The sequence below is a fragment of the Paroedura picta genome, chromosome 7 (assembly GCF_049243985.1).
Source record: "Paroedura picta isolate Pp20150507F chromosome 7, Ppicta_v3.0, whole genome shotgun sequence".
NCBI classification, from domain to species: domain Eukaryota; kingdom Metazoa; phylum Chordata; class Lepidosauria; order Squamata; family Gekkonidae; genus Paroedura; species Paroedura picta.
In genome coordinates this window covers 53368875-53440963 of record NC_135375.1, presented here as the reverse complement: position 1 = coordinate 53440963, position 72089 = coordinate 53368875, and the positions used below count along the sequence as shown (strand labels likewise).

General features: G+C 41.1%; 1 long non-coding RNA gene across 3 annotated transcripts; it reads left to right on the top strand.

The window, feature by feature from the left end:
* The first annotated feature begins 14514 nt into the window (after positions 1-14514).
* On the top strand, positions 14515-43199 carry LOC143841791 (uncharacterized). Of its 3 annotated transcripts, none has more exons than XR_013232836.1 (4): positions 14515-14599; positions 42526-42642; positions 42806-42860; positions 43023-43199. It is a non-coding gene; the product is annotated as an uncharacterized LOC143841791 (long non-coding RNA). The 3 variants fall into 3 exon arrangements; XR_013232834.1 differs by lacking the exon at positions 14515-14599 and adding an exon at positions 35421-35545; XR_013232835.1 differs by lacking the exons at positions 14515-14599; positions 42806-42860 and adding an exon at positions 35421-35545.
* Positions 43200-72089: the final 28890 nt, after the last annotated feature.

Sequence of the window (72089 nt, the reverse complement as noted above, 5' to 3'; positions counted from 1 at the left end):
CCTGCCAACATTTGAAGGCTGTCCAGGAACAGATTCCTCATGTAGAAATGGTCTCTGTTTCAATCCATAGTTCTGGCTCATATTCACTTGAACGTATTAGTGCAAATCTTTCCTTATGTGGTCTTTAAACACTTTTGGAATGTTGCTTAGATTGCATTTTGGCCCAAGGACAATTCATGATCTATACCACATTCTGTTCCTGGTCTTGTTTTAGAAGACGGAATAGAACTTTTCTATCTTTTGCTTCTATTTAATTTCTGTTCTGGCCATCCAGTAATATCCACATAGATAACCATCTGTATGGTTGCTGAAACATGTGTTCAAATTGTTATATTCACAGAATTCTATGAGCCACTCTCCTGCTGCATTTCATGCTTTTAACCACAATATTTTGACAATATTTGGGGCCATTCTACACCGGGATCCACGTAGCAAATTGTTTGCTGAATGACAAAACGCCATTTTAAATAGTGGAATTCGTCGTTATGCATACCTGCCTTTGTAGTGGAATCCAGTTGCGTTTCTATTGTTTCCTACAGGTTTCCGGTCTTGGCAAAAATTGCTAGCCAGGAAGCGATGTTGCTGAGCTTTGTCCCGCCCCTGGCCATCAATCAAATGAGCAGCCAATAGGTGGCCGTTATCATGCTTCCAAACAGCCCCTTTCCCTTTAAGGAAGGTTTAAAAAAAAATCCACACACGTTGCAATGAATCTGCGTTGAATCGCTGCAACGGAGAGACCCATCCAGCTAGCAGGTGATGTTTGAGCTGCCATTTCATCGTTGCCACGCTCCCCCCGAGTGAAAAAAAAATCCCCCCCCCTCACGGGCGCGATTTTCGGCCGAAAACAGTGTGAAAAATAAAGTGAAAATAAACCAGCAAACGGGCCTCTGCGATGCTTGTGCTTGGTGACTTTAAACAGAGGGACTGCAGCCGGGGAAGCCTCACTGGGTAAACGAAGGCTTGCCGGTGCGTTGATCTCCGCTCGCTCGGAGAAAAAAAAATGGCGATCGCTTCGCCGGAAGATCAGAGGAGAGAGCCACGGGGAGGGACTTTGCAGAAACCGCAACAATGGTAATGCACAGAACTTTCCTGCTAGTGTTGCAGATTGGTTGCAGGAGTGTAGCGCTTTCCGGAGGGTGAATCCACTTTTTGGGATTTCCCTGAAAGCGCTACAACGAAGCGCTTTTTGCGGATCGGTTTCAGGAGTGTTGCAGATTGTCAACGACGTTGTGCATAATGGCAAAACTGTAGCGATTTCAATTAGTAACCATTGTGCTATTTTGGACGAATGCGGAACGGCCCTTGATTCTACTTTGTTTCCCACTTTTGTGTTCCAGTCACCTATGATTATCAGCACATTTCACTTAGGTTTCTGGTCAATTTCTTTCTGGACACTTACATAAAGCCTTCCAAATTCTTCCTTGTCAGCATCCATACCTGGGGCAAACATTGAAATTATAATTATATTTGTGGGCTTTCCATGGCCAGATTTTACATTACAGATCCTGATTGCTTGTGATACATCTCATCTCCCTGTGAGAGTAACTTGATTTCTTCAGTGTTTGTCATTTCCCATGTAAAACACTTATTAATCCTCTGACTGAAAATGTCCTACTCCAGTCCACTTTAGTTCCCTCACTCCCAGGATCACAATGTTTCAATATATCATTTCTCATTTTACAACTTTGAGCTCATCTCGATTCATATTCCTCATGTTCCATGTTCCTATTATATTTGTAAAGCAGCTTTGGACTTTCCTTTTGCATCCATTTGCATCAACAACAGAACATCCTTTTGGATTTAATCCAGTTCCATCATTAAGAATAGCACTACTCATAGCTGTCCTCAGAATGCTATCTAGCCTAAGAGAGTGTTGTTCTCAGCTTTTTTGATTCACACAATCCACCTCTCCATGTTGAAATGTGCATACAAGGGGGTGAGTCACCAACCCACCCACTTGTCCAGATGATCCAATAATAACATATAATGCCTGCCTCTAGCAGACCAGGCTCTGTTTCAGCAGTTTGGAAGTATGCTAAATTCTTCAGGGTTGTTACAGCAATTCCCATACTTCTTTTGATAGGCTTTGCCTTATTTTCAGTCATGTTTTGATTGCTATTTCTGAGTCGGTAATGGAGAATGATAAAGCTGTAAGTGAAGCATGGCAAAGCAAAGTTAACTCATGATATCTAAGCCACAATATTTTAACTCATGCCAGCAAATTCAGAGGAAATGTTGCTGCAAGTCTTGCAGTAGTTTACTGGGTTTTATTTCATTGAATAAATTCACTGCAGATGGGAATATGTTTTCTTCCTTATGCTTTTTTAAAAAACCATCCCTGTTGAATGTGGCGAGGGAAGATACAACAAAGAAGATGTTGACAGGATTCAATGACAATCTAACAAGAATTGAACTGCTTGATCTGGAATGTGACATAATAACGTAGTAAAACTCTGATTTTCTGCATTATAGGTTTACTCAGAGAGCGGAATATTGTGACAGTGGGTTTTCTCCTCCAAAGGGGTTCTCCTCCAAAGTGGGTTTTCTCCTCCAACTCATCTGAGTTCTTTGTTCACTCCGGTTCCAATAAATTTTTGTGGGTATCCCCTTACCTCAGAAATGTCTTTTTGGAGGTCAGAGAGAGTTGCTGAGGCAAAAGGAAAGAGTGGAAAGATCTGCTTTTATTAGCAGAGGCATGATAGGGAACAATTCATTGTCATGATGCCTAAGTGATCCCTAAGTGATCATTTCTTTGAGAATGAGCCCTGTTTACAAAAAAAAAATGGGTTCTAGTGCTGCTGATCAGGTGAAGAAATGGCTGTGAACATGATTTAAAAAATTAGCAAGAAGGGCTTTATGATAATTTCAGCCCTTCCCTCCAACACTCTTCTTCTTCTCCTAAAATGTTGTGGGTACAAAGATTGGCACAGTGATGAAGAGTGTGTTCCAACTAACAAAGAACTATGGAAGTATTTCAGGTTGCTATGGACATTTCACAGCCACTTTGTATTACAAAACTAGTTATTTGTAGAGGTCTCCCTTCCCCTTTTTCCCTTTTCTACAATGTCTTTTAAGATGTTTGGCTCCCAATTTTGTTTAGCCTCTAACTTCTAAGCAGTTTAAAGTCAGAACTTGCTACCAGTTTCCACATATCTCAGTTATTATTATTTTCATTTTTTACAAAACATGCCTTTAAAAAGTGGACAAATAGTTATTATCATGGGTCAACTGCCAACTGAAAGTATATTAGATAAATGACCTGGATTTTACAAGATAAATTTTTATCTCATATTTTCTAATGTGTAGATAGTAAACAATGAAAGTAAGAGATTTAAGAGAAGCTGAAAACTACTTTTTAAAAGTTGTCTTTTACCTAATGGAAGAATATCCATGATATACCTAGGAGGACCAAGGATCATTTGGGCAGTTGTGAGTTCCTGCATCGTGCAGAGGGTTGGACTAGATGACCCTGGAGGTACCTTCCAACATTGGAATCAACATTGAGATGACTTGGTTGGGAGGGGGGCGATATATAAGTTGAAACACAAACAAACATTGTGTTAATAGTAGACATTCAGTATCTATAATATATCTATGACACAAAGGTGTGTGGTGAGTTTTTATGCAAAATATTTTTATCCCATATGATATCTTATTTTCTAATAGTCAAGCATTTTGTTTTTATCCTTTATGTTTTTGTATTCTGGTCTAAGACTGTATGATTAAATAAAAATATAATAATAATAAGTTGTATGTTTTGGGATACTTAAAGCTGGTTATTGAAGCGGTAGACTGGCAAGACTGAGCTTTCCCTAGATTTGCAGAAAAAAATGAAATCTAAAAAACAAAATGCACTGGGCAGTTTTAAAAAATCTGAAAATGATAGACGGAGCACCCGCAACTTTAAGCAACAGATTCCCTCAGTTGCTAGGCAATCACAACATTCCAGTCTTCAGTTTCTGTGAGTAAAAAGAAAAATCTGGGGGAAGGGGAATGGCCATTTCCAGCCTAATTTGGTCTTTGGCAGAAAACTCTTTGGGTCTAGGTTTAAACAGGGTTGTCAGCTCCAGATTGGAAAATTCCTGGAGATTTTGGAGTAGTTTCTGAGGAGGGTAGGGTTTGATCAGGGGAGAGGGCACAGTCATATATAATGCATTAGAATTCACCCTTCAAAGCATTCATTTTCTCCTGGGGGACAGATATTTGGAGTTCAGCTGAACAAATTTAGAGTCCAGTAGCACCTTTAAGACCAACAAAGATTTATTCAAGGGATGAGCTTTCATGTGCATGCACACTCCTTCAGCTATAACAAGCATTTATGCATGAGGAATCTGTTCCTGGAAAGTCTTTGAATGTTGGTGGATTTTAGAGTTCCCTCCACATGACATCGCTTGCATCCAGAGGCTGTCCAGTAGCTGGGTCGAGTTTTGGCAATTTTTAACTCGCGATTTCAAAAATTGCCCAAATTGAATTTACATCCGTAAATCATGTGTCCCATTGGTAAGCAACCAGTGAGCAACCCGTATATAGGGGGAAATGTGCAATAGCCTTGGTTGCTTTGTCCTGCTCTTGCATCTGCCCTCCCCTCTCCATTTCCTCCTCCGAGTAATTTTTTTTAAATAGCGTGGTCCACATTGCAGCACAACTGAAAGCCTACATTGTCAAAGGTAAAATAAAATCTTTAAAGTGTCCATGGTCTTTTGGTATCAGGCAGGCAAAACAGCCCCTTTTCTGTTTTCTGGAGGTGGGGAATGAGCTGGGAAAGAAGGGGGCAGGTGATCAAACATCTTTCTGATCATACAGGGGTCTGAGCATGTTGTTTTTAAACCAACCAATAACACAAAATGTCTTTTTTTGGGCTCCAGGGACCATGACCAGTGTCTCAGAAATCCACCCAGATAGAAATGAAGTCCCAAGGAACAGAAATATCAAAAGGGGGGTGGGTGGGGAAAATGCTGTATCATTCTGGCATTCCTCTATGGCACTGTTTATTTTTATTAAAATGCATCTGTGCTGTGGCAGTACTGCATAGCAATGTGGAAGTGCCTTAAAAAAGTGTTAGAAGCAGTGGTTCTATGGCGTGAGCTCTTTCAGAACCATGGGATATTATTGTGGTGCAACAACCAGGCTGTTGTGCACATCATAAACAGACTGTCTAGCCATTCAGATAGGGTTATGTGCCTTGTGCACTTCCTGGTGAGCACCTGCCTGGAGAATACATTTTCTTTGGCTTCTAGACACATGCCTGGGTTGTGTAATAAAGTAGAGGATGCCTTGTCTCCATTCCAGGAACATTGGTTTTGGTCTCTGGCTCCCACAGTGAAACTGGCACCAACCAGTTCCCAGAAGAACCAATGTACCATCTGGCAAACAGTGACTTTGTCCTTGGTCCCAGCCATACAGTAAGCCTATTTGAAGGCAGTCAAGGGATACATCACATTTTCAATGTAATGTGGTTACATTGGTGAGCCAGTTTGGTGTAGTGGTTAGGAGTGCGGACTTCTAATCTGGCATGCCAGGTTCGATTCTGCACTCCCCCACATGCAACCAGCTGGGTGACCTTGGGCTCGCCATGGCACTGATAAAACTGTTCTGACTGGGCAGTGATATCAGGGCTCTCTCAGCCTCACTTACCCCACAGGGTGTCTGTTGTGGGGAGAGGAATGGGAAGGCGACTGTAAGCCGCTTTGAGCCTCCTTCGGGTAGGGAAAAGCGGCATATAAGAACCAACTCTTCTTCTTCTTCTTCTTATGCCCACCCCTACCACTGGTGGTGGATTTTGTTTTATGTTATTTCATGCATTTGTACTCCCTGGGAACAGCACCATATTTTGGAGATACAACTGGTGCTGCTGTCATTTTTATTTTTGTAAGGTGCAGAATTGGTGGGACCCTGCTACCTCCTCTTGGCACATAGGGCTATAGCTGGATGGAAACGGTTGGCCCCATCCCAGAACAGATTGCAGGAAACCAGTCTCTTTTCAGGTTTTACATGACATGTTGAATGTACTACTGGGGATATGTGATTCAGAATTTGAAGCCACACTCTTTCAGAAGTTTTACCATCACATTTTGGGGGGCATTTAGTCTTCCGAATGACTTCGGGAGATAGGGCGTTGACCCTGTGGCATATATGAGTCAGCGACCAGGGGCTGTACATTTGGTTGCGACAATCAAAAGCTGACCAAATGGGGAAGGGAGCAACGGTGATATTACCAGTAGTCCCTGAGAGGAACCCTGTCCAGTTCACTGTATACAGATGTACTTCCATGTTTGCCCAAACATGGAAGGACCGCTTTTCACACATCTCAATACCAGTTAGTCATAGTGATGAGGTCGGCTCTGTACAAGCTTGGACTCCTGACTGAGCATTATGGGATTCATTCATTCCATATTAGCACAGCAACTCAGGCTGCTACAGTAGGGTTATTGGTAGAAGGAATCAAGTCCCTGAGATGATGATGGTCATCGGTTTATAGGCAGTATGTTAGGAGCGATCTCCATCTCTGAATTTTATTTTCACAGATTTGTCTCCCCCTGCTCAGGCCACATAGATACTAGGACACAGCATAGTGTTTTGGGTTGCCAACTATGCTACAGCATCTGGCTGGGGTGATTGCCTGGGATTGTGAGGTCATGGTCAATTTACCTGGTGAGGTTACTGTGGAATGCGCTGGAGGTCATTCATGGACACACTGCTGAAAGCTGTTCTGTGCGAGGAATCCGCATATATCCTGTTGTTTCAATTTGTTGAGAACAAGATGCCAGAGACTCCAGGCCATATCCTGAAGCAAGCAATCCTGAGATATTTGGCTGTTGTCCAGACAAGACTTCCATGGGTGACAATATTGTGGTCTGTGCTTTTGGAGTGTTGTACTTGGTGTGAGGCAGTGACCTCATGAGATGGCGTGTGGACAAAGCAGTGATCCACTCCATGAAAAAGAATGAAGGGATTGTAACTGGACATCTAGGCATATCATATGGGCAATGGGACCTCTATAAAAGTGATGGGGTGCACTTGTCAGACTGGGACATGGACATCTGGCTCCATGGGATCCGACAAGCTATTTTGAAATGGCTGCAAAAATGAGCAGTGGCCGAAGCCCAAAGAGGTATATCCCTATTCAGGCTCAGTGGTGGAAGTGGAACATTTCTTGCCTCTTCTGAGTATCAGTTGCTGACCCAGGTCCCATTCTGCATGACTTTAGAAGTAGATTTTCCTGTTTCACACAGGAAAATCCAGCTGCAAAAGCACATTGAAAAGTGCATTATACAACATGTATGGAATGGGCCCTGCGAGACCAAAATAATTCTGGGGCAGTGAACTGGATAGGCCTTTTTGCTTTAGAAATCCAGGTGAGATAATGTGAAGTCCTGGTTGCTACTTTGTGTGGAAGAAGGCATGTCATAAGATTGCAATAGAATTAGAATGAAAGAAATTATAGAATATCTTGCCACAGTGAAACAGTTCAAATGCATCCTGATGGTTGATTAGCACTTGACTACAATCTCCAGTTAAATGCAGGGCCAGTGCCGGGCTTCCAGCCATATTCTCATGCAGATGGACTAATGGTGGACTAATTGCATGAAGTTCTTCCACTCTATGGGAGCTATCTATGGCACTGCTGGGATGTATACCTTGAGGATCCCACAATCAAGAATCTCTTTTAGGGGTGGGGGTGGAACAACCATGTTGTGATGACAAGCCTTCTGCCATTGATATCTAGTGGTCTCTTGGCATTCTCTTGGACCTAGTTATGAGTCATAACATGTTCCAAGAAATTAAGAGCAGAAAATTTGAAATATCACAGCATTTGAAACTTAGTATCTGGTTGTTCTAGGGGCCTTGTTTCTTCAATAAACCTTGAGAAATAGAAACAAAAGAACAAGGTTCTGGTGCACCTTCCCCCAGCCCTCTCTTGTATCACAGATCAGAGTGATCTTCTATGGCAGGGGTAGCCAAACAGTGGCTCTTCAGATGTCCATGAACTACAATTACTATGAGCCCCTAGAATGCAGGGGCTCATAGTAATTCCAAGGACATTTGGAGAACTGCAATTTGGCCACATCTGCTCTATGGGATTACCTGTTAAGGACTTTGTTTATTCACAACTATTTTTCTGCACATGAGGATTGGTTGTTCTTGATGAAGCTTTTTTTTTTTTTACAACTCACTTCTGAATTACTTCCTAATGATGTAAAGAGGGCAAACTGGCTGAACAACTACATGCTAGGTGCAGCTCTGCTATTGAATTACTGCCTATCATACTTTATTAAGATAAAGGATTCCTTCCAAGAAAAGGAGTCATTCCAAGCTCAGTCACCTTACAATTTAGTCAGAAATTGGTGGAATAAAGGCCAAGAAAACACCAGAGATGCAAAATAAACTCTCAAAAGGGTTTGTGACTTGGGTGTAAAATAGGTAGTACTTATTCAAAATGAAGTGCAGAACAAAGTTGGAGTCCTGTGGCACCTTTAAGCTCAACAAAACTTTATTCAAGGTATTACCAACACACCAGTGTTGGGATAAACAAGCCCACAGCTTTTATTACCCCCCCCCCACATGAGGGCTGGCACAGCATGGGAAAGGGAGCCTGGCCTAGCAGGCAGTAGACTGCACCACAACCCGTGGAGTCCAGTGACGCCCTGGGGACCCGCACCATTCCCAGCCGGGAGAGCAGATCCCCTTGCCTACTGAAGTCTGCCTAAGGGAAGTGACCAATGTGGGGGAGCCAATGGGCATCCTCCTCATTTGGCTGCCCCCAGGCCACCTGGCTAAACGAGCCCCTGTCCATCCAGCCAGGTAAGCCATGCTTGTTTACATGCCACTTCTTATAGAGGTCCCGAATCCCAGGGAGTCCGATCGTACTCCGGACTCCCTGCCAACAGGCTCCATCCCATGCGAACCTGCGATTGTGACAAAATATTAACAGAGAACATCCACCTCAAACATTGACACAGGGTGGGAGGGTGGAAGCTGCTCCGCGGCATCCTGGAGATGCGGTCCTGCCTTTATAGGCAATGCGGTCCTGCCTTTCTACTTTACGTTCTGTGCACTGCAAGCACGCAGCGCGCCAGGACCGCTGGGGTACTTGCATCTGCCTCCAGTCATCCCTCCACAGCTGTGGTGAGTTTTTGCTGCACTTTGTTATTCCTCCTATTAACCCTCATATGTTATTTATATGCAAGAAATGGAGATGCTGCCAGTGTCAGTGCTGTCAGCCTGGTGCAATCACAGGAGTCCTCTATGACTGGGCCTGGCATGGCTGTCTTCCATTCCAGTGTGGGCTCAGTCCACCGTGGCTGGGCCTGGTGCAGCTGCCAGTACTTCTGCTGCTGTGTCCAAATCCATCATGGCTGCTGACTTCCTTCATGGTTGGGGCCAGCACAAATACTGGTGTCTTCATTGCCATTAATATGACACTGGGTATGGACTATGCTTCTTCTGTAGTACACTAGTAGCTGCTACACTAGTAGCTGCAGTCAGAAATAGAGTCCTCAATTTGGTCCCTTCCAGAGTTGTGATTTTTCAAAAGAATGTAACTGTTTGCTGTAACGTTGTGTTTGCTAATATTTTGTGTGTCCAATTATGAGATTTTTGGCTTGTCCCTTTGTGACTGGACAAATTGAAAGTATTAAACTTTGTCACGTGATTCATTCAAATGAATAGTTTCTGGAAAATGAAAGGATCAGAAAATATAATTTCAGCATGAAAAACTAATAAATATTAAAAGGTTGAAAAACAGATTTGGAAAACCAACTATCTAGTATAAAAGAGCTATCTCCTACACAGAGTTCTGAATGCTCTTTTTACACTAATGATCTGTGGTTTATTTAAAGAGATCCACAATTAGAATTCTTCCTTCTTTTTTGTATTAAGAGATTTAGAGCTGCATATATCGGTCCATTAAAGAAGAGCCAGCCAGCCATGGTATGTAAGCTGGTATTTTCATCTTGAAACAATTGCTATTTAATGAGGAAGAAAAGAGCATTTTAAGGTTCATTGTTTATTTTTATATAGTATGTATATCTGGATGGTTCAAAGGCAAGGATTTTAATGTACACATTTACAAGTTTTAGATTAATTGGACCCCAATATAGACACATATCATTAAACCTGCAAGACTTTCCTTTTTAGTCCATTAAGTATTATCAAAAGCACCAGTCTGTATCTTAAAGTCTTAAAGTTATTTCTAAAACATTGGAGAGTTTATCTGATAAAGTCTGATTCCTTTCTTTAAAATCAACAATATACTGCTAACAGAGGCTCCCTTGCTGCAGGGATACTGAGGGCCTCAGTTGGGCCAGGCAAACAAGCAGTGATCGCAGCCTAATCCATTGTGCAGAAGATGGCTGCATGTAGAAGAGTGGGGAATCAAACCTGGCTTGCCAGATTAGAATCTACTACTCTTAACCACGAAAACAAGCTGGGCATGAACTAGCTCATAAACTAAAGTTCATGACAAATTATGGTTGGTTCATGGTTCACAAACCGAAGGTCATAGCTGGTCAACTTTGTGCAAACTACTGGGCTTTTAACTCCACCCCTCCTTGATTGTGTTCCTGTGCTAGACAGCAGTTCTGCTGGGCACTAGAACACTGCACTGGTTCTGCTAGCCTTGAAAAATGCCCTCACCCATCTTCAGTTTCTACTGCAGTGATTCTCTGGGACACTGATTCTGTTCTGCTGGACTTCTGTTATTCTTGGGGGCTTTACGCACCGGGATCTTTGTAGCAAATTGGTCACTGAATGAAAAATCGCCATTTAAAATAGTGGAATTCGTCATTATGCATACCTGCCCTTGTAGTGGAATCCAGTTGCGTTTTGTAGCGTTTCCCACAGGCTTCCGGTCTTGGCAGAAATCGCTAGAAAGGAAGTGCTATTGCCGAGCTCGTCCCACCCCTGGCCGTCAAGCAGCCAATGGGCAGCCGTTAGCATGCTCCCAAACAGCCCCTTTCCCTTTAAGAAAGGTTTTTTTTAAAAAAAAACAGACCCATTGCAACGAATCTGTGTTAATTCGTTGCAACGGAGACACCCATCCAGCTGCCTGGTGTGTTTGAGCTGTCGTTTGATCGTTGCCACGCTCCCTCCGAGTGAAAAAAAAAAAAATCCCCCCCCTCTCACGGGCCCGATTTTCGGCTGAATGAATGTGTAAAAAATAAAGGGAAAATACATCAGCAAACGGGCTTCTCTGTTCTTTGTGCTTAGTGACTGAAGGGGAGGGACTGAAGCCGGGGAAGCCTCTAAACTGAAAGAGGCTTGCTGGTGCGTTTATCCCCGCTCGCTCGGAGAAAAAAAAAATGGCGATCGCTTCGCCGGAAGATCAGAGAAGAGAGCCAGGGGGAGGGACTTTGTAGAAACCGCAACAATGTTAACGCACAGGTCTTTTTCGCTAGTGTTGCAGATTGGTTGCAGGAGTGTATCGCTTTCCGGAGGGTGAATCCACTTTTGGGGATTTCCCTGAAAGCGCTACAAGGAAGCGCTTTTTGCAGATTGGTTTCAGGTGTGTGGCAGATTGTCAACGACGTTGTGCATAACAGCAAATCAGTAGCGTTTTCAATTGGCAACCATTGTGCTATTTTGAAGGCGTGCAAAAAGCCCCTTGTATTTGTTTCTGTCCTTTTCTCACCACGGAAAACAATGGAGAATGGGAGCACTTTCTTTGGGGAGTCATAACACAGACCCCATAAATCCAGTCCTCACCAAACTTAGTAGGGAGGTAGAGGAGAGTCAGTCAAAAATACCCTGCAATGTTGGCTTCTGTCATGGGGGGGGGGGGATTTACTGCATCATGAACCTCACAAACTGAAATGGTTTATCTCTTAAAAATTCATGATGGTTCATGGCTCATGAACTGGGCAAACCACAAATTAAAACTAAACATATTTTCTTGGTTTGTGCCCACTTCTAGTGATGTCCTCTTTGAGATGCAGTCACCAGAACTGTACAAGGCATTACAATGAGGCTGCACCAAATGTTAGCCATTTTATTTGCAATCTCTTTCCTAATAATCCCTAACATAGAGTTTGTCTTTTTTGACTGCTTAGTACACTGGACTGATGCTTTCATTGAGCTATCTACTATGACTCCAAGATCTTTCCCCCTTTTTTTCTCAGACCCCATTGGCCTATAGTTGAAGTTAGGATATTTTTGTTTTGTCCCAATGTACATCACCTTATACTTGCTGACTTTGAATTTCATCTTGCCACATTGCCACCGAATCACTCAATTTGTGTAGATCCTCCTGGAGGGTAATACTGGCCCCAATGCCAATAAATGTGGGATGACACTGCTTTCTTCCATCCATTGCAATAACTTCCATTTATTCCTATGTTCTGCTAGAAAGAACATGGAAATAAGACTCAGACAACAACTTAGTGGAAAGGAAAATGGCTACAGCTATATGTTGCTGCTTTCTGCTATTCCACTTCCTTGTGTCTTCCTCAGTTCTCTTTAAAAACAGCGCACAAGTTGTAAATTCCCTAGAGGATTACCTGAACTTTCTAGAGCAGTGATCACAGACAGTCACATTAGGGTAATTCCTATCAGCTGAAACAGTCACAACTACTACCCCCAAACATGACCCATCATATAGCCCTTTAAATTACCAAGGTATTTCTGAATATGTAAGGCTGTCTCTTCCCACTATTGTTGAATATTAACCTGCTCTTCTGTATCTAGAAAAAGGGGAAGAGCTTGCAAACCAGTCTTATGATGCAAAGCAGTTTATAAGCATTTACCGCAGGTATCATCCCAAAGATCCACAGGTGTGTCCCAATCTCCTGAGTTCCCATCACTGCTCTAGAAATAGTACCCTCTTTAAAAAGTGTGGCCAAAGTCTCACAAGAGGAAGAAATTTGATGAGAGTTCTGAAATCCCCATAGAAGAGAACACACTGTTTTGAAAGAAGTCCAGGTGAATGATGATGCCACAAATATCCAGAAGAAGGCAAAGAACAGCAGGCAAGGATGCAAGTAGTAGAAGAGGCAATGACATTGGAGATGAAAGGACAATTTGGTAGACAAACTGGAGCATGTCCAGAGGAGGGCAACAAAGATGGTGAGGGGTATGGAGACCAAGACATATGAGGAAAGGTTGAGGGAACTTGGTCTGTTTAGCCTGGAGAAGAGACAACTGTGAGGAGATCTGATAACCATCTTCAAGTATTTAAAAGGCTGCCATATAGAGGATGAAGCAGAGTTGTTCTTTCTTGCCCCAGAGGGATGGACCAGAACCAATGGGATGAAATTAATTCAAAAGAAATTCTGTCTAAACATCCGGAAGAAGTTCTTGACAGTTAGAGCGGTTTCTCAGTGGAACAGGCTTCCTTGGGAAGTGGTGGGTTCTCCATCTTCGGAGATTTTTAAACAGAGGCTAGATAGCTATCTGACAGAGAGGCTGATTCTGTGAGGTGGGAGGTTAAAGTGGATGAGTGATAAGATTGTGAGTGTCCTGCATAGTGCAGGGGATAGGAGTAGATGACCTAGGAGGTCCCTTCCAATTCTCTGATTCTATGATAAAGCTATTTGTTGCCCCCAATTTTTTGGGGTAACTTTCCTAGTTGGCCTCCCCATACAACTGGATTGATAATAAGGAACAGTTGTTTTTGGGATTATAAATCTAATTTCCTCTCTCTTTGGCAGAAGAAATATTGTGCATTTAGCATAGTTTTTCCTAGGTTTAACGGAACTTAGCAGTAGACTTGCTGTCTATGTATTGGGAAACCTGTCTGTGAACCAGCCTGAGGGCATAATGTTATCCAGGAAGGTAAAACCAGAGATGAGGACAAATTCAGGCTTGTTTTAAGAACATGATACAACTCTGGAATGATTTGCTAGTCTCTGGGATAATTAGAAAATGACAAGGAAGACAAATGCACACTTGGAAAATTTGCCAGTGTCTGAATAGTATCAGCAATATAACTATGTTCAGCCTCTCTCTTTAGAAATAGTCCGGCCTATGCAGAGATATGTTAAGCAGAAAATTATATTAATCTCTAAACAGCATATTTATAGCTATACAATAGGGCCCCAAATAGTGAAGTCCTCGCTTGGTGGGCAAATTTTAATCGGGGTCAGTTTTTAATTCAGAATTAAACATAGCTGATTAACAGAGCCAATTAATTGATAAAGCCTGTTCCCCCATCAAAATGATGAAATGTATGCAATAGTAGTGCATCCAGGAATTCATACCTCCTGAAGATGTAATTAATAAAGGCTCTGGCAATTTGCTATTTCATCAGTTTGCAGTGCTCTTAAATAACAGGACGAAGTAGCAGATTGGAAGATGACAGAATCTGAATAGGAACTTAAGGAGAATAAAGATCAGCTAAGCAGGGCATTCTGTAACCATGAAGGACCTTGTAGGTTAAAAGCAGATTTTTTACCTCATTTCTTGACTTTATGGGAAATCAGTGTAATGACTCACAAGAAGGAGATGAAATACGATAGCATCTTGGATTTGCAACTAACATTTCCTCATCAGTGTGCACTATCTGTATTTATTTTTTCCTAGGATCTGTTCTGAACTCCATCTGCTGTAAATGATAATCAAGGAACTGGGCAGAAAAGGCACGGCGAAGCAATGTCAGCGAGGGAATGTGAGGATTTTAATCAGGTTATTATTTTTTCCAGGTACCAAAAGGATTGGTTTATCATTTTGACTCAACAGCTCTTGAGAATTCAAGGTGACACTGAATCTTTATGAGGTGCTGAGGCTATAACTGGAAATTAGGTTAGGAGAATGTCATAATAAAAGATGGGAAGTAGACTTTAGCCATCTAGAAGCTCTGCACCAGTATTCTTTAAAGAATTCTAGGTGTCAATCTAGCCAGGCGGATCTTGGATAGATGCATATTTCTGTACCCAGATTCCTTTTCAAGACTGTGAAATCGATGCTCAGTATAGAATGGATGCTCTTGGACTTGGAGTCTAGGATTCAGCTATGAAGCTTGTTTCTCGGCCTTTTGGCTAAGATCAAGGGCCATTCCGCACCAGGATCTACGTAGCAAATTGGTTGCGGAATGAAAAAATGCCATTTTAAATAGTGGAATTTGTCGTTATGCATACCTGCCTTTGTAGTGGAATCCAGTTGCGTTTCTATTGTTTCCTACAGGTTTCCGGTCTTGGCAAAAATTGCTAGCCAGGAAGCGATATTGCTGAGCTTTGTCCCGCCCCTGGCCATCAATCAAATGAGCAGCCAATAGGTGGCCGTTATCATGCTCCTGAAAAGCCTCTTTCCCTTTAAGGAAGGTTTTTAAAAAAAATCCACACACGTTGCAATGAATCTGCGTTGAATCGTTGCAACGGAGAGACCCATCTAGCTAGCAGGTGGTGTTTGAGCTGCCATTTCATCATTGGCATGCTCACCCAAGTGAAAAGAAAATTAACCCCCTCCTCCGCACAGGAGCGATTTTCAGCCAAAAATAGGGTGAAAAATAAAGGGAAAATAAACCAGCAATCGGGGCTGTGTGGTGCTTGGTGACTTAAAACAACTCTGGGGAGGGACTGCAGCTGGGGAAGCCTCGCTGGGTAAACGAAGGCTCGCCGGTGTGTTGATCTTTGCTCGCTCCGAGAAAAGAAAATGGCAATCGCTTCGCCGGAAGATCAGAGGAGAGAGCCAGGGGGAGGGACTTTGCAGAAACCGCAACAATGGTAACGCACAGAACTTTCCCGCTAGTGTTGCAGATTGGTTGCAAGAGTGTAGCGCTTTCCGGAGGGTGAATCAACTTTTTGGGATTTCCCTGAAAGCGCTACAATGAAGTGCTTTTTGCGGATCGGTTTCAGGAGTGTTGCAGATTGTCAACGACGTTGTGCATAACAGCTAATCAGTAGTGATTTCAATTTGCAACCATTGTGCAAATTTGAATGAGTGCAGAATGGCCCCAAGTGTGTGAAGCTTGTTTGGTAACTTTAAGCCAAACATTATTTCTAATGTACAGCAGAGTTTCTGCAGCTGTAGGCTAGAGAGGTTTCTTTTTCAACACTGCAACTGTGGTCCCAAAAGATAGTCTTCTGGTGTCTCCTGTCTTAGGTTCTAGATGAAAACCTTTGTATTAATCCACTTTTTTGTTAGTGTTTTCTATTGGTTGGTATAGCCCTCACTGGAAATATTTTTCTTTAGGCCAGAAATAGAAGCTTTATTGTATCATTTTGTTTATCATCAGTTCAGACAAATGTTAGCAGGAGGATATATTTAAGCACTGCTTCCTAGGTTAACTATAACATCTAAAATCAAAACCCTGGGATATGTTACTATATGTCCAACAAAGAGGAATGTGCTGATGAAATCCACTATTTCTTTCATATTTTTGCAGCTGCTGCCTAACTAAATGATAATGGGGATTTTGTACCAGCAACTCCTAGTGTTTAATTAAAGGTCTGCATTGTCCATTTCCGATTGTGACAAAGATGGACGGAGTGTGAGATTAAGCCTTCCATTTCATATAGTAGTCCCAATCTAAAATGGCTCTGGGGAGGCCATTTTTGTGCCGCTATGACAAATTGTGTATACTGACATCATTCCACATACTTTTTTTCTGACTTGGTAGCTCTTAATTTCAATTTATTTATTTATTTGTCTGTCTCTCTGTCTCTCTGTCTGTTTTTTATTGCACAAATGCATACCCCAGCTTCTACATGCATCTGAGCCAAATGGAACCCCCAGACCATTTTAGATTGTGACTACAATATGAGAGGAAAGGCTCACATTTTAGGGGAAACTATAAAAAGCTGTTGCAAGCTCCTGACACAGACCTCCCAGTGTATCACTTGGTCAGGCCTTGTGGTCTTGAAAGCCATGATTTTGGGAATGTCTTTTAAGACTCAAATCTTATACATTTACTGGAAATAAGCTCCTTTGAACCCAGAGGGACTTGCTTTCTAGAGAATTAGGTATAGGATTGCACATGATTTCAGTTAGTGGTTGTTTGGTTTGTAAGTGTTCAGTCACTAGAAATCACCTGCTTTACATCACTAGCAGATTTAGCATTCATCAAAGGCTAGGTCCTGTTGAGGTTGTTACTGAGGAAATAAATGGTAGGCAGTTCCTTGCCAAAACAAAATTTGAGTCCAGTGGCACCTTTAAGTCCAACAAAGTATAATTCAAGGTATAAGCGTTTGTGTGTATGCACAAGGTATCTGAGGAAGTGTGCATGAACATGAAACCTTATACCTAGAATAAAACTTTGTTGGTCTTAAAGGTGCCACTAGACTCAAACTTTGTTCTGCCGCTACCCACCTGAATGTACCTTGCCATTGACACACAGAAGCTGTTCTATAATAGAATGGGAGCCATGTTGCTATCTTTCTGTAACATATTTATGGAGTTAACTTTTATACTTTGAGGAAGGCTTTCCCCCATTCTTTTTGAAGTCATAGATAAAGTATCACAAAGTATACAGAATTCAGTCTTTTGTTCACACTGGATATGAGATGTCAGTTGGAAACTTCTGCTGCTAGATTTTGGGACAGCTTCTGTCTCTTTGCTCAGTTGTTTCCAGTGTTCCAATTTCCGTATCTGAGATCTTGAATGCAGACAGCCACCTGCCGAGCAGGAGGATGTCTGCCTGAGGAAGGACTTCTCTTTGATTCAGTAGCTTACAAGTGACTAGACCAGACAGCTGATCAAGTAGAAAAAATCTTATTTCTGAGCAGATGGCCTGTTGCAGGGAGGCCATTGGAAATGTGGTATGCTGTGGCAGCAAGCACAGTATGTGGATAATGTGCAAGGAAGGGGAAAAATGGAATTATACATTTAACCTCCTCTGTGTATAAAATGTTGTCATCCTGCTTTGTAAAAATACACTTCAAGCATGAGATGGTGGCAAACCATAGGAGTAATAATAATAATAATAATAATAATAATAATAATAATAATAATAATAATAATAATAAAAAACCTTTATTGGCATAAAACAATAAGAGGCAACCATAGGAGTATTTATGTTTATTCTTATGCCATTCTTATGCCACACTATTGCATTATGTGCAATCAGTTCTGATTTGCTCCTAGCAAGTGGAAGTGGAATTAGCCCTTTAAATTATAACTGAGATGGTATTAAGATAGTCAGATGGTCCTGGAATCCCTGCATTCTCACTACCTTGTGAAAGATCTGTTTTCCTTTCCCTCACTCTTCTTATCATTCCTTTGAGATCTGGGGATTAAAGACAAGCCTGCTACTTTTCTCGTTTCTGTTATGACCTGTATATTATGCAGCTGTTTGATATGTATTTGATAATGTGGATCTTGGGAAGAGTCGGGGAAATAGGTGTCATTGATTATACTGCCTTGTCTGTTTACATAAAAAGAGAGCAATGCACCAGTGAACACTTACCGTTGATATCAGACATAAACTCTCATCTCCATTGGCTTTTTATGTGCCACCTCTAGAACTAATAACAGCTAAAGAGGGGTATATATGGCATGCTGTGAGTCTATGTGGAACAGCCAGATAATTCCTCTGATGAAGGTGGTTGTCCCAGAGTCTATTTGGCAGGCTGATTAAAGCTCAATTTTTATTTCATATCCAATATCTAATAGGTAATATGTCTTGAGAAGAAAACATCATATTATCATGAATAAAGTAACAACTAATTATGAATGAATGAGTGATTAATTTTTTCTAAAATAATTTAATACAGTAACAGCATTGGAGAGGAAAAGATAGAATTAAAACCCTGGCACAAACACAGTGCTATCAAGACAGAAAAATCCAAAATAGTTCTGCACATTTATTTGGACCAAGGTGCCCATGTCCAGCATTTGTACACTTCAAGAATCCCTCTTTCGTGTTTATTCCTTAATTGCCCTAACATGTTCTGATCCATGGTAACAGAAGCAGTTTACCATACTGGGTTGCTTGTCCATATACACATCCTTTATATTATCATATAAAAAGGGTATTGGTGATATGTTTGTCATTATCCTCAATTTCTGAACCTCACACCTGTAACATATATGCATTGTAATGTTAATTAGGTATCATTAAATCAACATTATACACTATAAGTTAAAATATACTTTGCAGGTGTGCAGGATTAAGTACAAAATTAGTAAATATTTGTAGCATTGGTGTATGTTAGTAGCCATCTTGGTTAGGATCGCAGACTTCTAATCTGGTGAGCCAGGTTTGATTCTACGCTTCCCAACATGCAGCCCGCTGGGTGACTTTGGGCTCACCACAGCACTGATAAAGCTGTTCTGACTGAGCAGTAATATCAGAGCTCTCTCAGCCTCACCTACCTCACAGGGTCTCTGTGGCGGGGAGAGGAAAGGGAAGGCAAACATGAGCCACTTTGAGACTCCTTCAGGTAGAGAAAAGCGGCATATCGACTCTTCGTCTTCATATACTACCCATGTGAATCTACAAAACTCAACCGCTAAATAGAGAACTGTCATTATAGGTAAAATATAAACTAGAGCAGTGGTGCTGTGAAGAACCAGATTTATGATTACCATCCACCAAAACAGTCACTGGACTCCTGTGTTGTCTGTACCCCACCACTCCACACACATAATCTCATTCCAGTCACTAGAATTTATGTTGGTATGCATAATGTAGCAAGGTACAAGGAAAATATCAGGCTGAATGGCCAACAAAACAAGGATTAGCATGGGTGATCCAGATACCTCATTAAATTATGGCATTATTTTAATTTCTATTCTATTATCTTTGATTGAATTTATTTCTTTTTAACAGCCCTAAATGCTTACCAATTGATTTGGGGCCTTAGCACTCCATGGAGTTGTGTGTTTAGGTTATTTCTATTACAGGATTAAAACTAAAGGAGTGTGCTAAGGATAAGGTGACCAGATTTTAACATTAGTAAAGTGGGACACCATTGACCGGGGGGGGGGGGTGTTCTTGATTTAAAATATGGTCTATATGGAGCAACAAAAAGTTTCAAAGAATGCATAGAACGCAAAAATAGTATTGTAATATATATATTTTAATTTCAACATAAGTACAATTTGCCAGGTACCCCCAGATGTCCCTCCAAAAGTGGGACAATCTGGTCATCTTACTCTAACAACAACTGCATTTAGGGAGCAGTTTCAAGGCAGATTAAGAAAAAATTTCAGTGTGGTGGAAGTAGCAGTCAGTTCTTATATTTTATGTCTGTTTTGTGAATAGAATTACTTTTCTGAACTCAAAGATCATCTATGCTACAAGACTTCTTAAGGCTCGTGTGCCCCTCCCCTCTGCGTAGAGATGACTACACTCTGAGTAGAGATGACTACACTCTGATTGTTAAGTTACATTACCATTGGACTTTAGAAAACTGTAATTGGGTGAATACAAAGTTGACAACTCCCTCAACAGCCTTTTTGATGATAACAAATTAGTAATATTACTTTATTCTCAGTTATTGTTGTCTATTATATGAAAACCTGCTTGTTTTCTTCCTTTTCTCCTCTGCAAGAATTGTAGCTTTGGGAACAGATCTCAAGAGTTTTTTTATTATTATTATTATTATTATTATATACCAGGAGGCATAAATCATAGCTAAGTGACTGCATATGAAAACACCAGCAAGCCTAATATAAATGCCATTTCTCCTAGCTGGCTCCGACAAATAATGATGCAGAAAAGAGTATAAGGTCATTTGGTTTCAGAATGGTCCATATGGCAATTCAATCTGTTTGCCACCAGGCTTTCTTAGTTCCACAAGTTGATGGGAAGGACGACTATTAATTCCATGGTTTAAAATCTTGCCATTAAAATTCTAATAAGGGATCTTTGACTGTCAAGCAGCATAATCTTGACTAAGCCTTACGGTATTTAAAGTCTGGAGTTCTAAGGGACCTCTGGCAATATGGGTACAATCTAAGATTGCCTTTCCTTAGTTTCACTGCTGCTTAATTTTTATTCAGAAGCAACAATTGAGAATTTCTGGGAATTCAGTCATGGCTTCACTTACCTGGGCATGTGACCATCATTGCTCAAGATGGGGAGGGTGCCCCATCTTGGGTGCAAGTTGCTTTCCATATGGCCAGGCTGGGTGGGAAGCTGTCGCTGGCTGTGTTCAATTGCAACCAGGACTTGGCAGCTCAGCAGGACAGCAGGACAGCTGGGGTGAGTGTCTGGCCTCCTTTGCCACTCATGCTGCCTAGGGATAGCTGCTTCACCACTGCCAATCTCTGCTGCTAGATGCTCACCATAGCTAACCCATCCATGTGGAATACAACCTGGTTCTTCCAGTTAGGGTTGGTCAACATTTAACATGAAGATCTGTTGGACCCACTGGAGGATGGGTCTGGCCAATTTCAGTCACGGCCTTATTAACCTGGCTGGGAGCACTTCCCTCCCTATAGGGGGCAGTGCCCATGGCTTTGATTTTGGGCTATGTGGACTTGTTTAAATTCATCAAGCCTGTTGTGACAGCTGCCAGAACTAGCATTTGGGGTGTGCTGCCCAATCTGGCCACACCCAGTGGTAGCTGGGCAGGAGGTGCCTTGGCTGCAGAGCCAAGCCTGAGTCACCACACAGGAGCAAAGTCAGTGTCCAGTCCGAGTCATTACACGTACCGAAGCAAACAGAGTTGGTGGCAAGGCAAAGAGTGGTCAACGTGAAGTATGAACATTGGTGTGAGTGTGGGTATGGTTGCCGTGTGTTCCTTCCCCTGCCCAGTGGCAGTTTTTGTTTTAGTTTGTTTGCGGCAGGATCCTTTGGGCCTGAGCCCATGCTTTAATGCTGGGCTCTGGCTAGTTCAGGGACCTCCTTATGAGGCTGCACATATGTATATGCAGCAACATCTTCCCAGATTGGGAGATGGGCTTCGGTTTGTGAAGAGCAGAATGTGGGAGTTTAACGCCCTGCTTTCTGCTCTTTACAAAAAAACAGTTGAGTGATGGGAAGCTCCCTACTTTCTGTTCCCTTCAGGTTCTGTGCTCACTTTATGCACCTTTCTTTTCCCTCTGATGTATTTATTCTGCAGCTATCATTTTTAAAATATACTTTTCTAAATCAGGTGGAATGTCACTTGTGACATGTGAGGGATGGTGCCCAAAGTTTTTTTCTTTTTAAAGATGATGCAATTTCCACATCACAGCTGTGCAGTAGCATCCAGCAACTGCCTTCTTTACAGTCCTTGTGGTTCAGGCTTTGTTCATGTTTTTAGCATTAGTTCAGTAACAGTCACAGAATCTTATAATATGGGGAAACTTGTTGAGTACAGATTGCATGGTAGAACCCACTGACACTGGCATTACAAGTTGTGATAATTGACAAAATATGTGCATACACGTCTTTCAAAGTCATCTGCAACTCCACTGCACTTTCCAAAGGGCAGAAGCTCTGAGGACCTATATTTAGTCTTGTGCTGCTAAACTGAAAAAACATGGGGGAAGCCAGTTTGGTATCATGGTTATGAGTGCGGACTTCTAATCTGGCGTGCTGAGTTTGATTCTGCAATCCCCCACATGCAGCCAGCTGGATGACCTTGGGCTCGCCACAGCGCTGATAAAGCTGTTCTGACCGAGCAGTGATATCAGGGCTCTCTCAGCCTCACCCACCTCACAGGGTGTCTGTTGTGGGGAGAGGAAAGGGAAGGTGACTGTAAGATGCTCTGAGCCTCCTTCGGGTCAAAAAAAGCGGCATATAAGAACCAACTCTTCTTCTTCTTATGTCCTAGCTCAGCCGCATAGTCACACTAATTTCTTGACATCCCTAGCTAATTTTTGTGGCTTTTTCTCCTTTGTGATTCTTTAATTTGATACTGCACACTGGTTGTGGTCTTGAAAGTTTTTTTTTTAAAGCCTCTCATGCAGATTGTATTCTGCATATAGATTGACCCCAAGTAATTCTTAAATTTGTTAGCTTGCAGAAAATCCATGTGGCTCATCCACCATTTTAATATAAGGCTTCTGGAGACTGCCAAATTGGTTCTTCCTGAATTTTTTTCACTAAGGCATTCATGGGCAAAATGCTTTCAATGCTTTAGGCTTCCCATTCCAGTGTATTACTCTCATTAAATCTCATGTCAATTTCATGATCCCCCTCACACTTTGTTTTGTTTGGATGCAGCATTGAATTCCTTTTTTATTGCATTAGAGATACTGCCGTTTGACTCCTTTCTGATTCCCCCCTTCAAGTCAGTACTAGCAGGAAACTAAACCTCATGCAGCTCCTTTTAAATTACTTCCCTTTCATTTACATTTTTTTCCTAAAATTCAGCAATCCAAGACTACTGATCATTTCACTAGACTCATGCCAAAATGAGGGGGAAATTAAGCTTATACACTGATGGAAGGGAGAGAATGGTGGTACGTGCAGAGTAAGTGGAATAACTGCAATGTGGTGGGGCAGTGATCTTCAAGGGGAGGCAAAAGGGTGTGTGTGTGCGTGTGTGGGAAATCTGTTTGCTTGTGAAACAAGGGAAGAATCAACACAAAAGCCCAGAAATCAACTCGAGCACTGAAGGGAGAAAAATCAATACAAAGAAAATCCAATGGACATGCATGGGAAGTGAGGGGAAACACCTGTTTATAATAGGGCATTGTGTATACCAACCCAGTTTTACTGCATATATCATACTCCTATTATTTTGTCAAGCAAAATGGGACAGCTGGAAGATATTTAATTAATCCACAAGCAACTTATTGAGGTAAGGATTTGTATTCTCATGAGTCAGACACCTGTAGAAGTAATAAGATACCAAGGGCATAATTAAGATGCAGTGATTGAAATGATACTTCAAGACTTTATTTTGTCAGATTTAGGAGGTTGTGAATTATTTGATTTATTATACTCTATTGAAGTTTTTTTCTAAAACAATCATTTCTATTTTGGAGGCACCGGGGGCATTTTGGAAAAATCTCAGTCATTTTAATCGGCTCAAGCTTTGGAAAAATACTATTATCAAAGTAGAATTATTTTTTCACAATGGGAAATATTGTCTAAACCCCAGCAGCCTAATCTCGTGTCCATGCAGTTCTCTTTTAAGCAAAATGATGGCTATATTTTAAAACTTCATAATTTATGCAGCTATCAGTGTAAACAACAACATGGCAAACAACAAGATATTCTATGTGCATTGTCATTCAAGAATGTCGAACCCATATTTTGTCTGCCAGAAGAAGCCAACAGTAGCATAAATATGTCATTGATAATTTGTCAGTTTGTCCTACTAATGACAGAAATTATAATGATCAAGAACAAGATTTCCCAAAGAATCTGTCAGTTCAGCAATTTCTTAAAGTGTTTGACACTGAATAACACTAGCAAATATTCTATGATTTTGAGTGCAGTGACAAAAGAAACAAATAGGTCAAACAATCTATTGAAAGATACAATTTGCAAAGCAGTCTGTAAACTGCATAATATGACATAGAGTCTGAGACAGACAGGGAAAGAGACCTTGGGGTCTTAGAGCATAGCTCAGTGAAAGCATCAACATACTGTGCTGCAGCTGTGAAAAAGGCAAATTCAGTGCTGAGGAATTTTAGGAAAGGGACTGAAACTTAAATAGTAGAACACAAGGCCACCTAATGAAGCTGATGTACAGTATACTGCTGAATATCAGTGCCAGAAGGTAACATTCATGAAAGATCTTGGTTTCTGTGCCCTGTTGTTGGCATCCTGAGTCCTGTAGTATATGTTCTCTCACCTCCTGCCCTCGTATTAATCTATGCAGCCATAATGGACATCTTCAGGGCCCCCGTTTCACATGGGTCCATCATCTAAGGTAAGAGGGGTGGCAACCTAAGGAAGTGATTCTCATCATGGAACCAGAACTGTGGAATTCCCTTGCTAGGTTAATTAGTCTGTCACCCTCTTGTGACATTGTTCACATATCTAGTGTGCAGTTGCTGCCTCCATTGTCATGTGATTTTAGGGACAGATTCTGATGGGGCCCACAGTGTGGCTGTCTGAGGAGCTCTTGTTTTTTCCAAACCTTGCAGGTGCTGACTCCACCCTCAGGGCTGTTTTGTCTCTAACTGGGTGGCAAAGGGGGGTAAAAATTGTTTAAAGAAATATTAACATGAAGTGACATAGTAACTATGTAAATACCAGTCAGAAAACCTCAGACATCAGGATGCACAAAATGGGGCTACATTTCTCTGCCATCTCTCAGCATTTTTCTCCTTTCCCCACTGGAACGAGGCTTATGAGGAATTATTTGTTTTTGGATGAACACAATAATTTCAGGCTTTCTTTTCTTTTTCTTTTTTTGGTTGGTTGGTTAATGTTCAATATTTAAGAGAACAAGTCAGAATGTTTGGCCTGGCCTTGACCAGGGCCAGGGATTTTTAAGTCTTGGCCTCTACCTGGTGGAATGAGCTCCCAGAGGAGCTGCAGGCCCTGATGGAGCTCTCAAGGTTCTGCAAGGCCTGCAAAATGAAGCTCTTCCACCAAGTATTTATTTGAGGCCAAGTTGAAGCCCCAGGGTATTCGATTGGGTCTCCCCCCCTCCTCCCGTCATCCTGGGATTTGTGCTAGACCAGGCCAAGATGATAACAACTTACCCAACCTCCATACAGAACATTGCTAACCATACCAGAGGCCGCAGATATGAGTCATTGGGAAAAGGGTTTTATATCTTATTATTACCATCGTAATGATAATTGTAATTTTCTTGGCTAAAAATATGCAGATAAGATAAAAACTTCAAAAACATAGTAAATGTAAAACTAAAACAGTGAGCAACAGAGAAACAAAGCAATAATAACCTCCCCACTCACAATGAGTTCTTGTTTAAAACCTTTATTTCTCCCCAACCCCTAAAATGAAGAAGGAAGGGAGTTAGGAGCAAAATAAATCTAAATCTAAAAGTACTGGAGTTGAAACTAATCCCTCTCCGCACAGCACAGCCCATAAGCAAATGAAGTACCGTAGGTATGCAAATAAAAGCACTGAAAGTATGTTCTGGTTTTCTGGACCAGCTTGAGAAAGGAATATTTAGTGTAATTGGGACAGCTTTCACAAGCAATCATCAGATTTGCTTGCTGTTGCTTGTTCCCCAAATGCTTGTGTGCATTTAGTATGCCCCTTAGCTATTTGTTTTTCAGTAAGTATTCAAATGTAGTATTTTTATATTGCTCCTTCAGTCTACTTCCATTTCCTGCTTTTGTTAATTTTATATGTTCTATAAAGATCTCTCTTACTGTCTGCTGTTTCAATCTCTTCCCTATGGTTCTGCCCATGTTCCTGCAGGTTTCAAGCACTGACACAGAAATTTAGAAGTACACGTGGGGGGAAAGTTTTACACATTCACACTGAACATTTCTTATAACTTTTGAAATCTCCACTTTAAAGTACTGTATTGGATTCTGTTGGTAGCCATACCCCTCCCCACTTTAAGGCAACATATGTGCCCTTCCATAATAACCCAAATATTAATTTGCAGTGCGCCAATTAGCAGAAAATGAACATTGGGTTAGATGTAAAGGTCTCTTCCAAAGAGCAGACATGGAAGTTATTCATTCATTTTATTTATTTATTTATAGTTAGATTTATATACTGCCATTCGCCAAAAGGTCTCACGGCCGTTCACAATCCTTATCCATTGTTTTTCCTCTCTATATTTCTGAAACAGCCTAGGGGGTGGGATGTGTCTGGCTGTCCAAGTTAGAATAGGGCCAATCAGGGTGCAGCCAGCTTTGACCTGATTGGCCCTGCCCCTGTGGCTCCCGCCCTCCGGCCCTGGACTCTAGCCTCTTTGCTCTTTGCTTCAGTGCCTGGAGCCAGCAGCAGGTGATTGGGCCCTGGGCAAAGAGTCATGGTGGAGGGCTTGCTAACGAGAGCCTCCTGGCCTGCTATGAAGGGCCTGCTCACCGGGGCCTCCTGGCCTGCTGACTGCCTCCTAAGGAGCTCTGTCTCTGTCCTGCTAACGAGCTGCCCAGCCCCACCCGCCCCACTTGATTTGGCTGTGAGCTGTGGCCCAAAGCCACCTTAAGCTGCCTGGCAAGGGGCCTGGGGACAGGACCCTTTCAGGGCCCATTCTTAGGAATGGGCTTTGAAGCTAGTAAAATATAAAATCACAGTAAAATCACATAAATCCCCATAAGTACCCATAAAAATATGGCATTCTATTCTGTGACTCTTCCCACTTGTTCAGAGAGAGGTCAGATGTTAGTTCCGTAAGAGAGAGGAGAGAAAAACTGGCAGATGGATTAGGGATCTTGGATGGAACCCAGGCTCTACCCTGGCCTCAACTGTATGCCTAGTGGAAGAGCTCTGTCTTACAGGCCCTGCAGAAAGATGGTAGTTCCAACAGGGCCTTTAGCTCCTTTGGGAGCTCATTATACCAGGTTGGGGCCAGGACTGAAAAGGCCCTGGCCCTGGTCAAGGCCAGGTGTACGTCCCGGGGGCCCGGGACTGTCAGTAGATTCATACCTGCAGAGCAGAGAGCTCTGCAGAGCGGAGAGCTCTGCTGGGGGCATAAGCAATCAAGCGGTCCTGCAGTTAAGTAGGACCCAAGCCGTATATGGCCTTAAAGGTTAATACTGACACCTTAAACTTGACCCGGAAACAGACTGGTAGCCAATGGAGATGACAGAGTACTGGCTGAATATGGGCCCTCCAAGGTGTCCTAGTGAGGACCCTAGCCGCCGCAATTTGTACCAGCTGTAACTTCCAGATCAGAGTCAAGGGTAGGCCTGTGTAGAGTGAGTTACAGTAGTCTTGTCTGGAAGTGACCGTCGCACGGATCACAGTGGCTAGGTGTTCCGAGGACAGGTAGGGCGCTAGTAGCCAGACCTGGTGAAGATGGAAAAAAGCCGTCCAGGCTACTTTCATGACCTTAGCTTCCGTCGACAGGGAGGCATAAAAAGTGCCAAGTTCCTGACCACTGGTGTAGATGTTAATTGTATACCATTCAGGCATGGGGGATTTACTTTCTGATCCTGTCCCCTTCTTCCCAGCCACAGGACCTCCATCTTGGAGGGGTTGAGTTTCAGGCGACTCTGCATGAGCCATCCAGCCACTGCTTCCAAACAACTGGCGAATGTATCTGGGGCAGGAATCCGGCCAGCCGTCCATTAGGAGATAGAGCTGGGTGTCATCCGCATATTGGTGACACCCTAGCTCATAACCCTGAACCAGCTGGGCCAGAAGGCGCATGTCAGATCTCCAGAATACCCCTGAACTCTTTAGGTTAGTGTGATTACAGAGGCTGACCCCTACTCAGCCAGAATGGGGATGCATATCTTTGGGCTAATATCTCTGGGAATAGTGCTACTAATCTCATAAAGCTTCCACTCTCTTCTTTTTCTCACACCCACAAAATTAAATTATCAATCACTAATGACCTAGCCCCCCTTTAGCAATTTCCTATCCTAAAATCTAGGGGTCATCAAGACACATTAACTATGTTAGTTTTACCCCAGTATAGTAATCACGCTTATTGTGTGGTTCCTGGGAAACCTCCATGGTTCCACCCTAGGTGTTTTCCTCACTTTGGTCAAACCCATCACATGCCTCCTACTTTCTTTAACATGTGCAAAAAAATCATATCAAGTACATTGTATTAGGGGTTATAGTCTCTGTGTTTTTTTTCTGGGACTCCATGCATACACCCAGCTGCTGTGAAGGTGTATCTTCTCTCTGTGTGTATGTTCCTTAGGTATCCTGTATATACTACCTGCTTGTGTGCAGGCTATTCCATTTCTTCTCCCAGAAACGAGTCATTTTTCTAGTATCCACATGCCTTTTCTTAGTTAATTTCTTGTGTGTATGTTTGTAAATTGCCTTTATTTTCTTCTTAATAAAACAACTTCCCAGTTATTCCAGATTGGTCTATTTAAGAGTAGTGTCAGCTGTGTCCTCTGAGCTTCTTGGTCTTCCCTCAGAATCATCTCTGGTTTCTCCTGTGTCAGAATGTGAGGACTCTGCTGCCAAATCCATGCTGGAGTAAGGGCCTGTTACAATAATTAATCCAGGTATCTCACATGAACACATAGAGCTGTCTTATAATCAGAACTTTAGTCCATCAAGCTCAGGATTTTTCTGTTCAGATCGGCAGCAGTTCTCCAGGACCTCAGGTGAAGGTCTTTCACATCACCTACTATCTGGTCCTTTTAACTGTAGATGCCAAGGATTGAACCTGGTACTTTCTACATGTCAAACAGATGCGATATCATTGAACCACAGTCCTTCTGGTATCTACGTCTCCTTTCTTCATTCTTTTCTCCATTCAGAATCAAAGATCTTCAGGATTATTCCCTCCCAAAACTAGATTTCAGGTTTGATAATTACACCTATTTATATTTCAACTCATAAATAAACATTAGCTTTATTTTTTACAATCTGTCATGGCATGAATGTAACAACATAAACTTGTATGAAATGCTTTTTATAGACTACTAAAGGAAAATATAATTAAAGTATTGTTTGTCATCAAAATTAGTGGTGACTAGGATGCTTCTCATCAGTTTCCCTACACAGGAAGGACCATATCTTACTTGCTGACCTATTGTGCAATTTGCTGATGGCTTCTTCTTTCTGTAGTTGTCTGAATGTGTAGCTTTAGTTTCTCTAGCAGAAGTTCTAGTATTGACAGTAATCTATACTATCTAGTATTGATAGTAATTATATCTAATTGGAAAAGTAAAATGTAAGGAGAGAAAAAAATGAAATTTGATTACATTTTATGGAAGGCACATAAAACCCGTAACTTGCATCTAACTTTTCAAAATTAGCTAACCAATTGGTAAACAACTAAATAATAATTGGAATGTTCAGACTTGTCTTGCTGAGCAGGATTCCCTGCTTCCTGTTAACCCAAACATTCTGATTCAAAGGATAGTCCAGTTCCATTTTTATTGTCTTCATTTACTTTTTTCCACATAGTTTATGGCTTGCCTTTTGAAGTTATACGCGTTAAATGGACTGTGTTAAGATGAAGGATGGGCACTGTAAGATAGCTTTGATAAATTAAATATAATCTTTTCTTCTCAATTATACACCCCACTGGCATTTATTTTAAATGTGCAGTTCTTTTTCATTTTTATTATCTTTATTATCAAGCAAAATGAAACCTAGAGATGTTTGCTCTTTATCGCAGAATAAGTAGCTTTAAATTATTGTTTCAGCCTAACTGTTCATTTGAGTTACTTACAGACTAGTTCTCAGGCATATTCTGGCAGTGTACTGGAGCAGATGCAGTTTTATAGAAGTGCTGAGGAAGAACCTGGATGCAAAGAGTTTTGTTCAGCAAAAGCATGGAGACATTAAAATAGTCCAGATGCATAGGACAAGAGCTAAAACTTCATTAAAAATACATCTGATGGAGTAAACCTTGAACACATGGGAAATGTCAATGTGGCAAAACATGGTCAGAATCTAGCAAAACTGTGTCCAGCTGGGTAAAGCTTTTAAGCTGTCTAATCATATGGTAATGTCTTTATCCTAGATATGACAAAAGTGGCCTAAATTAGCAGCCTAAAATCTTCAGGATTACTCCCTAGGAAACCTTTTGGACTCTAAAAGTTATCTTGGTATTTATGTGCATGCTATGATGTTATGCTGACACCAGGGAAATGAAAATATGCATTAAAATATGTATGTGTGTGTATGTCATACTCACTCCATCAAGTTAGTGAACTAGAAATAACACTGTGCAAGCTAGATGGAAGCCATAGGAACGGATTTCTCCACTTTGGTCACATGGCAGGGTTCACTTTTTTCTCACTACCACTGCTAGACATAATCCTTTCAGTATTTGGGTATGCAATTGCAAGCCAGCTCAGCTAAACCTTAAATTAAAGATTATAACCCACGCAGGGAGAGGTTTCATTCCATCTCCAGTGATCACGAGACTTCAGCCTGCTGTACCTCTAAGTTACCTGGCCTTGGCCTAAAAAACACCTGTGAAAGTAGCAAGTTACTCAGCATGATGTTCTGTCTAGATGCTGAGCAAAACTGTAGGCAATCAAGGCAATCTCATTAGTGGGTTTGATTTATATATAAAATAGAAGCTTAATTGTGGTAAATTAAGATCCTAATCAAAACCACAATGAGGTTCTTGGCATTTCTGATTTTATAGTGCTTTTGCCAAGGATTGTCTTTTTTCTGGTTGTCCTGCCAGTTTTTCTGAGGTCCACTGGGGTCTCCTTTGTGACTGTGCACAATCCTCAAGTCATTAAAATATATAAGATAATAAGATATTCTCTGAGCCAAAGAACCCTCAGGACAAGCTTACATTTTTGGCAGTGTTCCTTGACTTTTCTGAACCTCTTTTCCTTTTATATGCTAGCTTCTTTGTCTTCTTGAATTCATGACTAAACAAACAGTCCATTCTGAGCTACAGTGATAAAACTTACAGAATACTATAGCTGCTTTCTGCCAGTATAGAAAGCATTTGTTCCCAAGGTGACTAGTTTTTTTGGATTAAAATGTGAGATGCAAGGTAGACAGCCATACTATTAGATTATAAAGCAGTCTTCACTGGCTGATTAGATAATGTTGATGTTATTGTGGTGGGAACTGTGAAAGCTCATCTACATTAATGAAATGATTTCACAATTCTTTCCCATATAAATCATCTATGGAATTAATTAGCCCTTGGTCTTTGGTACTTCCATAGTTTTCTTCTGAGAGATATTAGTCATGATGTGGCTGTACATGTGATCAAATCTGGTTTAATTCTGTCCTCTGATACTTGTATATAATTTGATGAGCACTTGATATCATCATGATTTACAATTGTAAGGTGCTAAGCAAATGAAAATTGGTACTCTGTAGCATTAGCAATTCATGTTATTTACTGATATATTTATAATTAATAAGACACCAGATTGCTATGGATATCTATGCAGCATTGCTCATATGTAACCAAAATACAGCTAAAGTAATTATAATTTATAATAAATTATTACTTTCAGGTGCCAACATAATTTTTAACTAAGTATTACCATTTTGGGCAAATAATGGTACTTAATTGTCCCAACTGCTAAATTCCCCACAGGAAATTATAGGATCATATTAATATAATTACAGTTACTTATGGATTGTAAGATGATATACACACCCAAGTTGGCCTCTCATAACTGTTAACATTATTTATAAGATGGACACAAATTTAAGACACACTTTTACTCAAAAGGTAACTATGACTTCAGCATGTACAGATCTAAAGCCAGTTCTGAGCATACAGTCCTTGAAGTATGAGAACAGTCTTTAGGAATATGAAAAGGAGAATGAGAATATGAAAGCTTCTGATAGTTTGTCAATACTTGACTTATAATAACAAAACTATTATAATGGAAATTTATATATTATATTTTAATTTGTTTGTGGTACTTCCAATTGTTGTTGCCAGATTTCAGCGTTTGACTCTGCGCTTTTGGCATTCACTGTCAGGCCTCAGGATCTTGAAATCTGAGGACTATCTATTAGACCAAAAGATGGCATCTTTTAAGATCCACATATGCCTGCTTGTGGTAACTACTGAGTGATGGAGAAAGAAAGTGGCAAACTTTGACACAAATAGAATCCATATGTGAATTTGCCTTGATCAACCCTTAAATTACAAATGGGGAATTAGATTGTCTTAATGACCTTTGTTTCTTAACTCACTATATATGCTAACCTGCATTCTTAAAATTTCCTCAGAAAGGTGAAATGTCCCCTGTATTTTCATTTATCTCTAATTTTGAATAATTGATTTGAGCAAGTAGATTGTACTGTAACCTAAGAAAGATATTGTACTCTGTATTTTAATTTATCTATTGAAATAATGGACTGGAAAAAGTAGATCGTAAGGTAACTATGACTAGTATAATGCAATGTAGATTGGAATGGTTGTTGTTGTTAGATGTGAAGTCGTGTCTGACCCATCGCAACCCCATGGACAATGATCCTCCAGGCCTTCCTCTACCATTCCTCGAAGTCCATTTAAGTTTGCACCAACTGCTTCAGTGACTCCATCAAACCACCGCATTCTCTGTCATTCCCTTCTTTTGCCCTCCCAGCATTAGGCTCTTCTCCAGGGGGTCCTTCCTTCTCATGAGGTGGCCAAAGTATTTGAGTTTCATCTTCAGGATCTGGCCTTCTAAAGAGCAGTCGGGGCTGATCTCCTCTAGGACTGACCAGTTTGTTCGCCTTGCAGTCCAAGGGACTCGCAAGAGTCTTCTCCAGCACCAGAGTTCAAAAGCCTCAATTCTTTGACGCTCGGCCTTCCTTATGGTCCAACTTTCGTAGCCATACATTGCAACTGGGAATACCATAGCCTTGACTAGCCGCACTTTAGTTGGCAGGGTGATGTCTCTGCTTTTTAGGATGCTGTCTAGATTTGCCATAGCTTTCCTCCCCAGGAGCAAGCGTCTTTTAATTTCTTTGCTGCAGTCCCCATCTGCAATGATCTTGGAGCCCAGGAAAATAAAATCTGTCACTACCTCCATTTCTTCCCTCTCTATTTGCCAGGAATTGAGAGGACTGGATGCCATGATCTTTGTTTTCTTGATGCTGAGTTTCAATCCAACTTTTGCACTCTCCCCCTTCATCCGCATCAACAGGTTCTTTAGTTCCTCTTTGCTTTCTGCCATTAGAGTGGTATCATCTTCATATGTCACCACCGCTATATGTTATGTGATGTGTTATATGTAACTTTTAATTGGGGTTTTTATGGGGATTTTATTGTGTTTTAACTATTTATGTTGTAAACCGCCCTGAGACCTATTGGGAGAAGGGCGGTCTAAAAATTAAATAATAATAATAATAATATGTGAGGTTGTTGATATTTCTCCCTGCAATCTTGATCCCAATTTGTGACTCATCTAACACCGCCTTTCTCATGATGTGCCCCGCATACAAGTTAAAAAGGCAAGTTGACAGCATAAAGCCTTGCCGAACTCCTTTCTCAATTTTGAACCAATCAGTGATTCCATGCCCGGTTCTCACTGTTGCTTCTTGACCTGTATGTAGGTTTTTCAAGAGACAGATAAGATGCTCTGGTATTCCCATCTCTTTAATAACTTGCTACAATTTGTTGTGCTCCACACAATCAAAAGCATTAGCATAGTCAATGAAGCAGAAGTAGATGTTCTTCTGGAACTCTCTAGCTTTCTTCATGATCCAGCGTATGTTGGCAATTTGATCTCTAGTTCCTCTGGAATGGTATATATATGCTTTTCTGTGGACTGCAAACAGAAATGTTCTACTTTTAAAAAGATGATGCCCCAAGATTATTCCATGCCTGAGAGTAAAGGCAGGAGCAGAAGGGCAAGGTCTTAGCTAACTGCTGTCAGAAATTGATTACATAGTCATCTATTATTCTCTTACTGTAGACATATTTATTGAACCCAAGATGTTTCCCAAATTGCTGTTTTTTTCCTATTTATCTCTGGAATCTGTTAACCATTTTATTTATTTATTTAGATTTCTATACCACCCATTTCTTTGCAGCTCTGGGCGGTTTATACAGAACATTATAACTTACATGGAACATTCTACAGACTATAACATCAAAACAACTTTCAATAAAACATCAAAAGATTACAAAACCACATTTATAATATAATAACAATTAACAGTAACTTATGAGAGTAACTTATGACTTATGAGAGTCATGGGCAGGCGTCTGGGGGGACCAGCAGGTGTTCTGAGTCGGTCAGCCTCAAGCAAATGCCTGGTGGAAGAGCTCCCTCTTGCAGGCCCTGCAGAACTGTGGAAGTTCGGGCAGGGTTCTGATCTCCTCAGGGAGCTCATTCCATCAGGTGGGGGCCAGGGCCGAGAAGGCTCTGGCCCTTGTTGAGGTCCGACGTGCTTCTCTGGGGCCAGGGATCCACAGCCAGTTGGAGGTGGCAGAGCGTAAGACTCTTTTGGGGGTATAGGCAGGGAGGCGGTCTCTCAGATACACTGGGCCCAAACCGCGTATGGCCTTAAAGGTGATTACCAGAACCTTAAGCTTAATCCGGAATTTGTTGGAGTGCCAGCCGGATGTGGGATCTCCATGATGTTTTAGTGAGAATCCTGGCTACAGTATTCTGTACTAGTTGTAGTTTCCAGATCAAGGGTAAGGGTAGGCCTGCATAGAGTGAGGTCATTAATTTACTCTCACACTTCACCTATAAATATGAACTGATTATTTTTGTTACATGACATTGTATCTGAGGAAGCATGCATGCACATGAAGCTCATATCTTAAATAAAACTTTGTTGGTCTTAAAGGTGCCAATGGACTGTAAATTTGTTCTGCTGCTTGATACCAACACAGCTGCCCACATAAAATTGTCTTAATAGTTGATATAGAAGTTTGTACTGATCAGCTTTCTACCTTCCTAATAACTGCTTGTTCTAGAGAGGCAGGTTGTTATCATTTACAGTTTCTTTTGCCCAGTCTAAGAACTATGTCTTCTCTATTGAGAACTGAGGCATATGAGACATGTAACCCTGAATAATGTCTAGGCCATTAAAATGATCTACTTGTATTGAAAAGCAGGAAGTCACTTGCATGTCAACCTTTCTTTGTGCCATGCAGCTGTGTGAAGCCTGGAAATCACCAGAACCTTTTAGACTGTACTGCCTGATTTTTACACCTGCACAGCCAATCTCTGTTCAAGAAGTGATCACAATATTAGCTGGGTTCGTGGACAGAAAATGAAGGTAGATACAGACATTAGTAGTAAGTCTCAATTACAAAATCCTGAACTGAATTATTTTAACTGCCTTTAAAATAATGGAGGAAGAGGAAGAAGACAGCTGCTATAAAGAACACTGTTATTATGTGAGAAGGCAATGCAAATACCAGTGAACAAAACTACTCAACCTATTAAATAGGCAGATCCCTATTTGTAACTGGTAAGTAAGATTTGAACTGAACTGGGAGATGACTGTTATGAAGATGGAACTTTTTTTGTAGAATTAATATAATTGAAAGTCACTAAGTCTTCAGCTAGCAATGGAAAAGAACTAAGGGAGTTAAGTTCATAGTTTTGGAGCATATTAGTTTGTGGTTCATAAACCACCTTCAAGAACCAGTGCCTCTGTGCAAATGCAAACCCAACAGGATGAAGGTCAAGCTAGGAGAGTCTTTTGGAGAGAAATGTCAGGCACAGGTTCAAAAGACCCCCTGCAATCTGCACACATCAGATACACAGAGAACTTCATCCTGCCACCTGCTCCTTTACATTTTCTTCACGTTGAAGGAAGATTAAATTTCTGGGATTATGGACCCCCCTAAAAGGTCTCTCTAGGAAAGTGCTCTCTGGAAAAAACAGCTGCAGTTAAAGGAGTCTATGGAACAGCTCAGGGACAAGCCAGAGACCTCAGATCATGGGGGAAATTCACCCAACCCTCCTGAGCTAGATACTAGAAGCAACCCTCCTGAGCTAGATACTAGAAGCAAGGCAAGCATCACCCTATGGTATCATTGAGGAAGACCAGTTAATCCACCCTGTCCAGCTCCAGGGAGAAACAGTGGGGACTGAAAAGGCCTTCCAAGCTGGAAAACACCCACTAACTCTGAACACTGTTGGGAGGGCAGGTGAGGAGGTTCATGGCCATGCAAAACAGGTTGAGCCAAATGGCAGCCTTGCATGATGAGTTTTCCAGGAGATCAGTGGAGGTAGACTCAGGGGGATTGGTAAGGTACTCTCACACCATCACCTCTGCTGAATGTTCCACCATCATGTGCCTGACTTCCAGCGGCAAGAAAATGGGGCACATCCTTTGTAGGTGTCTGCAGAGGAAAGAGGAGAACAAACATTGGGGGTGGGAATTGTAACTCCTCCAGACATGGGTGTAGCACACCTGGCACTTGGCCACACAGGGATCACTGTGGAGGGTACATAAATTCTTCCAAAGTATGAGTTGGAGACAATTCCCAAGGCCTGGGGAATGTGGGAGGGGGAACAGCTGCTTCCTATTCCTGGATTGGGAGGGGCCATGGAGTGGTGTACTAGAGGCAGGGGCAGCAGAAGGATGCTTCTTCCCAGAATCACTGCCATCAGAAACTTTCCCAAAGAAAATGTATACTCTGATACAGTCATCATCATTCTACAAACATTACAACCACCACAAACAAAATTTCCTTTGGGTAGTCAATCAGAGTTTTCCCTGTGCTTTGCAGTGAAAGGTGTTAAGTTTTTTAAAGTTATGTCCTGGTGTCCAGACAATCAGTGGCTTACTTTCACACCCTCTAATCCCTTCTATTAGAAGCTGATGTCTATTGATAATATCCCTAATCCTGTAGGCATTGCTTGCAAATTCAAAAGAGCAGGTAACTGCTTTCAAAAGTTGATTCTGTCTGCATTGAAGTGACTCCCATCGTTGTGCTGGTTGCCCTTTCATTAATGTTGCGTTTTCACCCATGAATAGCCCAAAATTCATGATGAACTTTAGTTTGTGAGCTGATTCGTGCTCATCCCTATTCTCAGGCCCAGGTCAGTAAAGCCTAGCCCTAGTCATCATTTGAGTTAGGAGCTGTCATAAAGAACATGGTACATCACTATTGGGTCAAAATGTGCAAGCTCTAAGAAAAGAGCTGTACTTTGACATCTTAAATTGTTTCTTTAGTAAAATGGAAAAAAGTTTTCCCCTGCTGCTAGGATACTTTCTCAAATATGACATTCCTACAGAAATATATCACCCTGTGCAATCCTCCTGTAATCCTTTAATGGATTTTCCTCCCCTCTCCACCTGGTTTGTTCAGCATTTTAGACAATTCTAAAACCAATCCAACCATTTATCCAATTTTATTCTTATTTAGTGCTATTAATGTACAAATTGTATTCTAATAGTTAAAAAAACCCAAATTGAATCAGTATTGCTGATGACCCATCTTGCATTATAAGTTTGCTTCCTTTGGTCAACTTCTTAGGGAATATTTGTGACACCGTTAAGCAAATGCTGGTAAGTTATTTTGATGCAGAATATGCTACTAATACTTGGGGTGATGGATAAGGAGTCAAACCTTTAAAAAATTCTCAAAAGAAAGTGTAAGATTTATATACTTATTCAAACAGTATCCTGTTCAATTTATACAACAGTGGCAGAGAAATAGGTGATGAAAAAAAGGAAGTAACCCTAAAACTGTTATCCTGTTAATTTGTGTCTTTACCCCAAATCTGGGAAAGGGGAGTATATAATAGTTTGCTCATTGCATTTCCAGAAGTCATGGACAATTGTCTCTTGATATTGGCCACCTCATGAGAAGAAAGGATTCTCTTGGACCAATTATGCATGGGAGGGGAAGGTTGGGCCGGTGCCTGCATGACAGTGGGGCAAGTCCCCACTTATGCATGATGTCACCACCAGCCCAGCCTCCTTCCAACCCTGGCCCACTTTAGGACTTCCAATGCCCATATTAAGGGAACACTGATTTTTCAGCATTCCCGTTTTGAATGTGGGTGCCATTGGTGCCTGTGCTGTGCTGGACCCGTGCATACAGGGTCTCAGTAGAGACACAAAATGCCCTATTTGCAACACCGCAGAGCTGAACTGGGTGATTTTCACCCCCATGATGGTGGAGTAGCATTGTGATGCTATCCCATCTTTGTGCTGTGAACCCCCACTGCCCCCACTGTCACCACCACTACCATGATGTTGAGGTGCATCAGACTCTTTCTGCCCTGGAGTTGTGCATGTGCACACACAACTCGAAAGCTGACCGTGTGTGCCAGGGGATTTCTTACCTCATTAGTACACAGAAAGCATAGCACCCTGCCACAAGAAACCAGTGGTGGCCCAGCATGGCAGCTGCTGTGCATCTTGAAGCGCTCAGTGGCTTTTGAGACCAATGACTGTAGTATCCTTCTGCATTGTTTCTTCAGGTTGGATGAGTGGACACTGCAATGTAGGGGCAGTTTTCATTTATGTCAGATTCTAGCTGGTGACATTGGTTGTTCTGTAAAATTCTTTTTATTTCCTATATTTTTTGCAACTAATGAAACAGATCGAAGAAGTTGTTTAAAGATATGGACTGAGGTGTCCTTGGTCAGCTGATAATGGCCATCTCTATTTTTGTTTTTCATTATATCCTTGATTTGGATTGTATGCAGATCAATAAACTTAAACTCATTCCAGATAAAACAAAGGGGACTGGGGATGGATTGGTCAGAATACTAGTTGGCTGGCTGAGGCAGTAAGCCTTTGACTCTCAGAGCCAGGAGGCTACAGAGGAAGGCCTTGGCTTTATGCATTCTTGTTGGCTCTCCAGAGGTTGGACACTATGTGAAACACAATACTGGACTAGATGGCCTATTGGTCTGATTTAGTAATGTTATGTTATTATCTTAAATACTTTGCCCAAATGTTGTGATCTATGTTATGCTGGGATCCAAACTCCTTTGGAAATGGGCTGTTGGGAGTTTGAAGATGTGTTTGATCTATCTAAGGTAACTGTCTTGTATTGTAACTTAACTTGATTCACATTAATGTTGCTTGCTTTAGTTCTGTATCTGCTAAGCTAGACAGCTATTTTCCATGTGTACACTTTAGTTTAATTTGTAGCAAGGAAGCTTCCTTTGCGCTTTAGAAAGCAGAATGTGACCCAGATCTTACTCACAGGCTGAAAACCACTCTTACCTGAAAAGGATAGGCATGCATGGGAGAAGTTAAATAACTGGACATTCTGTTCTTTACACTTGCTCAGAAGCAGCCTTACCAGGGCCTAGTCTGCACATATAAGATAATGCACTTTCAATGTGCTTTAGCAGCTGCCTTTTCCTGTGCAGAACAGGAAAATCTACTTCAAAAGTACACTGAAAGTGCATTATCTATTGTGTCCAGAATAGGCCCAGGTTTTCCAAAGGTTATATCACATATCTTGTGGGGTAGTACTTAAGATAAACATGCTTTTACATGGAGACAAAGATGCAACGAGGGCCAGTGCTTTTTCCATCCTGGTCCCCACCTGGTGGAACGAGCTCCCTGAAGAGATCAAGGCCCTGCTCAAACTCCCACAGTTCCTCAGGGCCTGAAAAAGGGAGCTCCTCCACCAGGCCTGAAACTGACTACAGGTCCCCCCTCAGACATCCCCTCCATGGCTTGAAGAAGTCTGACCTCTCTAGGGAGTTTAGCTACGTTTCTGTTCTTGTTATGTTGTTATTGTTGGGATCACTGAAGTTGTATTGTTTAGATCCACTGTTGGATTGTTATTGGTGTATATTGACTATGTTGTATGTTGACTTGTTCCATGTATCCCCCTATGGTGTTGTATGTAAACCACTTTGAGCCATATGGAAGGGCGGTACAGAAATCAAATAAACAAACAAACAAACAAACAAACAAATAAATGAGAATACATAGACCCAGGATAGGTTTATTACAATCAGCACTTGATGCTGGTTGTAGGCCCTGCTTGTAGGCCTCCCTTTGACATCTTAATATCTATATTGTCTATATTGAAAACATGATGCTGGACTAGATGGCTGGTAGATTTGATCCTGAAATGAGTACTCTTTTGTTCTTATGGTGTAGTAGATTGAATGTTTTTTTTATTTAGTGCTAATTAGCAGCTCTGCAAACTTAAAGGGACTCTGGGGAATGGTAGAGGACAGGAAGGCCTGGAGGATCATTGTCCATGGGGTTGCAATGGGTCGGACACGACTTCGCACCTAACAACAACAAATTAGCAGCTCGGAATCATCCAAGGCTGCCGTTGACATGGTGGGAGGGAAGGGCAGGTGGGGGGTAATGAGGCAGGTGGGAGAGATAGGGGTGCATGTGGCTGATGCATTCAGCTCAACACCACCTGATTGGTGGTGTGGGAAGCATTGCAGTCCAGGTGACTTGTGGCACCTTTTACTTGGCCCAGCCTCTTTTGCCAGGTGACGTTGAAGGAGCCAGGTGTATTTTCAGTGGCTCCGGGGGAAAAAAAGATCCCAAAAGAGTCCAGTGGCAGAGGATGCTACAGGTCAGAGAGGCTGACCAGAGTGTAGCAGGAGGCAGCTGGGGGACTCATTGGGTGCATGTGATTTTGAGGAGGCCTCAAAGAGCCAAAGAGTGGCAGGTGCTACCCTTCCCCCCTTTGAGTGATAAAGTTCTTCTTCCCTTCTTTATTCCTGGGGTTGAAGATGAACCCGAAGATACAGGCGGAAGGGAGGTGGTAATCGGTGCAGAGTGCAGGGGAGGGGGGTGGCCACTCTAGCACAGGCCACCAGGGACCCAGATGGACAGCAGGTGAGCATGGTCAGGTCCTGAGAGGGATGGGTGGGGCCCCTCCCAGTTCAGAGATCAGCCAAGGCCCAGCCTATGGTCAGACAGAGTGGGGCCAGTGTGTGTGTGTGCAGGGAGAGGCACAGAGGCTTCCTCTCATACAGCCACTAGGAGGAGCCCTAATGTTCAGCCTGCTGGCAGGGCTAGGTCTAGCTGGGGGGCAGGTTGGTTGAGCTGCTGTGGGATGGGTTGGACAACTATGAGCAGTTGGCTGACTGTGATTGAGGGAGGTGTCCTACCCCCTGCCTTGCTAACATTCCATATAATGTTACAATGTGGCCTTATTCAATTCCAAGCCCATCTGCAAGCATATTCCTTAGCCCAGAATGCCCTCCCTACAAGTCAATGGTATATAATTTGTGTTGATTTGTAGCTTTAAACTACTTTGAAAATTTATTTCAAAAGTTAGTATAGTATGCAAATTTAGTAAATAAAACCATTCCTTTACAACTGATAAGAATGGTCATATCATTAGTAATAACTATATGTCCCATGTGGCTTTCCTGTGCAATATGGAAGTTAGTAGCATCTGGACAATTCAGTACCATTCAATGTGCAGGTTGTTATAAACTGCCTCTCCAATAACATACAGTTTTTACAGTTAACATATTTTACTCATTTGCCCCATAATGCATTGTGATAGCAAATGTTTTTACAGAGCCAAACAGACATCAAATACCCAAAACGATGTTGGAATTGTGATTTTTCTGTGTTTGGATTATGTTACATTTTTATAGACTATGGGTTTTAAGGTTTTCATTTTTTAATGTATCTATTTTTGCTTTTAATAAGTAACTGTCTTTTTACTTCCCTGAGTTGTATTGCTGCTAGATATACTCTAGCCAAAGTTAAGACCAAATGACTTCAGAAAGTTCAGCTCATGCTTAAAATATATCCATAAAATGGTCTTAAAACATACTCAACTACAGCAGAATTGTATTCAAGATCTCTATTTTTATCATGCTTATAGCCTAGTTGCAAATTTTTGTACTGCTATTAAGCTAATAGATGCATACTATAGATGCGGTCTTTTACTGTTTCCTACAGATGTATCTCACAACGCCTATCCTGCTAATAAAAACTAAATTAGAGTTGTACAATATGACCTCTGATGTGCAAATACTCCCAAGAATATTACTTGAGTGATCCATGGGTCCAGTTAATTCAAACAATCAATGCTATATTCTAAATTATTTAACAAGCTAGCTATAAATTCAAGGAAATTGTCTATTCCCAAGCCTACTTTGCCACTCTTATTCACTGTCTTTCATGCACACAGAGCTTCATGCAGGCAAATCATTCTTACATTTAGGTCAGTAGCTTTTATGGTGATTTGAGTCAATGTAAAATTTATGAAAAATTTGTCCTATTTTTTTTCTTTAGCTACATAACTAGAATACTGACCCTGGAAATATTTTGATTTACAGATACCCACTTCTCCATCTGATTCTAAACCAATTCATGCAGTATCATCTGGATTTATTTCAAGACTTTGAATGTTCCTTTGACATCTTAATTTGAATCATGATATGACAACTGATCAGGTAGGCTTGCCAACCTCAAGCTGGGGCCTGGAGATCTCCTAGATTACCAACAGATCTCCAAGGAACAGAGATCAGTCCCCCTGGAGAAAATAGCAGCTTCAGAGAGTGGGCCCCATGGCATTATATGCAACTGAGGGCCCTCCCCAAATCCTGCCCTCCCCAGGCTCCACCCTAAATCTCCAGGAGTATCTACTGGAAGTTGGCAACTTAATGGTCAGGTGAGTATGTCTGCAATTAACAGTGCAACCCTAGACGGTGTTCTAATACAGTGGTAGAATACTTCCTAAGCTTCTACTGTGAATTAGAATAGAATTCTAGCTAAAATAAAAAGCAAGATTAAATGATAATTTATCTGTAAAATTTATATGCCACCTTTCCAGAAAACTGCTCAAGCCTGAGAAGAGGATTACAACTGGCTGGATTCACAATGTGGAAAGAAGTAGTCCTTCGGCTAGCCTGGCCTCAAGCTATTTAGAGCCTTTAAGAACTAGCACTTGAAATTGTGCCTGCATACAGATCCATGCACTACATATCTTTCAGCACTGAGGCCATGTGATTCCTGCTTTTTGTCATTGACAAATGACTATGTGCTGCATTTTAACCCAGTGAAGTCATTAAACAGTTTTTAAACTAAACATAACACATTTAAAGCACATTATCCTAGGGAAGCACGCCTGGCCTTGACCAGGGCCAGGGCCTTTTTGGTCCTGGCCCTGACCTGGTGAAAGGAGCTCCCAGGAGAGCTGCAGGCCCTGCGGGACCTTTCAACGTTCCACAGGGCCTGCAAAAGAGCTCTTCCGCCAGGTATATGGTTGAGGCCGGGGCTGGTAAGATAGATCTATGCCCGCCCTGGGATCTGGGATCTGAAGTGAATATCATCGGGACCTCCTTCTCCACGTGCTAGTAGTATGTGTGTAGGGGGGGGGGAGAGTCAGGTTTTATAGATTTTCCGCCATGTTGGTAATGTTTTATGTCTTTTAATGGGGTTTTAATGGGGATTTTAAGACACTGTAACCCACCATGAGCCGTAAGGGAGTGGTGGGAAATGAATTGAATAATAACAGAATATAAGTCACTGTAGCCAAATCATACATTCTGAGGAATGCATAATAAAATCAGAGTCCAGTAGCACCTTTAAGACTATAGAATCATAAAATAATAGAGTTGGAAGGGACCTCATGGGTCATCACCAACAAAGATTTATTCAAGGCGTGAGCATTCGAGTGCAAGCACAAAGATAGCTCACGCCTTGAATAAATCTATGTTGGTTTTAAAGGTGCTAGAAGAAGAAGAAGAAGAAGAAGAAGAAGAAGAAGAAGAAGAAGAAGAAGAAGAAGAAGAAGAAGAAGAAGAAGAAGAAGAAGAAGAAGAAGAAGAGTTGGTTCTTATATGCCGCTTTTCCCTATCCGAAGGAGGCTCAAAGCGGCTTACAGTCGCCTTCCCATTCCTCTCCCCACAACAGACACCCTGTGGGGTGGGTGAGGCTGAGAGAGCCCTGATATCACTGCTCGGTCAGAACAGTTTTATCAGTGCTGTGGCGAGCCCAACGTCACCCAGCTGGTTGCATGTGGGGGAGCGCAGAATTGAACCTGGCATGCCAGACTAGAAGTCCACACTCCTAACCACTACACCAAACTGGCTACTTTAGACCAACCCGGCTACCCATTTGAATCTTTCTGAGGAATGGACATAGTTGAAGGATCAGCCAGAACTTATAAAATTTATATACCTACATGTCATGGTTAAAGGAAACCTAAACCTACAAGTGTAGGCCAGGATGCAGTGGCATCTCCAAGCTATAAACCTGCTTCTTCAATGGCAGTGAAAACACCTCCAGGGCATGTTGATTTCTCAGGCCTCAAGCAACTTTGTCATTGGGCAACAACATCTCAATCTGATTGAACTTTTATTTATTGTCCCTCATCTGTAAACTTACCTTCTCCATGCACTTGTTCATGTCAGCCAACTCAGCATTTGACAAGTGGAGCTTGGTGTTATTTTAACAATGGTGGCCCTCACACCAAACTCCAAATAGTTTAATCTAATGGATTCATGGAGCATGAGTGACATGATAGGACTCTTTGGAATCCCACAAATTCTAGAAGTTTGAGCATTAGTCCCCCTTCTGGGTCTGGCTGGCCAAGTCAGAGAATGAAGAACAGAGCTACACCAAGCAGTGCACCAACAAGAATCTGTTGGGGAAAAAATATATGCTAAAAATGACAGTTTGGTAAAATTCAGTGAAAATGCTGAACTCAGATAATCAAAAAAGAATTCAGAAAGGATGAGTGTTGACTCTTTGAATAGAGATGAACCCGAGAAAAAATGAAAAACTATAGTGTTGTGCATTCCTAATGTTAACTAATCCACATTATATAGGAGAGTGAAATAAGCGAAACAAGCAAAACCAAGGGTGTGGAAGACCAGTACCATTTCCACAAAGGGCAAATTCACACAATGGCCCCTGCCCACAATTGCAGGATAGTAAATGGCACCATTTACCCTCTCCACACTGTAAAATCTTCCTGCTATTTTCTGCCACCACATCACACCTTTTCCCCTCCTCACTAGTGGTGAAAATGTCAGAAGTGAGAGCAAAGCACTATAAACTTTCAGCTTCTCGGCCTGTCAATCACTGGTAGCAACCAATTCTCTTCCAGCACTGGTTTTTGGGTCTCAAAAAGTTGCCCCGAGTACAGTCTTTTAAAAATAATGTACACTTATGCACAACAATGCATAAATGCAGCAGTATTGAGACATTAGTCCATTTAATCATACTGATGAAATTTCATTTTGCTTTTCTCCACTCACTGTTATGTTGAGTGCATATCCCTGCCCAGAACATGCCCCAAGGTTACTAGTATGTATACCTGTATATTAAAAATGTCCCATTAAAATGTGATGTATACATACTAGCTTTCCATGCCACTTACATTTTAAACATGATTTATTCAAGTTGATGTTCAGCATACACAAGTATGTGTGTACACGTCACTATGTGTATGTCGCCATTTTTTAAAAAACCCTGAGGCTGCAAAAAAAGGAGAGGGAGGTGGGTGTGTGGGTTGGACGAAGCAGGGAAGATTATCATGCATTAATTCCTGCATACAGTCTTATCCCTGCTGGCTCATTGCTTGTTCACTGTTGGGACATGCAATTTAGGTTGGTAAATCAAGGTTTGGCGATTCCCAAAATCATGGTTTAAAAATGGCCGAATCGCAACATGACCTCGGAATGTTGAGGATGTCATTGGGAGGGGCCTCTATTAGCCAACAACATTTGGAGGCTGTGATACTAAAAATTCCTTGTGCGGAAAAGTTACAGGCATTTCTTTTTCCTGGATCCAGCATGCTCTATGCTAATCTACCAAGAATATTTTTGGCATAGTCTCGAGTAGGAAGTACCCTGCAAATTACATCAAGTTTTATGGGTGGTCATCTGTGATGTCTATGGAAATGCAAAGAGTAGATATTATAGGAGGAAAGACCAGGGTGACAGTTCTGGTTTCTTCCTTTGGTGTTCAATTCTCATATAAACAAACAAACATTATAGCAAAACAGAGAGGACTTCAATATTTTAAGCAGAAAGAACTGTTTTAGTTATTACATTAGTCCGAGCTGCTGCTCAAAATATTATGCTTTCTGAGTAAGAAAATACACATTAAACAAGGAACCTAAAATGGGTTAAATAACAGCCACTTATGGAAAATGAATAGCATAACCTGCTGTTGATTATTTTGTCAATCACGAATGTAAAAGGCCGGTGCATCACACATTTGCTTTTCATATGTGTATTCTTCAATGAGCTTTTAAATGTACCTATAGTGGTGTTTTGCCACAAGACTTGGCAGTGGTACTTTTGTTAGGATTTGAAGACAACGAGCATGCCAATGGATAGGATAAATGCTATATTTTACTGATCACAATTAGTAGTCAGTTGTAATTCACAGGATAATATAGATGTAGCATAATAGCACTCATACACACCAAGGAAAGGTAACTCTCATCAGCTATCAGTAGCCCTAGTACAACAGCAGAGATTTGGACCTCAGGCAAGGTGCTCGGGCCCAGGTCTGCATTGAAGCTCCCTTTTGCCATGGCAACACCCCATTCTTTATGGCTAAACTAAGTGGTAAACAGGGTTGATGGATTACACTTGACTCCCAACTCTTCATTCCAGGGATGCATAGCACTGTTCCATTTGTAAAGATCAGGTGAATCCAATCCTGCTCAGGACCCTTCTTAATGTTTTACAGCTGTAAATCCTCCCCTATTACAAGGAATTTGGGTAAACATGTTTTTGAGAAAGATAGTTCTTATCATAGTAATTCAGCAAAAAAAAAAAAAAAAAGCAAAGCAAAATCCATTTCTAAGGCAAGGAAGGGAATATAAATGTGATGTGAGGAAAGACAAGGTGCGACTAACTCCTCGTGACAATATCTTCCGCATCACTGCCCATACAAGTGGATATCAAGAAAGCTTTCGGAATGTTCACATCAGCATTTTAAGAAAGAAATGGCAAAATAAGCACCCACAGGTATTGAACTGAAATCTCAATTTTTTTATCGTCTGCTAAAAGATTATTACAATTTGTTCTATCATGCTGCTAACTTTAAAAACTGGCCATTATTACACTGTTGTTAAATTGCAATAAAGAAAACACTAGAAAAAGATTTGTCAAAAAAAAGTGGGGGTGGACACAGTTTTTTGGAACAATATCTAGATTTTCATTTTAAAGAGGAAAAGGCTAGTTAAGAAAAAAATGGCTTATAAAGCATATCTTCATATTTGAAGCAGCATTATTTTTCACAGAAGCTCAAAATTCAGGTAACATGAATTTTGGTAACTTCATTATGAACAAAGTTCCCATTTTGTCACTATTTGAGGGTTCATAAATATCACAATGGATGCAAGTAACACCCATAAAGTGGAACTAGGGGTAAATGCATTGGAGAGGTGGGGTCTACTAAAATAATAGAATTCCCAAGATTTCAGAAAACTTTGAAATCTTGGGAATTCCATTACCTTTGTAGAAGAAGAACAGCTGATTCTTATATGAAGGCATCTCAAAATGGCTTACAGTCGCCTTCCCTTTCCTTTTCCCACAACAGACACCCTGTTAGGTAGGTGAGACTGAGAGAGCCCTGATTATGCTGTTCGATCAGAACAGCTTTATCAGTGCTGTGGTGAGCCTAAGATCACCCAGCTGGTTGCACGTGGGGGAGCACAGAATCAAACCTGGCTTGCCAGGTTAGAAGTCCACACTCCTAACCTCTACAACAAGCTGGCTATCTAACCGTAGTTCCAATAGGCTCCAGTGTTAGTGGACACTATGTACCAAGATCTATGGAACAACAGGGCTGTAAAACTGTAAAACGTGGAACAACCCAGAACCAACCCAGCTTGGTGTAGTGGTTAGGAGTGCTAACTTCTCTGGCGAGCCGGGTTAGATTCTGTACTCCCCCACATGCAGCAGCTGGGTGACCTTGGGCTTGCTACAGCACTGATAAAGCTGTTGTGACTGAATAATAATATCAGGGCTCTCTCAGACCGTTTATGCACTGGAGGTTTCATGCTGGGCTGCAGGCTGGAGTTTTAGTCATGGCAGGTTGCCCCACCTCTTCCTGTACCCACATGGGGGAGCATTTGGACTGTTGCACCTCATCCACCCCCCATTTGTGCTCCTGCACGGGAGCTGGAGCAGTGAAGTTCCCAGTGCATAAACGGTCTCAGTCTCACCTACCTCATAGGGTGTCTGTTTCAGGGAGAGGAAAGGGAAGACAAATGTAAGCCATTTTGAGACGCCTTTGGGTACAGAAAAGCAGTATATAAGAACTTCTTAATCTTCTTGTTCATCATTATCAGTCAGACTTTTGCTAGTGAGATGCTACCAGTTGAAAAGAGAGGGCAAGCTGAAGACAGGGGCACCGATAAAGGTAGGCTGGTTTGACAAAGGTGAAGAATTTTCAGGAAAAGATTTGGAATTGGTTTCTCACCTTGGTCTTTCATGATAAATAATATTCAGTAAAAGATTCTTGCTTCACCTTCAAGCATGGAAGAATTAAAGACAATGATAATGAATATGAATTAGACCAGAATCGTTTCCAGTTTCATAATTCTAAAAATTTACTAATTGCATAATGAGATTTTTGAGTCTGGCTCATTGCCATTGTTGTCATATGACTTTATCACTTGGATTCCAAAACCTGGCAAAGACCATACTGAGCATGCACATTTTCAGCATATTTATTTGATGAATGTGGATGCCAAGATATTCCCTGCTACACTATACTTAAAAAGGTTGAGCAGCTTTGGAACACGTAGAGCAAGTACAAAATAGGAATGACTGATCTGATTGCTTTAAATATTATTATTAATAATAATAATAACCAACTTTTATTTATAACCTACCATTCCCCAAAAGCTCAGGGAAGGTAACAACATACAAATAAAAACAATAGTACTAAATAAACATTAAATATAGACATTAAGTTCATAATAGAAATTCATAATAGCATTAAAACAGATTTCCTAAGCCACCACCTCTCTTTCTGATGAGAGGGGTGATGTAAACATAGGGGGGCAATCAGAGGAAAGATGGTTCAGCTGCTCTTCTGACTGGACTCATATTTTGATGTTTAAGAGATTGGATCAAGTAGTCATTTAATTATTTGACACAGAAAAAGCTTTTTAGAAAATATGCATTGCTACATTGAGTGAGGTTTTTCATAAGTTTTTTTTGAAATGGATTAAATGGATTAAAATTCATTATTAATCTCCCAGATACATGATGGCATATTTTCTACATCATTCCCTCTTGAGCAACTTGCCCTTTTTCTCCTGACATTATTGATCTATATTTGAAACCTCTGAATTTCATGAGAAAAAATATTTGTGGCTTTGGAATTCATGCAGACAATCTTTTCTATTAATTTTGGAACCTCTGTCTTCCTTTCTTATGTTAATGAATAAGATTAATACCTTTAGAGACTTGTCTGAATATTTGATTAATTGGACAAAATCTGTATTGACACCAGTGAGAGATAATATATCACAGATTGTATTTGCCTATGGACATTTTCAGTGGTGCCCAGAAGTCATTACTTATCTTAGAGTTCTGATTTCTAGAGATATTAAGTAAAAGATCATGCTCAATTTTAATAAGCTAATTGCTGATATGTCTATGGATTTGGACAGTTGGGCAACTTTAAACTTGTCATTATGCGGCAAATCACTCAAAATGAATATTATACATAAGATTATTTGTATTTATATTTATTTATATTTTACATGAAGTTCCTTTTTATATACCTAGCAGATACATTCATAAAATGAATACTTGCTTCAGATATGTATCTGGGGATCCTTACCACCTTTGGTTTCTTTAAAGAAAATGTAGTTTCCTTTCAATGAAGTGGGATATTGATTTCCCTGATTGTAATTCATGTCATCAAGAAAACTTTCATGAAATCTCAAATTCATTCTCTCCCACCCAGGTTTGGTGAGGATTGGATTTATGGAGTCTGAGTTTTGCTCTCCCAAGAAGGTGCTTTCTCATGGTCATTTTGACAGCTTTACAAGGTTCAAGAGAGTATAAAACAGATCCCGTACAAGCTAGAGATATCAAAGTCGAAGGGGACCTCCCCTGAATGCTCTTCTACATATTCAAGTTCTGCCCCTCCCCTTGGTTTGACATTGGATAAAGATTTAGAGCCAGCTTGATTAGGAGTGTGGACTTCTAATCTGGCGAGACAGGTTTGATTCCACTCTCCCCCACATGCAACCAGCTGGGTGACCTTGGGCTCCTCACAGCACTGATAAATCTGTTCTGACCAAGCAGTAATAGCAAGGCTCTCTCAGCCTCACCTACCTCATAGGGTGTCTGTTGTGGGGAGAGGAAACGGAAGGCGATTCTAAGCCACTTTGAGCCTCCTTCGGGTAGAGAAAAGTGGCATATAAGAACCAACTCTTCTTCTTCTTCTATATGCAGCATTCATGGTTTAATGTACTTAATTTATACTTCATAGTCTATCCTTTGGGAGCAGATACATGCACTTTAAAGATAAAAATATATCAAATATATGCTTAGTGAGCTGAATGAGGAGAACTTTACAACTGGGACTTTGCCGGCCATAGATAACCTGTGATACCACTTCCTCCTTGTTCCTGCAAATGCAGTGGCTTTCTTATGATCCAGAAGTAATTAATCTTTAAGAAGAAAAAGGAAGCGTTGATTTTTTGTACCCTGCTTTTTGCTACCTGAAGGTATCTCAAAGCAGCTTAAAATCATTTTGACTTCCTCTCTCCACAACAGACACCCTGTGAGTTAGTTGAAACTCAAAGAGCTCTGAGACTGGCCCAAAGTCCCCCAGGTGGCTGCATGTGGAGAATAGGGGGAATCAAACTTGGTTCTCCAGATTAGAGGCCACTATTCTTAACCACTACACCAAAATGGATTCAGTAAGTTTGCCTTTTCGCTTATCTAGAGGACCTAACAAATTCTACTAAACAGTGTGAACACAGGCCAGAGGAAAATCTGGTAGCCCCCCCCCCCTGGTGTCAAAGGCAGCAATATGCCCGGGTCACCTATTGGTGTCGGGCAATGGCTCCCCCTCACCACTTCTCCTATTGGATGGTTTTATGGGAGATTGGATACTTGACTTATACCACCATGTTTCTTACTCATATGTTCTAATTATTTTATGCCCTGTCTTAATTTTAATGGGATTTTATTGGGGTTTTATTAATGGACTGTTGTAAACCACCACATGCCGATTCTGGAAGTGGTGGGGAATAAAAATATAAATAATAATAATAGTAATAATGTTCCTTTAAGGGATAGCAGTGGTCTTTTAAACAATGAAGATTCAGTTGTGTGCACTGATGTTGTTGTTTTCCTTTCTTTTTCTGTCTGCAATTAAGTCATCAATCCCAGCAGCCGGCTCAAGGTTGACTCAGCCTTCCATCCTTCCGAGGTCGGTAAAATGAGTACCCAACTTGCTGGGGGGTAAACGGTAATGACTGGGGAAGGCACTGGCAAACCACCCCGTATTGAGTCTGTCATGAAAACGCTAGAGGGTGTCACCCCAAGGGTCAGACATGACCCAGTGCTTGTACAGGGGATACCTTTACCTTTTACCTATTCCAGAAATAGGGCAATAATGATAGGGCTTCATTCATTTCTGTCTGACAATGAAGAAACGATGAACACAGAGCTGAAAAAGAGTCATTTGGTAAATATTCTTCAGCAGTTTCCATGATCTTTTGTTTAATTTTCCTATATAATCATTTACATTTTAAAACTGGAATTTTTAAATATTTGTCACTGTTGGTTGCATCAGAGACAAAACGTTTATGCACTTCCATCAATTGTCCCAAATCAAGATGTGAACAGTTAAAAATAACAATATAAACAACCTTTCATTAGAATTTTTGGGACCCCATGCGAAATCCCTCTTAACAACATTGTGACAGACCAGAGTCCTCAATGAGTTGGATAAAGAGTACATTATTGCAGTTTATACCATACCTTGGGACCTCAAAGTACATTAGAAACATTTAAATAGTTAAGCTTTATGACACCCATGAGAGGTAGATAAGTATTCATTTAGCTGCTGACAGGTAGTTAGATAGCTACATGAGAGGATTAGTAAGATGGTATTACATTGCTATAAATCTACTTATGGCCATTTATATTCCCTCATCGAGACCTCATCTTTTCATGAATGCAAATTCCTTTAACAGATCAATGTAACAATTTCTGTTTCGTGGTGGCCACCCGGCTGGACTGGAATGTCCCTTCTTTTCTCCTTATCAATTTATTTTCCTGCTCTCTTTTTCAGATTAACCCCACGGTGTTTGTCAAGTACTTTATCTAGTTTTTTGCCAAGATGTACAGAACTGGAATTTTATTTGCATGTTTCTATAATAGAATTCTAATGTTGGTTAACTGTTGAACTTGAATCATGGGGTATTGATATTGCTTATTACATCCATTTCTTTTATAATTCTTTAATTCACATCTATTTTTAAAATAATAAAAAATAGACAAATATAGAGGAAAATATGATAATAATAGCCTACAAAATTATGTATGATGTAGAGCAAGCAGAAAGTGAAACCCACTCCTCTCTGTCCCATAATACTAGGATTTAGAGATTACCCTGGTCATTAGATTCACAACAGGAAATTGACTTATGGAAGTCACTGCCACAAACTGTGGTGATAGGTTCTGGCTTATTTGAGTTTAGAAGCAAGGTCGACAGATTAATGGATAATAGTTCTCTTTATTATTCTGCATTGATTTTCCTCCCTTCAGTGCTCAGTTACATTTCAGTGCTCTGGTTACTGTTTCTTGATTTTTTAATAGTGCTTTTGTGATGATATTACCCTTGTTTCACTTCTAAACTAAAGATAATTCAAAGCGGTTTACAGTCGCCTTCCCTTTCCTCTCCCAACAACAGACACCCTGTGAGGTGGGTGAGGCTGAGAGAGCCCTGATATCACTGCTCAGTCAGAACAGTTCTATCAGTGCCATGGCGAGCCCAAGGTCACCCAGCTGGCTGCATGTAGGGGAATGCAGAATTGAACCCGGCATGCCAGATTAGAAGTCCATACTCCTAACCACTACACCAAACCACTACACCAAAAGGGAATGCGGATTCTCCCATGTTCCATTAGCCCAGGCCAAATGAGGGCCTGATCCATGGCAGGTCCTGGAAGGGCCAGAATGGTGGCAACATCATGTGCACAAGGGGATTAGCCCCTCATCCATACCGATGCCACCCCAGCCTTTTCTGCCCATGCGGCCTAGTAGGGATACAGGAAGTAGTTTTGAATGCTGATATTTCACATAGTATACATGCTACAGATTACGGGGAGAAGATGGGGATTAGCAGGCAGGATGGAAAAGCATCAGAGGTGACCTGTTTCTGTCTCAGTTTCTTAATGATCAGTTCCTCCAAACATCCCATTGCTTGGATCCATCCCTTCCCTTTTCTCACTAACTTCATCCACATTTTGCCCCTTCCTAGGAACTTTTGTCATACCTGGGGAAATGGGCAAATAAGCTGCAAGATCAGATGGAAGCCAAGCAATGGGGGTTTCTAGTGGTATAGGACTTAACTGAGAGTCAGGAGTAATTGTTGGTAGCATTTAAATATGAAAAAGCATCAAAGCACCAGGCTGCTTTAAAAAACAAAACAAAATAGTTTTATTGTGGAGAGAAACAAACTTTGTATAAAAAGTGGTTAGAGAGAATCCCGTCTAAGTGTTCTGTTGTCTTCATGCAGTCTATTGTGGAGGCAAGCAGAAAGGAAGTATGCTCGAAGGATCACGAGGTCTCCAAATGAGCCAACCAGGACACAGGAGAAGACTATTTGAAAATATCAGGAAATTCCTAATCTAACTATGCTAAATGCACATCTCCTATGTATGATGCACCTTGCAGAGGATATTCTTCTTATGTTTTTTTGAATCATGGACACTATAGAGCTTGCATATTCTAACATGCATTCTCAAGATCTAGAGTCCATAGTCCTTGAGTTTCATCTTAGTCTATAAAGTCTGCTGGGATTCTTCTTAGAAAACCCATCTGCATCACTCTGCCCTTTTCCCTGGAATCAGGTCTGTGAATTTTTATGTTTAGTCCTCAATCAATGCTTCAATTTTATCTTCTGAATTCTTCTACCTTTCTGCTTGGTTGTTGGGCATCTTCTCTATGACTTCCCATGCAGACGGTTCTGCCACAACCTTTGATTTAATTAAATAGGAGAGTCTTCTTGGTGGTACTCCATTTTTTTGTTCTAGGTGACCTTCAGCTTTTATGTACTCTTCTAGTTCTTATGGTTCTGCAGCAGCTTCATCTACAAAGTTCATGATGCTCTACTTCTTATTTATTTATTTATTTATTTATTTATTTATTTATTTATTTATCATACTTCTATACCGCCCCCCCCCCCGGAGGCTCAGGGCGGTTTACATTATAACAGAGAACAATACATAAAACAGTCTGTAAAACATGTATAACTGATAACTAATAATTGTAACCAAATAACAACACAGTATAACAGTAAACAATATAGTAATACAAACAGGTCCAGGGCTTATTGATGGGATTCTGAGGGGGGTGACTTATTGATGGAATTCTGTGGGGGGGTTGGGGGGAGCAGGGGCCCTTGGTCGCTGTTGATTACGTCTGGTCTCGGTCAAACGCCTGGTGGAGGAGCTCCTTTTTGCAGGTCCCATGGAACTGTTTAAGCTCCGTCCTCTGGGAGCTCATTCCACCAGGTAGGGGCCTGGCTGCTTTCTTCCATCATTGTAGATTCTTTGAGGTTTATCCTTTCTGTATTTGTAGGTTTATCCTTCTTCTGTTACTAATCTTTCTGATTTCGATTCTTGGAATAATAATCCTGCATACTTTACATTCAAAGACATCCTATAAAAATGCCTTGTTCAATTCTCATATCTATCTAGTTCATGTAGTTCAAATAGTTCCCACTATGGGTCTCTCTTGAGCAGGGAGTCCAGTATTTCCCTGACATTACTTGGTTTCCTGGCCTCAACAATAGCCCTGGTGGAACAGCTCTGTCTTACAGGCACCCTGGAACTGTTGAAGGTTCCAGAGGGCCTTGATCTCCCCAGGGAAAGCATTCTGGCAGGCTGGGGCCAGGGCTGAAAAAAGCCTCTTTTGAGTGAGGCTCCCTGAGCAAGGGCTGATCAGTTGACCTTAATGCTCTTTGGGAGTTATAGTGGAAGAAGCGATCCCACAAATACCAATACTTTGTCGAAGACCAGTCTTGCACATTGCTTTAAAACTAACAACATTTTGTTGTCAGTAAGGGGAAGACTATGACTGCCTGTCAATGGCTGGCAACCAGCGGGGCATGGGAAAGGGTAGAATGAGACCATACTAGTGGCACAAGTAACTTCTGGGAAATACCCAGAATCGATTTAAACTGACAATGTGACATTTTACAGCTTTCAAGAAGTGACATCACTTTGTTGGCAAGGCATCATTTAAATTTTTTTCATCTGACTAGCCCTCAGTAAGCTGGCAGGCTTTAACTGTTGACTCTTTATTGCCAGCTAAGAAACTTTGGAAGAAAACGGGGGGGGGGGGGGGGGGGAGAACCAAGAATAAATGACAATTATTTTCTTCCCTTTGTATTGTGGAGGTATTTTTCTTATGATTAATTTGAAGACCTGTGTTCACCATGACTAATCATAATCTCTTTTCTTTCAAACCACTTAGCTTTGATTTATAGTTTCTAAGACACTCTGCAGTTTGAACAACAATGCCATCATTTACTTAAATGGCTGTTTCTACTGCTATATTTCAGTGTTTGAGAGTGATCATTACAAAACTGACTATCCAGATGATTATTAATTAAACTATTATGAGTGTAAACATTTATCATACAATTGACTCTGGGCAATTAAGGATTCAATGTATTGTGATTTTATATGAGAACAATGCACTAAGAGGGAAAAAGCCCATATGGTTTGGATTTTATTTTGTGTGTGGCCAAACTTGCGAGAGCAGCTTTTGTTACTTGTTTTTCTGAGTCCTGAGTTTGGAAACTGACTTGGCATGAGATGCTGCATGCAAAATGGGCCACATGCTCTGTACATAAAGAGATTGCGATATTTCTTCAAGATTGAATTTTTATGTACAACATTTCTTAATGTGCAATGCTTTGTACTCAACCATTGTTGTGTAGTACCTAGAGTGCTGGTCTTTGACCACAGAAACCTGGTTATGAAAAACCTCATTCAACCATGAAACTCACTTCTCTCAACTAAGTGATTGAATCAGGGTGAAGTATATAAGCAGTCATATTTTTTTGCTCCAGCATTCCCCTGTGCTCTCCACCTTACTTCTTCCCTCATGGGAACAGCAGGATTCCTACTACTAGTTTGATCTACAGCTGAAAGAACATCTACTTTTGCTTCATTGACTATGCTAATGCCTTTGATTGTGTGGAGCACAACAAATTGTGGCAAGTTCTTAAAGAGATGGGAATACCAGAGCATCTTATTTGTCTCTTGAAAAACCTACATGCAGGTCAAGAAGCAACAGTGAGAACCGGGCATGGAATCACTGATTGGTTCAAAATTGAGAAAGGAGTTCGGCAAGGCTGCATACTGTCGCCTTGCCTATTTAACTTGTATGCGGAACACATCATGAGAAAGGCAGGGTTAGATTAGTCACAAATTGGAATCAAGATTGCAGGAAGAAATATCAACAACCTGAGATATGCAATGGCAGAAAGTGAAGAGGAACTCTAATGGCAGAAAGTGAAGAGGAACTAAAGAGCCTGTTTGTGCGGGTGAAGGAGGAGAGTGCAAAAGTTGGCTTGAAACTCAACATCAAGAAAACAAAGATCATGGCATCCGGCCCTCTCAATTCCTGGCAAATAGATGGGGAAGAAATGGAGATAGTGACAGATTTTATTTTCCTGGGCTCCAAGATCACTGCAGATGGAGACTGCAGCAAAAAATTAAAAGACACTTGCTCCTGGAGAGGAAAGCTATGGCAAATCTAGACAGCATCCTAAAAAGCAGAGACATCACCCTGCCAACAAAAGTGCGTTTAGTCAAGGCTATGGTCTTTCCAGTTGCAATGTATGGCTGTGAAAGCTGGACCACAAGGAAGGCCGAGCATCAAAGAATTGAGGCTTTTGAACTCTGGTGCTGGAGAAGACTCTTGCGAGTCCCTTGAACTGCAAGGCAAACAAACCGGTCAGTCCTAGACCGTTTATACACTGGGAATTTCACTGCCTCAGCTTCCATGCAGGAACACAAATCAGGGGCGGATGAGGTGCACTGGGCCAAATGCTCCCCCATGTGGGTGCAGGAAGAGGTAGGGCAACCTGCCATGATTAAAACTCCAGCCTGCAGCCCGACATGAAACCTCCAGTGCATAAACAGTCCTAGAGGAGATCAGCCCAGATCAGCTCCTTAGAAGGCCACATTCTGAAGATGAAACTCAAATATTTTGGCCACCTCATGAGAAGGAAGGACTCCTTGGAGAAGGGCCTAATGCTGGGAGCGATTGAGGGCAAAAGAAGAAGGGGACGACAGAGAATTAGGTGGCTGGATGGAGTCACTGAAGCAGTAGGTGCAAACTTAAATGGACTCCGGGGAATGGTAGAAGACAGGAAGGCCTGGAGGATCATTGTCCATGGGGTCATGATGGGTCGGACACAACTTCGCACTTAACAACAACAGCTGAAAAAATAGTTGTTGAAAATGAACATTTAAGAAAGGCCTGGTCTTGATACTTTCCCCCTAACATACTAACTCACCATGCTTAGGGACTTTCTGTTGTGCTCTGAAGTGGTACAGTCCCAAGTGGACTGCATCATTTTCCTTTTCTATGTTCTACTGTCCATTTACAATAATTTTATTTTAGACTTATTTTAAACTTTCATATGGAATGGTGCTAACTAGTTTTTTGAAATGAAGGTTCAAAAATGTTGAAGACATTTTTATGTTTAAAAAATAGATGCAAATGTTTTTTTTCTATTTTCTTTAGCAACTTTTACCTTGTATGAACTCTGAATAATGATAGAGGAAAATAAAAAGTTCCAAGAAAGATTTAGAAAACCTATTAATCCCCAATTATTCCCAAGGTAGTTGTGAAAAGACATCACAGCCTTCAATTTGATCCTGGTTTTAATTCATTTTTGTACCACTTAATTTGTTTTGTTTAATGTAATGGTTTATTTAGGTGCATGGTTAAAACTTCCTGGTATATTTCTTTTTTATTTTCAGCTTCTTGTAGCACTGCTCTGAGAAACAAAACAAGTCTAGGAATGTTAATATAAATAGGAAAATAAGCTAACAAATCTTGAAATCTGTAAAAGAAAAAAGCAATATGGGCTATTGGTTCTAAAACCTTAAATTTTCTGTATTGCCCAGAGAACCATAGCATTGCCAGAAGTCAAAAATTTGCACATATAAAGACACTTTGACTAGTTCACATTCTATAGAGTCTATAGGCTTGGGGTACAGTTCTGGGGTAGCCTCCTTTTCAAATATAGTTTCAGAACCTGATTGGATGGAATTGGGCTATCAAAACCTCATAAAATCAGGCTACTGGTAAAAAGAGTTCTAGTGTTTCCTCCACTTACTATGCTTTCTGTTTAATCAGTCACCTAGTATGGAGCTGAAAAGCTTCCTTACTGGCACAGAAGGCAGGCTTTTCCTCTCCTTTTAGGTTGGTGGTGATAACACAGCTTTGCCTCATCTTAGACTAGTCAAACCATAACTAGGTGTGCAGGAACTTTTGTGATATCACAGAATGGGCAACTAGAGACCACAGACAACCAAGCATTTAGTTACTTGAGCAGCATGTGGGGAAAAAAGTGATGAGTACCTTTCACCGTTCACTGCTGTTTTACAAGCATCGAATATTACAAGATAATCAAAGCTAAAAGGATTGCTGGCCAAGCTTGAAGTTGACCCAAATATAGAAAGTCTTGTTGGCTTCTTGTTAAACAGAAATTTATATTTAAATCTAAGGAAGGTTTATTTCTGATATACATCTGTCAAGAATGCATCCTAGTTTAAGCTGCAATGTTAATCAGATACAAATCAAAGGCTAGGAAATGTGTCATATTCATTTTGGGTGCTGCTATAAATACGTTTCTTTGAAGATTTATCAAAGGGTCAAGTTGATTCTGTCTCTTGCCAGTTTATATGGCTATCAGCAGACAAACTCTGATTTATGGAAGTAATGAAAACATAACAAACAGGATTAAATTTGCAGTGCATCATGGCGGAAAAGGGGTGGAGTGAGAGTACGCATTGCTTCTTCCCTAAGGGAACTAATTTATTTGGAACTATTATAGAAACAGTTTTGAGAGCTGTTTCTTGTTTTTATTTTTCTGTGCATGGTGGATCAGTGTGTGCAATAGGAGATAACTTTGAAGTGGCTGTTATTTGGGAGACACAACTTCTACTCAGTCTTTGTACTGAATTAGTGATGAGAATTAAATGAGTCAATTTGTTGCCAGCAAATAGCATCTAGGCACGTGCATTAAGTATAATGGCAATGGGACATTAAGATACAGATTTCAAATGAAAGTGAGTCATTCTGTGATATACTGTAACCAACAGGGCATTTAGCATTTAATTAATATTATATATAGATATCATAGCAGCCAACATCCAGTTAAGGTTATAAAGATATATTGACATAACACAAATAAAACCAATACCTCAAATGAGTTTGTTTCACTTTGACCATTTATGCACTGGAAACTTCACTGCCCCAGCTCCCATGCAGGAGCACAAATCTGGGGTGGATGAGGTGCACCGGGCCAAATGCTCCCCTGTGTGGGTGCAGGAAGAGGTGGAGCAATCTGCCATGACTAAAACTCCAGCCTGCAGCCTGGCATGAAACCTCCAGTGCATAAACAGTCTTTGTCAGAAGTATTTTCATTGGACAGTACAGCAACACATTTTTCAGGGACTGAACTTAATCTTAATAAAAGAACTTTGATTTCCTCCTCCTTCAAACATCCCAAAGAATATTGGGCAATATAATTTCATTTGTAATAGCATTGCACAGGAATTTCAGGTTATTAGTCTACTGGAAGTTGCATTGACCTCATTCAAACAGGCGATTGTATATTGCATGGTGATAAAACCTTCCCCAAGAGATATTATATCCATTTAATGACTTTGCAGAGTGTTTTTATTATTTTTATTGTATTTATTGTCAGATTTCTATGTTGCTCTTTCCTGAGGGCTCAGGGCAGCTTATTTTGGATTTCTATATGAAAGTGATTTGATATTGAGAGTGGAAAAACATGTTACATGTAGTTTCTTTTTAAAAACCCTATGTGGCCAATGACATTGCCATTCAAAGCCCCTCCCGCCATCCCCCCATAAACTGCAGGAAGAAAAAGGACCCTTAGCCAGTCTACTGGTATAAAAAAATCAAATTAATAAATAAATGATCAACAACTTCATTTATGGCCCATGTTTGACACTGGCTTTCAAGGGAGACTACAAAATCTGAAAAGTAATTCATTCAAACAGCAAAAATTTCCAATGAATGTTGCAACTGAAATGAACAATGAAAACAAAATCTGTCTGAATCAATGGTTCTCGCTCCACAGCTCAAGAAAGAGCCATATTTACAACTGTCATCTACCAAAAGAGGCGCACCACTACAGTATACCCTGCAGAGATACTTCATGTGGAGAAACAAAATTGGGGAAATGACTCCATACAGAAGTTTCTCGCATTTTCATGTGAGAAAACAGCCATGTGGGGGAGGCAGGAACCCTTCCTCCCCTCCCAATGCCATTTTGAGCCCATTAGAGCTTTCTCTTTTTAAAAGCCCTCACTACAGCTCCCTGTGTGGCTGCAGGGAGCACAAGTTTGATCTGAGCAACCCAGAACCTACTTTGTAAAAACAGTAACATCTAGTTTGGCCCTAGGTTATAGGCAGACACAAGAACCTACCTGTGAGAGGGCATTTGTTTAAACAGCTGCATAAAGATTACAACCTCATTGACTGTATTAAGACAACACATTAACCTCATTAACCCATTGCTGCATGATGCTTGAATATTCCCTCACAGCATTCAATCTTTGCAGAGTACAGCCCTTAATCTCTATGTGGTTTATTTATTTGTTGCAGGTTCAACACAAAATACTTATTTCTCAGCCAATAAACAATCAACAAAATAATTAAAACTTTTATCTCAAAACAGCCAATCATTTTGGATCAGATAAACCAAACCATTAAATATATACACAGAACACTGCCATACCCCAAACAGGTTTCTCATCTTTGCCAAAAAAGGGAAAATAAATTTCACTTAATTCCATATCTGAGAGATTCAGAGGTTATAGGATTTAGGCAGTTTATATAGAAACCATTACATAAGCAAACACATTACTGTGTTTTGATCAGTGTTCTCTAAAGGTGTGATATCAGATACCTGTCAACATCCCAAATAAGAATTGCAGGAAACTCTGTTCTTAGAATTTATTGTGCTCACAAAACCATTTATTCATAAGTTATCCTTCAAAGTTGAAAATTTTTACATTAAGTAGAACAGTGAAAAAATGGATGTTCACAGATTTACACAAGTACCTAAAAGAAAATTCATGGGCCTATTCTGTCAAAGCACCCTAAACAATGTTCTAAAACTAAAATCTGCAGCAGGCCCACAGTTTCACAAGTTATCTTATAATCTGTTGGTTGATAGAATATTGTCCAGCAACAAAACACAGCCGGGACTTATCTGAGCCACTATTGACATGAAGGGAAGCGGGCAAGGAAGGATGCGGTGGGTGAGCATGCCCAGTCATGTGGCTGGCTGCATCGGGCAAGGCAACAAGCATGAGGCTATTTTAAGGAGCCTCATGGCTTGGAACCCACCCTCTCTCTTTGCAGCTGAGCTAAGCGCAGCCTACCCGCTCACTCTCTGAGCTGATGTTTACTGTTTGTTAAGGACTTATGGAATGTTTTTAATTGATATGTTATTGTTTGTCACAGCTGGCGGAATGGGGCAAGTAGAGGAGCCTGCTCGGGTTGAGGGAGTCAGGTTAAGGGCACCTGACTCTAAGGTATAGGGGCTTCCATTGAGTTGGCAAAACTGCGAGTGGGGCTGACCCTGGCTGGGGAAGGTAATGTGGCTCGCAGGGCCAGATGGCCCAGGGTGGACCAATGAAGGTTCATGCCTTCATCGGCACCCCAGGTTATACATCTCACTGGGGAATAAGCCCAATGGCTAAGTTCTGGGTCTACAGATGAGCAATGCAGAGAAGACTAGGATGCCACTGGGTGAGGGATATCAGTGGTTGGATGACCACAGAAACTGCAGGTTTCTCCTGTTTGGCGATCACTCCCTGTTGTAAAACTTTAGTAAATCTGTGGCCTGTTTCAAAGCAATTTGAGATAGCGCATCATTCCTGAGCCAAAATGCAAGTCAAAACTGACAAACAGGTAAGGGATGACTATGTTTGCAGACCCACCCAAGTTCTGTTTATTCACTTGAAGTGGTTCTATATGGAAACAGGGCCTTGTACATCATTTGTCATACTCTAGGTGATTCAGTAAAGGACACCATTTCTGAGGAGCTTTATTCCAAATTAATTGACCATAAAATTGGGGTCCATTGTCACTGTGGGAGAAAGCATTATGGAGTTATGGGGGGGACTGTTTTGAGGGTTTTTTTATCATTCTGATTTTAAGATATTGCTTTAGCTTTTAAAAAAAAGGAGATTCAAAAATCACACTAAATTTAATACTTGGTGTTAAAACATTTAATGGATCCACTTTATATGCTTTGCTGCCATTATTTATATAATGATTTTAAAAGGGCTTGACAGTTTTGGCAAGAGGGGAATGTAGTCTAGTGTAGTCTGAGTTATTACTAGGATTTCCTTCACCCTAAAATTAGGAGTTTTTAAAATTGTCTTGCTTAGATCTGGGACAATGAGCCAGACTGTCAGCCTCCATATCAAAGATAACTTCTCCCTGGGAAGCACAGAGTGAGAGCCATAAGATCTAAAGGAAAGCTGAGCTAGAATCTCTTAAATGGAGTATTTGCTGATACAGCTGGCACAACTGTTTTTAAGATGATGGTTTCTAGAGATTAATATTGTATGCATATTTTATTTATTATGCATGTTTTAATGAAACTGCTGGAAGCTGCCCTAAGCTGGCATGCTAGGAGGGGTGGGCTATAAATTGAAGAATAAATGTTAAAAAAGGAAATAAACATATTAAACTTGCATTAATGTAAAACGTTTTATAACCTATAAGACAATCTAGCTTGTGTTCTTTGAAAAAAAGTGCCAATTATAGTATACTAGATTTAAAGCCCATTTTAATTTGACATAAAATGGGTGCTAGATGGTATGGGCCTCCCCCCGCCAACTCGCCAAGGCTTCTGCGTAGCCCTGGGCAGTGTGGTGCGGGTCAGCAAGGCTGCCGGGGTGTCTGTGGGGCCACAGAAGCCTTTTCCCCCTCCCCCCCGCAGAGCGTGGAAGGTCTTAGTGGGGCCGGGGCCGGATCAGGGGGAAGCAGCCTACCTCCTCAGCGGCCGGGAGCTGCATCAACGCTGTTTTGCGGGCAGCCCTGTGGCGGGCAGGCACATGTGTAGTGGCTCAGCGGCATTCTCGGAGTTAGCGGCGCCATTTTGGATGTTCGTTTTTGGTCTGGGCCGCGGCAGTGAAGGTTGTTGGAAGTGGGGAGGTATCATCGGAAGGTTGTGGGCGGCGGCGGCAGTGGGGAATTTCGGGGAAAGGTGGCCCACCGGGGAGCGGTAAGTGGGGGGGTGGTTGTGGGAAGGGGTGGGCATCGGGGGTCGGGGATGTCGATCGTGGAGCTGGGTGGGAAGGGCGGGGCTGTGGCAGGCGGGAATGGACGCTCGGGGTGGGGGTGCGCAGGGCTGGGGTGGCGTTGAGCTGCGTAGGCGGGGTAGGGCAGGCGGTGTGCAGAGGGGAAGTTTTTCCCCCAGAGGCCAGCGCCGTGGGGCAAGGCTCCTGCCCGGTTGCCATCCGGCAAGGATGACAGTTGGGAGGAGTGTGGAGTTAGCGGCGGGCTGTCCTCGGGATGGGCCAAGTGGCCAATAGGGAGGCGTGCTTTGTGGCTCCTGATTCGCTCCTCAGAGTTTTTTTCCCGGACAGGTCCCGCCCTAACTCCTCCCCAACAGCCCTTACTCCTTTATTTAATCCGCTCTGCAGGAGCGGATTAAAGATATCTCTGTTTATCGCCACAAACTATAGGAAGTTTGGGACTTTTTCTTCTTGCATGCGTGCAATGTCAAGAAACACCCATTTATTTATTATTTTATTGGATTTATAGTCCACCTCTCTTGGCACCATCTCATGGCAGATTACACAAAACAGTCTTTAACAGTGGGATCGCTGTTAAAATAACTCACTAAGGGCTAAGTGGGCATGGCCTGTCCGAGGCAGGGCCTAATTGGGACAGTCTGAGGCAGGGCCTAATTGGGATGTGTGAAGTGTGTCCAAATTAGGCCCTGCCTTGGATAGGCCACGCCCACTCTCCACCCACCCAGCCGGCCAGGGGCTGTCAGCCGGCATTGCTGGCAGTTTGCCCAGAACGGTTCCCAGGACACATGTAAGAGCCCTGAGGGTGGGGGCCTCCATTCCCGTTGAGCTTCCTGTCCCAATGTAAGCCAGCAGGAGAGGAGTAGGGGGGTCTTCACCCTGGCTTTCCTGTCATTTTGCAATGCTTTCATGTTATTTTGCAAAGCAATATATCCCATTCTTGAAGGAAAAGGTTCACAAAGACAGCAGCAAAATGATTAGTACTTAATAATAAGAAGAGGAAGGTCACACAGTAGGGATATGTGGGAAAAGTCCAAGAATACATACATACTGCTATGGAGCAGGATGCCATATTTTATAGGGTGAAATATTTCCTGAGATTCTCTGAAATATTAGCCCGATTCTGCATACAGAATCTGCCTCTGGACAGCCTGTAATTGATGGTGGTTTTTAGTGCTGTTTCCATCTGATGGTATCAGCAACCTGAGGCTATTCAGGGAGTGGCTTGAGTTTTGGCCAGATTTGCCTCGAGATGAGCGAAATTGCCAAAATTGGAGTTGCCGCTTCTTATCATAGTTCACATCAGGGAGCCACCAGGGGCAAATATGTGTGGGGGAAGAAATGTACAACAGCCCCTGCAGCATTTTGCCCACCCTCGTGCCTGCCCTCCCCTTTCTATTTCCTGCTTGAGAATGTTGTTGTTTTTTAATGGCATGGTCCTCATTGCTGTGGAATAGCAAATCTATTTTGCTTAAGTTAAAATAAAATGTCCCCTTAAGTGTCCATGGTCTTTTTGAGATAGGGCAGTCAAAACACAGTTCTGTTTGTGTTTTCTGGATGTGGGAATGGACAGGGAGAAAGAGGGCTTGCATGATGAAGCAGCCCTCTCCCAATCAGCTAGGCATCCGTGCTCTTTGTTTTCTAGACTTACTGCTTACACACAATCACACTTTGGGGTTCAGTTACCATGTCTAGACTCTCACAAATTTACCAGAACATAGAGACCAAAACAACACAAATCCCCCCCCCCAAAAAAGGGGGGGATGCTTTATTGTTGAGGCATTTCTCCATAGCAACATACGTGTTAATTTTTATTAAAAATTATTTAATGTTGTGGCATTACTACATAGAAATGCAGAAGTGTACTTTATAAAAAAATAATTTTGGGGCTCAGGGAGGATGGAATTTTGAGTCCCCAAGACAACTGCTGTACTGGGATTGGTGGCTTGCTGTGATTGACAAGACAAGGAGTGCATAGGGGAGAAGTTCAATTTGTTTTCCCTTGCCAGCTCATCAGGAGGCAAAAAGCTGTGATGAGGTGGCAGGAAACACTGGGAGGAAACACTGGGAGCTTCCTAATGGGAAGCTTGCAAACACACAGCTTACAACCATGCGTTTGCATGCAGGAGGCAATGCAAGTATTGTACCTCTTTGTGGAATCAATCCAAGTCTCAAACCATTACTTAACGGGGAGTGGTGGGAGATAAATCTAAATAATAATAATAATAATAATAATAATAATAATAATAATAATAATAATAATAATAATAATAATAATAATAATAATAATGGGTTCTCTGGAGGTGGGCAATAATCTGGAAGAATCTTGATGTGCTTACTTGGGGGAACTATAGGTGCAAATGGTGCTTAGTGACCCTGTGATTACTGGATGGGAAAAACTACCAGGTTTGGTGTTAATTAGGGTAAACACATATGGGGAAATGAGGCTGGAGTTGATTAGACTAATTCAAGTTGAGGCAATAGGTTCTTGGGATGCCCATTGTCCTAATTATGCGTCTCCCTGGGCTGGGTAGGAGGGTCAACTGCTCTTTCCCTTACTCCTAAATTACTTGTCCAGATTTGCCTGTCACACATTTTAGTGTCATTTTGGGCCAGGCAGTGTGTTGTTTGTGATATTTCAAATGATATTGGAGGAAGGCTGTTTATGGTTTTCTATCTATAACCTGTCCCTCAATGAGAGGAGTAGTCTGATTACTAACAGAAATGGCAACAAACTTGATACAAATGATATTTCTACTCTAGCATTTAGATTTTAAATATTAATTTTGTGACTTCATTTCTTCCAGTATCTCTCAAATGAAGACACAATGCTAAACTGGCTAAACTATATTTTTATTGAATGACCAGTCTGCATTATCAAACTACAAATAAACATTTACATGTAGGTTGTGACTAAGATGGCGTACCGAATATCAACATTTGGGTAACACCACTGTGGCTCCAAGGCTGGTTAACATTGCCATGGGGGTTGTTTATTCTTGCTTGTGCATTAATTGTGTCAATATGTGTCAGACCTAATCCTTTCCTAATGTCTTCCTTCACTAACTAGCAGGCTGGTTGATGCCATTCAGTGCCTTCCCCGATTTATTTCATTACCTTAGCAAAATATGGACTACCCTATTTTTGTGATGGCATGCCTCAGGATGCTTACAAATTAATCCAACGTGAATTCTTAGTAAGCACACTACTCCTATTTAACTTAATCTGAAGTTATGGCTTAACTATGATACTTATAAACCATCCCCACATAGGAACCCAAATCTGTCTGTCTGTCTGTCTATCTAATCATTTTTATACCGCCCTCCCACATGGCTCAGAGTGGTTTACATGGAACGTTAACATCATTATTAACCCCTAAAATTCTTTGACTAGACTGCCAGAGGCCCGTATAAATAATCTAACTTGTTATTAACTTGGGCCCTCCTGAAATTGGCAGGAATCTGGTGAGACCTTCTTAAAAGGGAGTCACCTTCTGGTGGAGTCTCTGGAATACATTGATTAAAAAACATGAAGGGGAGAACTGGTATGCAAAGGCAAAATACCCCACAGTACATTGCTCAGTTCATGTATGTTGAGTCTTAAACATGTAAAGGACAGCCCCAATATGCACACTTATTTGGGTAACAGTTCTATTTATAGCATCACACTCTAGAAACAACATGCAGAAGGCAAAAAAAAGATCCTGTTTCAGAGCCAGTGTGTTGAACATCATAAAAATTATTTCTTGGTCCCTAACAATGATCAGCTTAAGCATATGTTGCTTCAAATGGGAGGCTGTATATGTCATCAGTGTATGGAAAGCACCTTCATGGATATGGTGACACTAGAGCTGTTTGAAGCCCTTAATTGGCTGGACGCTATACCAATTCAACCAGCAAAGTCTCTTGTTACATTCAATAAAATGACATTAATGGATCGAATTGAATAAAGTTCTTGCAAAAGGCCTTCCTCATGTTTGTGTATATGCAGGTTTGTTTTCATTATTATAATTAAGGTACACTCTGTTGACACAAGCATGCTTATGAAAGTGATAACCCAAGGTCCTATAAAAGTATACCCATTATTAGGTGGCTTTTAGATATTGTTAGTAATTGCTAGAAAAATCTGACTGCTATATAGAGGCAAGGATTACTTTAAGTATCCAGAGACCAACTCGTTTATTGTGGCATAAGCCTCTAGAAGAAGGAACCTGTTTCATCAGATTTTTAAAGCTATAAAGAAAAGAATAGCCAGAGATGAACTCTAGTGAATCATTAATTAAATAAAGATGTATGAACGGACTAAGAACCTGTCCTTATTATCTTGTTATGAAACAAGGATACTGAGAATCAGAACATGAATAATATTACTATAACAGTAAATTTGTTCCTTTTTGTAGTAAGAGAACAAGTACATGAGCCTTCTCAGATGAGATGCCAATATCTACCTGTGAGGAAGTAACAAGTTTCTGTTGGCAAGTATATAAAGTTTAACAGCTTCTAGGAAGCCCGACCATTTGGGCTGATCATCAGAGAAAAGATGATCCCTCCAATAGGTGGGGGGCATTAATAACTTTCTTCTTTCATTACCAGCCAAGATTGTCTTTTATTCTTCTTAAATTGTTTTAAGAGATGAATTATTAGTTTTCAAGTAACATTATAGCTCAAAATGGATAATTGTGGATGTAAAATATTTCTAGGCTTGAGGTTCTCAGGACCCAATGGTTGGTCATAGAAATCTTTGGCTTAGATTCACTCAGCAGTCCACTATTTCTGTAGCAAAATTGTGTCCTACAAGAAAATACTATATCTAGACTTCAGCAGAGCATATATTATTTTGAGTTGAAAAGATGGAGTCCCAAGCAGACACAGAGGGATCTGCTTTACAAAGCTGGTAACAATTTAAAGGCGAGGCTCTACATATTTATACCTGCCTTGTCCAGGGTGGAAACTTCTTACAGCCCATCTATCAAATGAGACTGATATTAAATATCCCTTTCCCTGCTGTATTCTCTTCTGAGCACACATCATTCCTGGATAGTTTGCTCTGAGCTTCCCCTGAGAAGAGTGAAGGATAATACATATTTGGAAAGATTTGGACTGTTTATTCATAGCTTATCAACAGGATAGTTACATACACACATGCATATCATATATACTGTATTTATGTAGTACCATTGCTGCAAAATCTTCACTGGCAGTATACACATGAAAATCTTACAGAGGTGACAACATATAAATGGAAAAATTAAGCAACATTATGATAAGTATGCCTTATCAGATATTTCTGTCTTGCTAAGTTAAAAATACATTCATAGAAATTATTTCTAGAGGGAATGGTATTTCTTATTAATAGGATACATAACACTCATAGGACACTCTCGTGATTGCTCCTTTGTCAATACAAAGAAGTTAGGTCAGTGAAAAAACTCCAAAAATTTCAATTACATTTACAGCGGCAGCTGAAGGGGAACAAAATCAATGAAAGGAGCATACTTATTAGAGACCTGCAGTTGCCATAAAACTGAAACTAAATCACATTGACAGCATCTGAACTTCAGGTAAATTGCTTTGAATTCAGAATGGGAGCCTTGAGAAATAATGGAAATGATATTGCAGTTGTTGAGAGGAAAAGGAATATAACTTTTATATATCTGTCGCTGCTCTGAATTGTGTAGATAGCTATTACGGGCACGTCACACGAATATGTTATCTGAATTTTGTTAAATAGAGAGCTCTATTGTTTCTTGAACAGATAAAAATACCATTGGTAGTTGAGTTAGCCCATCATATCAGTAAGATTATACTATTTTAAGGCACAAGGCTGGTGATAACCAACAAGTTGGCCCTCATTATGTGCAAGTTTTATTAAACAATAAAAGTAGGAAGAAGAATATTGAAAGAACTAATTGTTTCCCACAAAGTATGTGTCAAATCTTGTCCTTTGTTTCTTAGCAAGTTTTGATGTTAGAAAGAAGCTTTATATATGACCTTCATCAAATTTCTTGTCTTTAATCTTGATTCCCACAGAACCTGTGGGCAATTTTTAAAAACCAAAACATATGGGCAAGAGGAGCTAAATCCAGGCCCTTGCTTTATCTTTCTGGTCTTAGCTGGGTCTTCTTAAACTACATAGAGGTGATGCATATTTTTATGGAGGCATATGTCACAATCTTTTATAGGACTGCATCACATCAAAATGCTTGATGTCCTTGAACTATCCCCAAACCAAACAATACCTCGTGTCATAGAAAAATATTCTAGCATGGAGCTTGTTACCTCTGCTATGCAGACTTTAACTCCCAGTATTAATATCTCTAACAAAAAATGGGGGGACCTTCAAGGACTTGTGGGGGGCTATAACTTTCTCCTCTACTAATATTTACTTCCTGAAAGCCCTCATACCTCCTTCCCTTTTCCTGCTTCTTTCCTTCCCAACTGCCAACCAATCTACTTTTATCTGTCTCCCCATCTTCAACTTTTCCTCCGTCTCTTCTCCTGGCAGCCCCTCCACCTGGCAGAAAAGTCCAGATCCCTTGTGCAGTGTTAGGGGCCTTCAGGGAAGGGAAAGATGAAATGGAAGATGGAAATAGAGATGACTCCTGCAAGTCCTTGTGGGCCACCTACTTGTTTGCAAATATGGTAAATCTGGTTCATTATTTCTTGTCACCATGTATTCATAAAGTCATCTATTAGTAGCAGTAGTATATTTGTTTTGTTAGGTTCTTTTTACTTAACAATCATGTACTTCTGCCAGACCTAGAAAATACCACTGAGTCTAGCTATCACAGGACTCATAGTTTGAAAGCAGAGACAGCTGGAGTTCTTTTCGCTCTGTCTTGATCTCTGTAGTCAGAATCTTAGGGATGAGATATTCTTTGAGAACCAAATAATTGTATTTGATGGAGAGCCCTTGAGGGATATCCAGAGCAACTGTTTCCTCATTTTATAGTGATCACTTGTCTTTCCTACGTAAGCTACTCATGCTGTGAATATACACAGTTTCTGCTGTCAGACTGTCCTGCCATGTCCCAGATATCCTTATTTACCTGGCACTGGGAAGGTTGAAAACAGTCTATATAATGCCTTTGAATTTGTTTCTGTCACATTCTGGTGGCTCAGAGCATTCTACAGGACTGTTGATAATAAAATAAACAAAAAAGTTGAAAAACATTTACTCTATTATGAATAACCACGAAAAGCCAAGTCAGATAAATTGCTGACAGCAAGGGACAATGTGGTCTTTAAAGTATAAACTTGTGCATATGAGTTTGTTTCCTTTTTTGCTTTATTCTCCAAAGAGACTATTTCATATGGTTTTGTTAGATTATTGTTTCTTTTGTTATTGTTGTTTCACTTTCATAATTCTGTTTTCTTATTGTTTCCAGTTTGGTGTAGTTAGGAGTGCGGATTTCTAATTTGGCATGCCAGGTTCGATTCTGCACTCCCCCACATGCAACCAGCTGGGTGACCTTGGGCTCGCCACGGCACTGATAAAACTGTTCTGACCGAGCAGTTTTATCAGGGCTCTCTCAGCCTCACCCACCTCACAGGGTGTCTGTTGTGGGGAGAGGAATGAGAAGGCGAATGTAAGCTACTTTGAGCCTCCTTCAGGTACAGAAAAGCGGGATATAAGAACCAACTCTTCTTCTTCTATTGGTTTCTATGGAAGACTTCCCACTCTTCTGATATATACCTTTCCCAACCAAACTGGACAAACCTCAGCAGAATTGTAAAACTCCCCTAGAACATACATACTATCAATGAAAGGAATCTGTGTTTAACATCAAATCTATAGGAAAATTGATAGAAAAGATTCCATAGAGCAGTATTCAGTGAGGGATAACAATCATTTAGCTTGAACAACAGCAACATGAAGAAAAGGCAGACTGACAGTACAAGGCATCTGGGCAGGCAGCATCAGGAGAACAAGGGCTGCCAGGTTTATTGGAGCTGCCAGAACATTGGTGCTTTACAACATGTTGACATTATCTGGCAATGATTTCAGCCTGCCTGAGATACTCTGGCTTTTGGTCAATTTGCTTCAAACAAAACAACCCCCCATCCCCCCAATGACTCTGGTGTGCTGGAACCTTTTGAATAGGTGTTGGGCTGTCTTTTC